We start from the raw sequence: 72,089 nt of genomic DNA on the forward strand, positions 1-72,089 counted from the left end.
CATCGATATGCTTCTCATCGGACTTGACTTTCTTAACGTGAGCAAGGATCGTAAAACAACCCTTACGGAGTAGTTTTCTAACTTTAATGTACGAAACGAGGTTGATTCCGGTGCAACTCTTATCGCCATAGACAATCAAGGGTTCACCATTCTCAATAGGAAATCGGATTGCGTTAAGATCACAAAGGATGTGAGATTTCGTTTTGGCTAGCCAATTCATACCGATGATTACATCGAAGCTTCCTAGTTCCATGGGTATCAAGTCAATTTCAAACTCATTACCCAAAATGTTTAACGTACACCCCCGGTAATATGTGTCGGCACTTAATAGTTTTCCGTTGGCCACTTCAATGGTATAAGTGGTATCTAGTGGAAGTGGTGGAGTGCTAAAAGAATGATTCAAAGTCTTGGATACAAAGCATTTATCGGCACCCGAATCGAATAAACAAGTAACATAAGTGTTGTCGAGAAGAAACGTACCCGTGACTAATACATTATCATCTCGGGCTTCCTCGGTGTTGATGTTGAAAGCTCGGCCGTGGGTATTGGGGTTATCTTTCTTCTTCGGGAATGCATTTCTATAATGGCCCGTTTGGCCACATTCGTAACAAGTGACCGTTTTTGGAGGATTGGGCCCTTTTCGAGCGATGGGGGCGGTGCTTGTGCAATTGTTGGCCTTATGACCAACTCCTTGGCACCGGTGGCAAATTAGCTTGCCGCATTCACCCGAGTGGTGCTTGTGACATTTGTTGCAAAAAGGTTGAGTTCCGGCATAACCTTTCTTGCCGTCATTGATGAAAGGCTTTTTGGTGAAAGTGTTGTTGTTGTAGTTGCTTGATGGAGTGGCTTCCCATTTCCTTTTGTTGCCACCCAATTTGTCTTCGAACTTAGGAGCCGGCACTACGATTTCATCAACCGTTTCAATCAATTGGCGGGCCATGTTCAAAGCGGCTTGGTGATTAATGGGTTTGGAGGACATCACACCTTGTTTGATGCTCTTTGGAAGACCGTCCATATAGAGTTCAACCCTTTGAGATTCGGGGTTTACGAGATTAGGACACATCACGGATAGTTCGGCGAAGCGTTGGTTGTAGGCCTTGAGATCGTTTCCGACCGCCTTCAAAGTTCTTAGCTCTTGTTCGAGCTTTCGGGTTTCTTCGCGAGGGAAATATTCAACAATCATCTTTTCCCTTAAATCGGCCCAAGAGAGGGCATGAGCATCATCGGTACCCACCAATTGAACATAGGTGTTCCACCAAGTGAGGGCAATACCGGCGAAAGTGTGAGAGGAGTATTTGACCTTGTCTTGGTCCCGACAACCGCTTATGCTAAAGACGGCCTCCATTTGTTCGAACCATCGAGTAAGAGTAACCGGTCCCCCAATTCCATCTTAAGTGTGAGGTTTGCACCCCATAAAAGCCTTGTAGGAGCACCCTTCGCTAGAGTTACCGGCTCCTTAGTTGTTGTTGTTGTTATTATTGTTGGTGGAGTGATCGGCCATGGCCGCCTCTACGGCGGTGGCTATCATTCGTTGTAGAGCTTGTTCGGGAGTCTCATGGCGTGGCACACGACGAGGAGGCATTGTTCCTTCAAAAACAAAAGAATACCGTTGGTTAGTATTCTAATTAATACTAACCGTGATATGGAATAAAGACAGAGAGAAAATTATCCTTGACTCGCCTTAAATTCTTTATGTTAAAATGTCGAAATGTTCATATGAGTCACCATAATATAATCCTGGAAATTATATTTTCCTAATTCATATGTGCATTCGACATTACTTCATATAGTCAAGGTGGCGCGTCAATAAAATTTATCAACATAAGATCAAGATCAAATATGAGTTAGATATGATAGAAGAGTTCGAGTATAAATGCATAAGTAGTCAAGTAATTCCTACTTCGAGTCTATATGCCGGTTGTAGTCTAGATTCACTAATGTACCCTATGACTCGGGGTTGACACCAATGAACTCTAAATCCCTACAACCAATGCTCTGATACCATCTGTAGCGACCCGACCAAATCATGTTTGACGGCGCCATCTACGTAGGCCCCATTACATGGTCATAAGTCTTTAAGACAAAGTTTGACCGAAAATATGTCGCATTCATTTCATAAGTGTGGATGTTTCAAAGTTTACAAAAGTTGTTTCCATATCTAGTACATAACGATGTTTAAAGTACAAATGAAACACGTGCGACACAGTTTAAAGTAGTCAAAAGACGCTCCACGATATGCAAGTATACTCGACATCTAAAGCAAGTATCAAAAAGAAAGTGCGGAAGCATGTATCACCTAATCTTCAAGGACCTGAGAAAAACATAGAAATCTGTCAACGAAAACGTTGGTGAAATCATAGGTTTAAGTAAGTAAGTGAGTAAAAGTAAGTCGAACCACAAGATTTACATCAATGATAAATAGTAATACATTCTAAAATTTAATATTCACGAGCACCCAATTATCAAGGCTTAACATTCCGTCCGTTGAACCCCATTAATAGTGCTAGAACAACACTGTTTCTCGAAAATATATTTCATCCGTAGACGGTAGCGAACCGTCCAAGATGAGGGTTTGTCAAACCCATATGGCCATACAACATAAGTTCACGCCTACACTTACACCCTGCAAGTGTTACTAATGATAATTGAATTGAGGCTTTCGTTCTAAACTCGTATGTAGAATGTTTGTTTTCCTGTACTTGTGTTCACTTAGTTAAGAAGAAACGTTTATGTTTTCTCATCCCAAATATAAGTTCAAAAGAGTAAAAGTGGGACTATGATCTCACCTTGAGCGCAAGAGTAAATAAGTACTTCGACAAGTAACGTGTGTAAAGAACAATGCTAGTCTTGACCTAAACAAATAGGTTGTATCAATAACGATAGTCACGATTGGTCAAAGATGTTCAATTAATCCTATGGCTCGTTACGACTCGATTATGTAGCATGTGAATTAATTTGTCAAGTTTCATGCAAGATACAAGTATAGAAACAAGTTAGAAATGTTGCATAATCATTTGGTTAAGTTTGACAAAAAGTCAAACTTTGGTCGGTCAAAGTCAACGAAAAGTCAACACGTTCGGGTCGGGTCCCGAACTATTTTTCTGAGGTTTTTAATCATATATGAGCATGTTAGAACAAGTTACATGTAAATCGGAGGTGCATAGCATAGCAAACATTATTCGATAATTGACAAAGTTGGACAGACCACTTTGGCGCGCCGCGCGGGTATATGGCGCGCCGCGCCATTACCTGTGCAGAGAAAATCTGGCAGTTTTTAAGTTTTATGCACGAACCTAACTTCAAACAATCACCATTTATGACCCACAAACAACCAAAACATGTATCTTGTATCATCGAAAAGTTATTTTGACAAGGAAAACAACTAAACACATTTCAACAATCATATTTACTTTTACAACAACCAAAATCACATTCAAAGCTCCTCATTAAATGCATTCAAGTTCATAAATAAAATTTGATGATTCGGCAACCAATTTACATGAATGATATGCCGTTTCGAAGGTGATCAAGCATACAATACAACCTAAGACTTACAAATAACATTTCATGTCATTCAAAGCATTAAATGTTCACATTAAATTCTATCAAACCCTAACCAACAACATCAAAATCACTAATCATGTTTATGAAGTTTTCTAAAACAACCTACTCATCAAATTGAAGCTAGTGATACTAGGAACACATTTAATACATGCATTTATAACATTTAACAACATTCAAACAACCAAATCATCAAATCAAACACACCAAAGTTTATATTCAAACTAGTTACTTCAATTAATGAAATCGAACATATAAATCATATATTTATGTTAGACTTGAGCCATAGACACTAATTAACAATTTTATAACTTAAAAACATCAAGAACACAAAATCTAGTAATTTTAGAAAGTTACCCAAATGTAATGAAATCGGTATGGAATCGAAGAGGAAGTTGCAAGGATTCCAAATATGTAATTTGTTTTGATTGATGCTTGCACGATTTGATTTAGATGATGATTCTTCAAATTGGGGATTTGAAAGAAAATATGGAAGTAGAAGAAGAAAAGGGAAATGAAAAAGAAAAGATGGGGTGGGGGTTGACTAGTCAAAGGCTAGTCACCTCTTTGATCACTTGGCAAAACTAGTCCCTCAAGTTTGGTTTCGGGTGCGTAAAATTTCCTAAACAAGGTAATTTAAAACGCTTATTAACGGGAGATGTTATAAATATATAACGGAGTTTAAAATAGTATAACGGAAAAAGGCGGGATGTTACATTGACCGCGTTGACTCATAAGGGCAAGAAGTATGAGTGGTCAGAACCGCAAGAGTCTGCATTTCAGTTGTTGAAAGAGAAGTTAACAACTGCACCAGTATTGTCTCTACCCAAGGGAAGTAAAGATGTTGTTGTTTATTGTGATGCCTCACGTCAAGGAATGGGTTGCGTGCTTATGCAACGAAATAAAGTTATTGCTTATGGATCGCGACAGTTAAAGATTCACGAGCATAACTACACTACGCACGACCTTGAACTAGGAGCTGTTGTCTTTGCACTTAAAATGTGGAGACACTACCTGTATGGAACCAAATTTACTATCTTCACTGACCATAAGAGTTTACAGCACATATTCAATCAGAAACAACTCAACATGCGACAACGACATTGGATGAAACTACTTAATGATTATAACTGCGAACTTCAATGCCATCCGGGCAAGGCGAATGTTGTGGCGGATGCTTTAAGCAGAAAATAGCGAGAGATACCTCTTCGGTTTAAAGCTCTTAACATAGTTGTCCGTACGAATCTCACATCACAAATCCGCGAAGCACAACAAAAAGCAGTGAAACAAGAAAATGTCGACATTGAATTTCTCAGAGGAATGGATAAGAAATTTGACATCAAGGATGATGGAACACAGTACTTTGCCAATCGAATCTGGGTACCAAAATTTAGTGGATTGAGAGAACTAGTGTTGGAGGAAGCACACAAGTCAAGGTACTCAATTCATCCGGGATCAGATAAAATGTACCAGGATTTGAAGGCATTCTATTGGTGGCCAAATTTGAAAGCTGATATTGCTACCTATGTCGGTAAGTGCTTGACTTGCGCTAAAGTCAATGCTGAGCATCAGAAGCCACCAGGATTATTAACTCAACTAGAGATTCCCCAGTAGAAGTGGGAAGGTATTACCATGGACTTCATCACGAAACTGCCGAGAATGGCAGGAGGTCACGATACTATTTGGGTTATCGTGGATCGTCTCACTAAGTCTGCACACTTTCTATTGATAAGAGAAACTGATAAAATGGAGAAGTTGGCTCAGATCTACATAAAGGAAGTCGTCTCTAGACATGGAGTGCCTATATCTATTATATCCGATCGCGACAGCAGATTCACTTCCAGATTTTGGCAGTCATTACAGAAAGCAATGGGGACTCGTTTAGATATGAGTACATCATATCACCCCCAGACAGATAGCCAGAGCGAACGAACTATTCAAACTTTTGAGGACATGTTGAGGGCATGTGTTCATGATTTCGGAAACGGATGGGATAAGTATTTACCACTAGCTGAGTTCTCTTACAATAATATTTACCATGCGAGCATTAAGGTTGCACCTTTCGAAGCACTGTACGGAAGAAAGTGTAGATCTCCCGTTTGTTGGAGCGAATTGGGAGATAGTCAGTTGACAAGCCCTGAAATTATTCAGGAGATAACTGAGAAAGTTCTACAGATTCAGGAACGATTAAGAACGGCTTGAAATCGTCAAAAGAGTTACGTCGATGTTAGACGGAAGGACATAGAATTCCAAGTTGGTGACAAAGTTTTGCTTAAAGTATCACCTTGGAAGGGTGTTGTTCGATTTGAGAAATGAGGTAAACTGAGTGCTAGATATGTTGGACCGTTTGAGATAACTGAAAGACTTAGACCGGTAGCTTACAGATTGGAACTGCCACAAGCTCTCAGCGGTATACACGACGTTTTTCATGTATCCAATCTAAAGAAGTGCCTAGCAGAGGAGAATTTGATTATTCCTTTAGAGGAACTACGTATTGACGACAAACTTCATTTCATTGAGGAACCTATCAAAATTTTAGGCCGTGAGGTCAAACAATTGAAACAAAGCAGAATTACTATCGTTAAAGTTCGGTGGAACGCGAGAAGAGGACCAGAGTTCACGTGGGAGCGTGAAGACCAAATAAGGCTGAAATACCCGCAACTGTTTCCCGAGGAAACTTCTTCAGAGGACGATCACTACAATTTCGGGATGAAAATTTTAATAACAGGTGGGTAATGTAACAACCCTGCTTTTTCCGTTACTTCCGTTAACCTTCCGTTAGTTTATTTAACGGCGATTATTTAACTTTTGTGTGTTACGTGTAATAAATGCGTACTTGATCTTTGGAGGGTTATAATAATTAATATGGGTGGATATTAATTCAAATAAATATTTCGGATAATGAAATACGATAAAAACGATACGCTTTTGATAACTACCTTTTGAGCAACGAAACGCTCGGGTTTATTTTAATAATTAATTTTATTGATTATTAACTTTTTAAAATATTTAGTTTATTGGGTTTTTTAATAAATTAAATGACTGGTTGCGTTTAACGATCGGGTTAGCGTTTCGGGCCCTCGGTACGACTAAACGACACTTAAAACGGACTACGATTACACGAAATTGCAAAACACGAGCCCGGGGATACCCCACATGGGACATTCGGCCGACCACCCCCCTCCCCACCCTTTTTGTGTCTAATTTTGATAATTAGGAGGACTTATGTGCAATTTAGGAGATTTAAGGCTAAATATATAAGGGGATGTGTAAACCTAAACTGTGTAATCTTCCCCATTATTTTTTTTAGTCGACTTTTTGACTCCCTCCACCCTCCTTGCTGCCGTCAACCACCACACACCCACACACACTCAATTTTAATTTTTTTGATAAAACCTTGAACACGAAAGTTGCAATTCCCGATCTCCTCTACGCATTGGTATAATTCTTTTAGCGATCTAAGGTATATTTAGCTAAACCCTAATCCTAAAAATCTGATTTTTATTAGAGTTTCATAGATATGTTGTCAATTGCTCAAGTCTATACGCGTACGTGTTAATTGTTATCGTTATTTTGATTGTTTGATGCGCTAGGGTTTAAAAACGAATTTGTTTTTGTTTGATCAGTAAAATTAAGTTTTTCAAATGTTGATTATTATGTTATATTCAGATTCCTTGCGAAAAACTATTGAGTTTAGGCTTTGGATTCGCTCAATTTCGTTTCCGTATGATTAAGTTATGTCAATTTGAATTATCGTTGTGTTTTTGTTGCTTGATCAGAAATCTGGTATTGATAGACAACGAATTAGCATGTGAAACTTATACCACTGGAAATATAATTTAAAAACACTCAATTTAGACTAGGATATCATGTCGTTTGCTTATGTATAGCCCGAGATATGCTTGAATTAATGTAAAAGTAGTTTTATACAGCACTTGCATGAAAATAACTTTGTATGATAAAATGTGTTAACTTCTGTGATTAAATCTTTGCATATTTGAAATGTGTACAAAAATTACTTCACTTTTCATGTAGATATCATAGGCTAATTGTATCTAGATCTTCGGATAATTGCGTGCGAATGTGACTAACTAAATGGGAATTGAATCTTTAACTTGTTCACTTTTTTGTACTCTGTGGATTGTGTTTATTGCATGAGCATGTATGCTTCTGGAAAATGAAACTTAACATTATATATGACTTATTGTTGGTTTATGTCAATCTATGAAACCTTATGCAATGGGCACAATAGAGCCATACTTTATGTAAATTCTGATTTGAGCTGAAAACTGAATATTCAACTTGCACGAATAAACTGTACAAATTGGCTAAACAAAAGTTGCTAGAATTTTGATATGTGTTACTTTGACTTGTCTTTGAACTATGGCCAGTGGTATTGTATCAATTGAATGTTTCTAACTCCAGTTATAGCCAAAACAAAATCAGTGCGTGGTCAGAAACTGACTGGGAAAACCCCAAATGTACCCCTTCTGATTCCTGACTTTTAATTATCGTATGAGCCCCTGGCCGGACCTTTTAGAATCAATTTTAAGTATATTTATGATCTGGAGTTTTCCATATTTACCAGAATTTTGTACTATGAGATATTGTGCTAAGTATGCTACGTGTTCATGAACTTTGTGCACAACGATAAACTGAAATTGTGAAAATGATTATTCATGACCTGAAACGTATTGTTTGACTTAGGTTTGACATGCTGACCAACATTTGACATGAACCTACTGATGTTGAGTTTAGCTGACTACTTTGACCAAGTTTGACTTTCGGTTTGACTTCGGTTGACTTTGTTTGACTTGCATGATATAGTTGACTTTTACTTTGAAATGCGTCGAGTCGAGCAATAAGACAACGTTGTAGTGACCCGAACTTTTTCATGTTTATATATATTAATTGAGATTGATATTTACATGATTAAATGTTTCCAACATGTTAAGCAATCAAACTTGTTAAGACTTGATTAATTGAAATATGTTTCATATAGACAATTGACCACCCAAGTTGACCGGTGATTCACGAACGTTAAAACTTGTAAAAACTATATGATGACATATATATGGATATATATATAGTTAACATGATACGATGATAAGTAAACATATCATTAAGTATATTAACAATGAACTACATATGTAAAAACAAGACTACTAACTTAATGATTTTTAAACGAGACATATATGTAACGATTATCGTTGTAAAGACATTTAATGTATATATATCATATTAAGAGATATTCATACATGATAATATCATGATAATATAATAATTTAAAATCTCATTTGATATTATAAACATTGGGTTAACAACATTTAACAAGATCGTTAACCTAAAGGTTTCAAAACAACACTTACATGTAACGACTAACGATGACTTAACGATTCAGTTAAAATGTATATACATGTAGTGTTTTAATATGTATTTATACACTTTTGAAAGACTTCAATACACTTATCAAAATACTTCTACTTAACAAAAATGCTTACAATTACATCCTCGTTCAGTTTCATCAACAATTCTACTCGTATGCACCCGTATTCGTACTCGTACAATACACAGCTTTTAGATGTATCTACTATTGGTATATACACTCCAATGATCAGCTCTTAGCAGCCCATGTGAGTCACCTAACACATGTGGGAACCATCATTTGGCAACTATAACAATCTTATTTCAAGTGATGATCTTACTTGAACTTGTTTTCGTGTCATGATTCTGCTTCAAGAACTTCGAGCCATCCAAGGATCCATTGAAGCTAGATACATTTTTCTCTTTTCCAGTAGGTTTATCCAAGGAACTTAAGGTAGTAATGATGTTCATAACATCATTCAATTCATACATATAAAGCTATCTTATTCGAAGGTTTAAACTTGTAATCACTAGAACATAGTTTAGTTAATTCTAAACTTGTTCGCAAACAAAAGTTAATCCTTCTAACTTGACTTTTAAAATCAACTAAACACATGTTCTATATCTATATGATATGCTAACTTAATGATTTAAAACCTGGAAACACGAAAAACACCGTAAAACCGGATTTACGCCGTCGTAGTAACACCGCAGGCTGTTTTGGGTTAGTTAATTAAAAACTATTATAAACTTTGATTTAAAAGTTGTTATTCTGAGAAAATTATTTTTATTATGAACATGAAACTATATCCAAAAATTATGGTTAAACTCAAAGTGGAAGTATGTTTTCTAAAATGGTCATCTAGACGTCGTTCTTTCGACTGAAATGACTACCTTTACAAAAATGACTTGTAACTTATTTTTCCGACTATAAACCTATACTTTTTCTGTTTAGATTCATAAAATAGAGTTCAATATGAAACCATAGCAATTTGATTCACTCAAAACGGATTTAAAATGAAGAAGTTATGGGTAAAACAAGATTGGATAATTTTTCTCATTTTAGCTACGTGAAAATTGGTAACAAATCTATTCCAACCATAACTTAATCAACTTGTATTGTATATTATGTAATCTTGAGATACCATAGACAAGTATACAATGTTTCGACCTATCATGTCGACACATCTATATATATTTCAGAACAACCATAGACACTCTATATGTGAATGTTGGAGTTAGCTATACAGGGTTGAGGTTGATTCCAAAATATATATAGTTTGAGTTGTGATCAATACTGAGATACGTATACACTAGGTCGTGGATTGATTCAAGATAATATTTATCGATTTATTTCTGTACATCTAACTGTGGACAACTAGTTGTAGGTTACTAACGAGGACAGCTGACTTAATAAACTTAAAACATCAAAATATATTAAAAGTGTTGTAAATATATTTTGAACATACTTTGATATATATGTATATATTGTTATAGGTTCGTGATTCAACCAGTGGCCAAGTCTTACTTCCCGACGAAGTAAAAATCTGTGAAAGTGAGTTATAGTCCCACTTTTAAAATCTAATATTTTTGGGATGAGAATACATGCAGGTTTTATAAATGATTTACAAAATAGACACAAGTACGTGAAACTACATTCTATGGTTGAATTATCGAAATCGAATATGCCCCTTTTTATTAAGTCTGGTAATCTAAGAATTAGGGAACAGACACCCTAATTGACGCGAATCCTAAAGATAGATCTATTGGGCTTAACAAACCCCATCCAAAGTACCGGATGCTTTAGTACTTCGAAATTTATATCATATCCGAAGGGTGTCCCGGAATGATGGGGATATTCTTATATATGCATCTTGTTAATGTCGGTTACCAGGTGTTCACCATATGAATGATTTTTATCTCTATGTATGGGATGTGTATTGAAATATGAAATCTTGTGGTCTATTATTATGATTTGATATATATATAGGTTAAACCTATAACTCACCAACATTTTTGTTGACGTTTTAAGTATGTTTATTCTCAGGTGATTATTAAGAGCTTCCGCTGTCGCATACTTAAATAAGGACGAGATTTGGAGTCCATGCTTGTATGATATTGTGTAAAAACTGCATTCAAGAAACTTATTTTGTTGTAACATATTTGTATTGTAAACCATTATGTAATGGTCGTGTGTAAACAGGATATTTTAGATTATCATTGTTTGATAATCTACGTAAAGCTTTTTAAACCTTTATTGATGAAATAAAGGTTATGGTTTGTTTTAAAATGAATGCAGTCTTTGAAAAACGTCTCATATAGAGGTCAAAACCTCGCAACGAAATCAATTAATATGGAACGTTTTTAATCAATAAGAACGGGACATTTCAGTTGGTATCAGAGCGTTGGTCTTAGAGAACCAGAATTTTGCATTAGTGTGTCTTATCGAGTTTGTTAGGATGCATTAGTGAGTCTGGACTTCGACCGTGTTTACTTGAAAAATGATTGCTTAACAAATTTTGTTGGAAACTATATATTTTTAACATGTGAATATTATGTGATTTATTAATCTCTTAACGCGTTTGATATTATGTGATAGATGTCTACCTCTAGAACAAGTCCCATTGACTCACCTAATAATAATGAAGAGTCAAATGTAAATTGGAATGATTCGTGGACTGATTCACAAGTTCCCGAAGAGGAACCGGAAGAAGAGTCAGAACCGGAAGAAGAATCGGGACCGGAAGAAGAATCGGAACCGGAAGAAGAATCGGAACCGGATGAAGAAATAGAACCGGTGGGGGAAATAATAAAACGGTTAAGTAAAAGAAAATCCTCAACCAACCGACCAAGGTTAATTATGGTCAATGGTGTTTCCGCCAAGGAAGCAAAATATTGGGAGGATTACCAATTCTCCAATGAATCGGATTCTGACGAGAATTCCGATGATGTTATAGAAATTACCCCAACTGAATTTAAAAAGTCAAAAGAAAATAATAAGGGAAAGGGCATAAAAATAGAGAAATCTAATTCCAACCCAGATGAACTTTATATGTATCGTCAACCCCTGAAGTCCTTAAGTTGTAACAATGACCCGGGAACCTCTAAACCACCAGGTTTTTCTAAACCAATGTGGAAAACGACGGCTCGTATTAGGGGAACATCATATATCCCTAGAAACTTGGCAAAACGAACCAAAACCGAAGAAGAAGAAGAAGCAAGCGAGTCGGAATAAGATAGTTGTATTCGTGTGGTGTAATATATGTAATATAGCGTGCTTATGCTTTATGATATATGTAAAAATTGCTTGTATTAATAAGTATTTTTTTTATGAATCTAACTCTTGTCTATTTTACAGTATAAAAACACAAAATGGATAGACAACCCAATATTTTAAGAGACCTACCCGGAGACATGATTGATGAAATCTTGTCTAGAGTCGGTCAGAATTCTTCGGCACAACTATTTAAGGCGAGATCAGTTTGTAAGACATTCGAAGAACGTTCCAAGAATGCCTTGGTTTATAAAAGGCTTTCGTTCGAAAGATGGGGGATATCATATTGGGAAATCCATAAGTTACGATGTGTTTACTTTGACGCATATATTGCGGGGAACCCAGATGCTATTTTACGCAATGGGTTAAGAAATTATTTTGACTCAATATATCCGAATATTGGACTTCGTGATATAGAAAAAGCGGCTAACATGCAACATAAAGAAGCATGTTATGCTTACGGATTAGTAATGTTCGCTTCTCACCAAAGTGAGAACAAGAACATCGGGCTACAACTATTAAACAAAACGTTCCCACAAGTGACGCAGTCGGTAATTGGGGTAAGAAATGAGGTTTTTAGATTGTTACGGGACTGTTGGACATTACGTAACCCTCGTCCCTTTGACGACGTTACAACACGCTGTCTTATCAACGGCCATAACGGTTATGTTCCACAAGACCAAGGATGGGAAGTAATCCTAGTAAAACCAGAATGCATGACTTGTTTCTGGACGTATGAATTACGTGTCTTTATTGCCTTTGCTGAACGACTTGTGTACTAGCTAGAATTATCTTCACAACCATCTTGTATCAAATTTATTGTGTGCTATATTTCATGCTATATGTAAAATAAGCGGTATTGTAAGTTTGTAAAATATTGTGTAAAAGTTTGAACGCGAAATATTATTATAATCATTTTTTCATATAGAATTGTAGTAGTTGAATTGTATATTAGCTACTAAGTATGAACTTAACGGGTAGGTACTACCCGAATTTAAACTTATAAAACGCTAATATGAAGAAAAAGCTTTTATAAATGAGTTCATATTATGCTACGAAATACTATTAACTACTCTTAATATTCTGTATGATTAACTTGTTCCATTTGACTATTTTGAAGGAAATGGCACCGACTACTCGACACACCGTGAATATGAATGAAGAGGAATTCCGTACTTTTCTAGCTTCAAACATAGCCGCAGTACAGGCTGCGCTACATACCAACAATAACCTTGGATCTAGCAGTACAGGAAATCGTGTAGGATGCACCTACAAAGAATTCACTGCCTGCAAACCTTTGGAATTTGATGGAACTGAAGGACCGATCGGATTGAAACGGTGGACCGAGAAGGTCGAATCGGTGTTTGCCATAAGTAAGTGTACTGAAGAGGACAAAGTAAAGTACGCTACGCATACCTTCACAGGTTCTGCGTTAACATGGTGGAATACCTATCTAGAGCAAGTGGGACAAGACGATGCGTACGCACTACCGTGGTCAGCATTCAAGCACTTGATGAACGAGAAGTACCGTCCTAGAACCGAGGTCAATAAGCTCAAGACAGAACTTAGAGGGTTACGAACCCAAGGATTTGATATTACCATGTACGAAAGACGATTCACAGAATTGTGCCTATTGTGTCCGGGAGCATTCGAAGATGAGGAAGAGAAGATCGACGCGTTTGTGAAAGGATTACCGGAAAGAATCCAAGAAGATATAAGTTCACACGAGCCCGCCTCCATACAACAGGCATGTAGAATGGCTCACAAACTAGTGAACCAGATTGAAGAAAGGATTAAAGAACAGACTGCTGAAGAGGCCAATGTGAAGCAAGTCAAAAGAAAGTGAGAGGAAAACGGTGATAAGAATCACCAATACAACAACAACAGCAATTACAATAATAATCGCAACAATTATCCCAACAATCGCAACATCAATCGCAACTACAACAAACGGCCCAACAACAACAACAACAACAACAACAACAACAACAACAGCAACTACAACAATCATCCCAATAACAATAATAACCGCAACAACAACAACAATCAGAAGCAGCTATGCCAAAGGTGTGAAAAGTATCACTCGGGGTTCTGCACCAAATTTTGCAACAAGTGTAAAAGAAATGGTCATAGCGCGGCGAAGTGTGAGGTCTACGGACCAGGGGTTAATAGAACGAAAGGAACTAATGGTGTCGGAACGAGTAATGGCGGAGCAAGTAGTGTCGGAGTAAGTTATGCCAATGTAGTTTGTTATAAATGTGGAAAACCGGGCCACATTATTAGAAATTGCCCGAACCAGGAGAACACGAATGGACAAGGCCGCGGAAGAGTTTTCAATATTAATGCGGCAGAGGCACAGGAAGACCCGGAGCTTGTTACGGGTACGTTTCTTATTGACAATAAACCTGCTTACGTTTTATTTGATTCGGGTGCGGATAGAAGCTATATAAGTAGAGATTTTTGTGCTAAATTAAGTTGTCCATTGACGCCTTTGGATAGTAAATTTTTACTCGAATTAGCAAATGGTAAATTAATTTCAGCAGATAATATATGTCGGAATCGAGAAATTAAACTGGTTAGCGAAACATTTAAGATTGATTTGATACCAGTAGAGTTAGGGAGTTTTGATGTGATAATCGGTATGGACTGGTTGAAAGAAGTGAAAGCAGAGATCGTTTGTTACAAAAATGCAATTCGCATTATACGAGAAAAAGGAAAACCCTTAATGGTGTACGGAGAAAAGGGCAACACGAAGCTACATCTTATTAGTAATTTGAAGGCACAAAAACTAATAAGAAAAGGTTGCTATGCTGTTCTAGCACACGTCGAGAAAGTACAAACTGAAGAAAAGAGCATCAATGATGTTCCCATTGCAAAAGAATTTCTCGATGTATTTCCGAAAGAATTACCGGGATTACCCCCACATCGATCCGTTGAATTTCAAATAGATCTTGTACCAGGAGCTGCACCAATAGCTCGTGCTCCTTACAGACTCGCACCCAGCGAGATGAAAGAACTGCAAAGCCAATTACAAGAACTTTTAGAGCGTGGTTTCATTCGACCAAGCACATCACCGTGGGGAGCTCCTGTTTTGTTTGTCAAGAAAAAAGATGGTACATTCAGGTTGTGTATCGACTACCGAGAGTTGAACAAACTTACCATCAAGAACCGCTACCCACTACCGAGAATCGATGACTTATTTGATCAACTACAAGGCTCGTCTGTTTATTCAAAGATTGACTTACGTTCCGGGTATCATCAAATGCGAGTGAAAGAAGATGATATTCCAAAGACTGCTTACAGAACACGTTACGGTCATTACGAGTTTATGGTCATGCCATTTGGTTTAACTAATGCACCAGCTGTGTTCATGGACCTTATGAACCGAGTGTGTGGACCATACCTTGACAAGTTTGTCATTGTTTTCATTGATGACATACTTATTTACTCAAAGGATGACCAAGAACACGGTGAACATTTAAGAAAGGTGTTAGAAGTATTGAGGAAGGAAGAATTGTACGCTAAGTTTTCAAAGTGTGCATTTTGGTTGGAAGAAGTTCAATTCCTCGGTCACATAGTGAACAAAGAAGGTATTAAGGTGGATCCGGCAAAGATAGAAACTGTTGAAAAGTGGGAAACCCCGAAAACTCCGAAACACATACGCCAGTTTTTAGGACTAGCTGGTTACTACAGAAGGTTCATTCAAGACTTTTCCAGAATAGCAAAACCCTTGACTGCATTAACGCATAAAGGGAAGAAATTTGAATGGAATGATGAACAAGAGAAAGCGTTTCAGTTATTGAAGAAAAAGCTAACTACGGCACCTATATTGTCATTGCCTGAAGGGAATGATGATTTTGTGATTTATTGTGACGCATCAAAGCAAGGTCTCGGTTATGTATTAATGCAACGAACGAAGGTGATTGCTTGTGCGTCTAGACAATTGAAGATTCATGAACAAAATTATACGACGCATGATTTAGAATTAGGCGCGGTTGTTTTTGCATTAAAGACTTGGAGGCACTACTTATATGGGGTCAAAAGTATTATATATACCGACCACAAAAGTCTTCAACACATATTTAATCAGAAACAACTGAATATGAGGCAGCGTAGGTGGATTGAATTGTTGAATGATTACGACTTTGAGATTCGTTACCACCCGGGAAAGGCAAATGTGGTAGCTGATGCCTTGAGCAGGAAGGACAGAGAACCCATTCGAGTAAAATCTATGAATATAATGATTCATAATAACCTTACTACTCAAATAAAGGAGGCGCAACAAGGAGTTTTAAAAGAGGGAAATTTAAAGGATGAAATACCCAAGGGATCGGAGAAGCATCTTAATATTCGGGAAGACGGAACCCGGTATAGGGCTGAAAGGATTTGGGTACCAAAATTTAGAGATATGAGAGAAATGGTACTTAGAGAAGCTCATAAAACCAGATACTCAATACATCCTGGAACGGGAAAGATGTACAAGGATCTCAAGAAACATTTTTGGTGGCCAGGTATGAAAGCCGATGTTGCTAAATACGTAGGAGAATGTTTGACGTGTTCTAAGGTCAAAGATGAGCATCAGAAACCATCAGGTCTACTTCAACAACCCGAAATCCCGGAATGGAAATGGAAAAACATTACCATGGATTTCATCACTAAATTGCCAAGGACTGCAAGTGGTTTTGATACTATTTGGGTAATAGTTGATCGTCTCACCAAATTAGCACACTTCCTACCAATAAGAGAAGATGACAAGATGGAGAAGTTAGCACGACTGTATTTGAAGGATGTCGTCTCCAGACATGGAATACCAATCTCTATTATCTCTGATAGGGATGGCAGATTTATTTCAAGATTCTGGCAGACATTACAGCAAGCATTAGGAACTCGTCAAGACATGAGTACTGCCTATCATCCACAAACTGATGGGCAGAGCGAAAGGACGATACAAACGCTTGAAGACAAGCTATGAGCATGTGTTATTGATTTCGGAAACAGTTGGGATCGACATCTACCGTTAGCAGAATTTTCCTACAACAACAGCTACCATTCAAGCATTGAGATGGCGCCGTTTGAAGCACTTTATGGTAGAAAGTGCAGGTCTCCGATTTGTTGGAGTGAAGTGGGGGATAGACAGATTACGGGTCCGGATATTATACAAGAAACTACCGAGAAGATCATCCAAATTCAACAACGGTTGAAAACCGCCCAAAGTCGACAAAAGAGCTACGCTGACATTAAAAGAAAAGATATAGAATTTGAAATTGGAGAGATGGTCATGCTTAAAGTTGCACCTTGGAAAGGCGTTGTTCGATTTGGTAAACGAGGGAAATTAAATCCAAGGTATATTGGACCATTCAAGATTATTGATCGTGTCGGACCAGTAGCTTACCGACTTGAGTTACCTCAACAACTCGTGGTTGTACATAACACTTTCCATGTCTCGAATTTGAAGAAATGTTTTGCTAAAGAAGATCTCACTATTCCGTTAGATGAAATCCAAATCAACGAAAAACTTCAATTCATCGAAGAACCCGTCGAAATAATGGATCGTGAGGTTAAAAGACTTAAGCAAAACAAGATACCAATTGTTAAGGTTCGATGGAATGCTCGTAGAGGACCCGAGTTCACCTGGGAGCGTGAAGATCAGATGAAGAAGAAATACCCGCATCTATTTCCAGAAGATTCGTCAATACCTTCAACAGCTTAAAATTTCGGGACGAAATTTATTTAACGGGTAGGTACTGTAGTGACCCGAACTTTTCCATGTTTATATATATTAATTGAGATTGATATTTACAGGATTAAATGTTTCCAGCATGTTAAGCAATCAAACTTGTTAAGACTTGATTAATTGAAATATGTTTCATATAGACAATTGACCACCCAAGTTGACCGGTGATTCACGAACGTTAAAACTTGTAAAAACAATATGATGACATATATATGGATATATATATAGTTAACATGATACGATGATAAGTAAACATATCATTAAGTATATTAACAATGAACTACATATGTAAAAACAAGACTACTAACTTAATGATTTTTAAACGAGACATATATGTAACGATTATCGTTGTAAAGACATTTAATGTATATATATCATATTAAGAGATATTCATACATGATAATATCATGATAATATAATAATTTAAAATCTCATTTGATATTATAAACATTGGGTTAACAACATTTAACAAGATCGTTAACCTAAAGGTTTCAAAACAACACTTACATGTAACGACTAACGATGACTTAACGATTCAGTTAAAATGTATATACATGTAGTGTTTTAATATGTATTTATACACTTTTGAAAGACTTCAATACACTTATCAAAATACTTCTACTTAACAAAAATGCTTACAATTACATCCTCGTTCAGTTTCATCAACAATTCTACTCGTATGCACCCGTATTCGTACTCGTACAATACATAGCTTTTAGATGTATGTACTATTGGTATATACACTCCAATGATCAGCTCTTAGCAGCCCATGTGAGTCACCTAACACATGTGGGAACCATCATTTGGCAACTAGCATGAAATATCTCATAAAATTACAAAAATATGAGTAATCATTCATGACTTATTTACATGAAAACAAAATTACATATCCTTTATATCTAATCCATACACCAACGACCAAAAACACCTAAAAAACACTTTCATTCTTCAATTTTCTTCATCTAATTGATCTCTCTCAAGTTCTATCTTCAAGTTCTAAGTGTTCTTCATAAATTCTACAAGTTCTAGTTACATAAAATCAAGAATACTTTCAAGTTTGCTAGCTCACTTCCAATCTTGTAAGGTGATCATCCAACCTCAAGAAATCTTTGTTTCTTACAGTAGGTTATCATTCTAATACAAGGTAATAATCATATTCAAACTTTGGTTCAATTTCTATAACTATAACAATCTTATTTCAAGTGATGATCTTACTTGAACTTGTTTTCGTGTCATGATTCTGCTTCAAGAACTTCGAGCCATCCAAGGATCCATTGAAGCTAGATCCATTTTTCTCTTTTCCAGTAGGTTTATCCAAGGAACTTAAGGTAGTAATGATGTTCATAACATCATTCGATTCATACATATAAAGCTATCTTATTCGAAGGTTTAAACTTGTAATCACTAGAACATAGTTTAGTTAATTCTAAACTTGTTCGCAAACAAAAGTTAATCCTTCTAACTTGACTTTTAAAATCAACTAAACACATGTTCTATATCTATATGATATGCTAACTTAATGATTTAAAACCTGGAAACACGAAAAACACCGTAAAACCGGATTTACGCCGTCGTAGTAACACCGCGGGCTGTTTTGGGTTAGTTAATTAAAAACTATTATAAACTTTGATTTAAAAGTTGTTATTCTGAGAAAATGATTTTTATTATGAACATGAAACTATATCCAAAAATTATGGTTAAACTCAAAGTGGAAGTATGTTTTCTAAAATGGTCATCTAGACGTCGTTCTTTCGACTGAAATGACTACCTTTACAAAAACGACTTGTAACTTATTTTTTCGACTTTAAACCTATACTTTTTCTGTTTAGATTCATAAAATAGAGTTCAATATGAAACCATAGCAATTTGATTCACTCAAAACGGATTTAAAATGAAGAAGTTATGGGTAAAACAAGATTGGATAATTTTTCTCATTTTAGCTACGTGAAAATTGGTAACAAATCTATTCCAACCATAACTTAATCAACTTGTATTGTATATTATGTAATCTTGAGATACCATAGACAAGTATACAATGTTTCGACCTATCATGTCGACACATCTATATATATTTCAGAACAACCATAGACACTCTATATGTGAATGTTGGAGCTAGCTATACAGGGTTGAGGTTGATTCCAAAATATATATAGTTTGAGTTGTGATCAATACTGAGATACGTATACACTGGGTCGTGGATTGATTCAAGATAATATTTATCGATTTATTTCTGTACATCTAACTGTGGACAACTAGTTGTAGGTTACTAACGAGGACAGCTGACTTATAAAACTTAAAACATCAAAATATATTAAAAGTGTTGTAAATATATTTTGAACATACTTTGATATATATGTATATATTGTTATAGGTTCGTGAATCAACCAGTGGCCAAGTCTTACTTCCCGACGAAGTAAAAATCTGTGAAAGTGAGTTATAGTCCCACTTTTAAAATCTAATATTTTTGGGATGAGAATACATGCAGGTTTTATAAATGATTTACAAAATAGACACAAGTACGCGAAACTACATTCTATGGTTGAATTATCGAAATCGAATATGCCCCTTTTTATTAAGTCTGGTAATCTAAGAATTAGGGAACAGACACCCTAATTGACGCGAATCCTAAAGATAGATCTATTGGGCTTAACAAACCCCATCCAAAGTACCGGATACTTTAGTACTTCGAAATTTATATCATATCCGAAGGGTGTCCCGGAATGATGGGGATATTCTTATATATGCATCTTGTTAATGTCGGTTACCAGGTGTTCACCATATGAATGATTTTTATCTCTATGTATGGGATGTGTATTGAAATATGAAATCTTGTGGTCTATTATTATGATTTGATATATATATAGGTTAAACCTATAACTCACCAACATTTTTGTTGACGTTTTAAGCATGTTTATTCTCAGGTGATTATTAAGAGCTTCCGCTGTCGCATACTTAAATAAGGACGAGATTTGGAGTCCATGCTTGTATGATATTGTGTAAAAACTGCATTCAAGAAACTTATTTTGTTGTAACATATTTGTATTGTAAACCATTATGTAATGGTCGTGTGTAAACAGGATATTTTAGATTATCATTATTTGATAATCTATGTAAAGCTTTTTAAACCTTTATTGATGAAATAAAGGTTATGGTTTGTTTTAAAATGAATGCAGTCTTTGAAAAACGTCTCATATAGAGGTCAAAACCTCGCAACGAAATCAATTAATATGGAACGTTTTTAATCAATAAGAACGGGACATTTCAAACGTATACTATGAAACCACCCTTATTTAAGATGCATATATTGACCAACCTAAATACGTATACTTAGGTTTCATTATTTAGCTGTAAACCGTACAAGTTTTGTCTGTCATCCAAGCTTATTCAAAGGTGAGTCTACAGTCCCACTTTTAACATGTTTTCAGGGATGAGAATACACGCTGTTATACTTACTTTATCAAACGCTTTTTTATTGACACGAGTACTATATATGTGTACTGAGTTTGTTCACAAAGCCTCTAGCTTGAATACTTTTAATACCATCGGTGTAAGCACGATTTAGATGGACGGATCCATTAGGTTGACAACCTCACCCGCTATAAAAACTGTGGTGCATTTATTTTGAACATTAGATACGCTCGAACAAGTGTATAACATTTTAGGAGGTAAAGGCGGGTATAGTGGCTTCTGTACTCGGGTCATTGCTAGTATTCAGGTGCTCAGATTATGCAAACATTAAAATCTCGTGGTCAAGGAAACTAAACTATTTTTCTGATAACTATTTTTCAGATACTGCTACATTACTTTAAACCTGTAGATTCACCAACATTATTGTTAACCTGTTTTGCATGTTTTTATTCTCAGGTCCTTAAGAGGTAGGCTTCCGCTGTGTTTGCTGCATGTCTGGCCGTGGAGTGAGCATTTGATTTAATGAACATTATTTACTTTCGCATTTAAAACTTTTATAACTATTTAAATATTGTTGGCTTGTGGTTATGATCACAACAGTGTTTCTGTTTTGGGATTATTGACTTATGTTTTTGAAAGTCAACTTTTAATAAAATTAAATGCGATTGCTTTAAACGTCTCATATAGAGGGCGTGACTGTTAACTGTGGGACCTGGATTAACGCGCCGTCAGATGGAAATTTGTCGGGGCGTTATACTTTCCATTTACTCATGTGACTATAACCTAGTATTAGGACCTGATCAACCCTAGGATACAAGGTAAGTAGTTATATGTGCTTAACATCAGAATAGGGAAATAGTACCTACGTACGGTTAATCATTTATCCGTCAAAGAAGAGCTACCCATTTAGATTGTGACTAGAGTAGGCAATATAGAGTTCAATGAACACTAGCTTACTCAAAATCATGATTCACGTCAGAAGCAATATATTCTTGAGATATTGTAATATGATCCAGAGTTGAGTAAGTGATCGCATAGGAGATACCTTTAAATCAATTAGTGGTACCTTAGGATATCTAACATTGCACATCTGTTAATGTTAAGGCATAGCTTAGTGTTAAGTGGAGGAATGTTACTGTAGTTAAACCAACTAGGATTAAGAAAAGCTGAGACTTTTCTTTAAGGATATATGACTTTATTCATGTACCTAGGATTCCATCCTTAAGGTTAACGTTGCGAGTGGGGGTATATGTCTTAGCTAGAATCTTCAAAGCCAAAACTCTTAGTGAAAAATTTGATTAGGTTCTTGACCTGATTAATTGAGGTTTAGTAATTATTCTAGGAAGTTAAACTCTTTTAACAACTCTCCATCAGTATCTTATTCTCCATACCTATCTCTTTTATCTTTATATTTCATACTACCTTAGTTAAGTTTAATCTATCACCACTTGTCACTAGGGTTAACTTTATATGCACTTTTATCCCACATTACTGAGCAAACATACAAAAATACAAACCTAAGTTATACTTACCACTTACTCGTTAAAAGGATGACAAGTAGGTGAAATATAGCTAGGAAAACCTAGCTAAATATAAATAATAAAACCATTACTCCCTTTTGGTAACTAATCCTGGCGTTTTGCGACCTAACGACACCGCATAAATAAAACCGTCCGTTTTGGTTAAATCAATAGAGGTGTAAGTTTTTGGCGCCGCTGCCGGGGATCGAATTTTCTGTTTGTTAAGGTAACTCTTGATCCTCTCAAGATATCTGAGATTCTTGAGTGGTGTCTTAGAAAGACAATTATACGCGGACTTGGTTGTTGGATTTTTCGAACAATCTTCAATTATATTAAAACCAAAAGGATCCTGCCTCTCCGTTTTCGATTTGGCCACTTGTTTCAAAATATAAATTGATAAGAAATACATATGCTTAATAGACCGAAAGTTTGTCGATATAGGATTTAAAGTCGTCATTATAGTAAACCGTTTATAAACCACAAGAACAAAATATTAATTATGGTATTAATTTCTATAGATTCCAGTTCAAACTTAACCGGTTACTAAGAAAGTGCGAAAGGCAGTTGCTCTCCCACAACTTCGAAAACCGGAGAAGTTTTCCTTTATAAAAGTAAAAATAATTTAAGTCTAAACCCTAATGAGTCTCATCAAGAATTAGTTCTTAATCCTTGTAGTCCAAGAAGCCGGATAACTTCATCTGACTTAGAGATCTCATTGCTTTTAGATAAGTTTTACTCAAAAGAACTAGGATTCAACCCTCTTAACGATCTAAAAGGGAGAATCAGTCTTAATGAACTCCTTATTATGAAAGATGAAATACGGGAAGAATACCCAACTATTTTTCAATTATCCAGACTTATTTGAATATATTCCAAAAGAGAAACGATACGTAGATAAAACAAATGCTCCGTTTATTGGAAATATGTTAAATCCCAACAGAAGGTTAGATGTCTATAGAGAATTCATTAGGCACCTCTATTCCTCAAATTTCCCTTTTTGAAATTTCAAATGAATTTATTGAAAGAGCTGCGTAATCAAGTTCGTTCTCTTCACAAACAGTCACGACCCTACTTTTTCTGTTATCTTTTACCGTTTATTATTTAACGTCCGTTAATTGTTATTCGTGCCACGTAATTTCTATGACCTATATTATTATTTTTGTAATAATATATTAATTATTATATGTTATGTGAATATTTGTATTCATATTTTAAAATTGTACATTTATACGAATCGTGGATTTCTATCCGGATAATCTTTTCGGTTTTCAAACCAACGGTCAAGCTTTTGGAATTTTTAAATCCAAATTATTTTAAATATGATATTTTAAGGTCATATGATTATATATAGTGTTTATATATTTTATTTGTCGCGTATTTGTTATCTCTCCGAATTATTAGTCGCGTAATATCGTTTTCACGTTTCGGGTTTTGATCGGGCATTCGGGCCACAAGCAATTGTACATTATTTAAAAATGGCCCACTAGGGGGCCCACCCTACCCCCATTCAGCCAAACTGCATGAAGGGGGGTGTGCCTTTCTTTTTTTGCCATTTTACATTTTCACTTCACATTTTATTTTTCACAAAACCTAATCTTCTAAATTTTCTCTCATCTCTCCCTCTCCCTCTCCTTTGGCCATCGCCAACCATCATCACCATCATCATCATTTCATCATCAATTAAAGCTTGGATCATTGTATCGTTTACACAACCGGATTCATCACTTCGATCTCTACACGTTCATATCATTCAATTCTTGATTAGGGTATAAACCCTAACCCTAACTTTTTGATTTTTCTTTAATTTTTCTGTTTTTGTATGTTATTATGATTGTATAGTACTTGTATGTTGATGGATTGTTGATTGTATGCATAGAAACACTTAATATAGCATGTTTTCGGTTTGATTGATTTTAGACAGCAGCATATTCGACCATTTCAGGGAACTAGACTGATGTATTTGTTAAATTAAAGTGTCTAGATGTGTTCCTCTCATCAAGACATTGATTTTAGACTACGGATTCATGTTATTTCGATTCCCGGAGCTTAAGTTATGATTAAAATGGTGTTTTCATGAAATCAAATTATAAAAACGAATGTGTTCAGGTTTGGTCCGACTTTGTGACCATTTTTGGAGTCTCTAGGGTGTAATAGTATTTTAGGATTGATGATTGGATGAACTTTTATGTTCGGGTCATCGAAATCCGAGCCACGGATCACCCGGTATGACTAAAACATGTTTTTGAACGGATTAAAGCTCCAAGTTGATATATGGCTGTCAGTCACGACTTGGGGGCTGTTCTTGGGATGTTCTTGAGTGCACTAATGTGTCAGGTGGTTTATCTAGGCAAAGATATATATAAGACTCGCTGAAAACCGACACCCGGGGCTCAAGTTATGACCCGATTGTAACGACCCGAATTTTTCCGCTAATATATAGAAGATTAATATTTACATAATTAATGTTTCCAACATGTTAAGCAATCAAACTCATTACGATTTGGTTATTTGAAATGAATTTTATACAAATGTTTGGCCACCCAGTCTGTCTGACGATTCACGAACGTCATAATTCGAAATAATTATATATTGAGGTATATATGGATATATAATGAGGTATATATGGATATTTAAATACTTATGATTTGTTAAAATGATATTTAAGTATCTCATTACATATAATAACAATTGGTTATATACATAAAATGAGATTACTAACTTAAAGACTTCAAGACTATATACATATATATAACGATTAACGTTGTAATAACTTCTAAATTAAAATGTATGTATATGTATTGTATTAATATGTATTAATACACTTTTGAAAGACTTATTAACATATATCAACATACTTATACTCAATAAAGATAGCTATACTCATTTTCTCATTCAATTTTATCAAGAATTCTATTCGTATTCATTCGGTATGTATACCCGTATCATACACAACTCTTAGATGTATATCCTATTAGTATATACACATCAAAATACCATCACAATCAGATCCTAATCAGCTCTTTGTTCTCTTGTGTGCATTATTAACCAACTTGGGACCTAGCTTGACTTGTTACATAAAATTACAAACTAAGAACCCTTATTTCTACCCCATAATTCACGTCCATTATGCACACACACATACTCATTCCATTTCCATTTTATTTCTAAGTCTTTGCTCTCTAAAACTAAAAATATTAAGCCTTAAAACTCTCTAATCATCTCAGCAAAAATCCATGGAGAACTAGCTTCAAAAACAACACATAATCATCATAAGAAAACCATTTCAAGAACACCATCAAAATCAAGAAGATTACTTCCAATCTTTTTAAACCAAGCCAATAACTATACCAAGATCAAGAATATCACTTCTATCTTAGCAAATTTGTTCAATTGATTTGAGGTAGTCATCTTATTCATAATCATATTCGATTCATATTCATATAGCTATCTTATTTTGAGTTATAACTAATAACAACAAGAACATAGTTTAGATTATTTCTAAACTTGTTTGCAAATAAACTTAATCCTTCTAACTTGACTTTTAAAATATTTCAACACATGTATTATGACTATATGTCAAGTTAACATAAGGATATAAAACTTGTAAACACGAAGAACACCTTAAAATCGAATATACGCCGTCTTAGTCGAACGGGGGCTGTTTTGGGTTTAATTTTAAAAACCTATCTTAAACTTTGAATTAAAAGATTTCCTTTGGTGAAAAATCTTATTTTATATGGATATGAAATAAATCCAAAATCCATGGTTAAACTCTAAGTGGAAGTATGTTTTTCAAAAGGGTCATCAAGATGTCGTTCTTACGACGGATATGACTATCTTCTCTTATTTGACACCTAAACTGTATTTTCGACTATAAACCTATAACGACATGTCCTAATCCATCTGGACGAATACATTACAATTGATTACATCGCGAGGTACTTGACCTCTATATGATAGATTTTACAAACATTTCATTCGTTTTTAAAAGACAAACTTTCATTACATCGAAAGTTGACGGCATGCATACCATTTCATAATATATCCAACTATAATTGACTTAATAATAATCTTGATGAACTCAACGACTCGAATGCAACGTCTTTTGAAATATGTCATGAATGACTCCAAGTAATATCTATAAAATGAGCAAATGCACAGCGGAAGATTTCTTTAATACCTGAGCAAATGCATGCTTTAAAGTGTCAACCAAAAGGTTGGTGAGTTCATTAGTTTATCATAATCATTCATTTTCATCATTTTAATAGACCACAAGAATTTCATTTCCAGTTCTCATAAATATACGTCCCATGCATAGAGACAAAAATCATTCATATGGATTGAACACCTGGTAACCGACATTAACAAGATGCATATAAGAATATCTCCTATCATTCTGGGAAATCCTTTGGACAAGATAAAAACGACATCGAAGTACTAAAGCATCCGGTACTTTGGATGGGGTTCGTTAGGCCCAATAGATCTATCTTTAGGATTCGAGTCAATTAGTAGACTGGTTTACTAATTCTTAGGTTACCAAGCAAAAGGGGCATATTCGGCTTCGATCATTCAACCATATAATGTAGTTTCGATTACTTGTGTCTATTTCGTAAAACATTTATAAAAGCAGCGCATGTATTCTCAGTCCCAAAAATATATATTGCAAAATCATTTAAAAAGGGAGCAAATGAAACTCACCATACTGTATTTTGTAGTAAAAATACATATGACGTCATTGAACAAGTGTAGGGTTGGTCTAAGATTCACGAACCTATATTATTCATATATTTATTAAAACATATACTTGTAATCAAACAAGATTATTTATTTATTTTATTATTATACTTATTATATTAATAATTTATTAACTATATTCATTTATATATTCTTAATACTTAAAATTTATATATATACATATATATTTATATCAGATTTAAAGTATATAATAAGTCATTTATTATAAATATCCTTTTTTGATGTTTAGAGATACCATGTCATGCACTAAAACTTAATATATATATATATATATATATATATATATATATATATATATATATATATATATATATATATATATATATATATATATATATATATATATTTATTTTCAATATTTAAAATAGGTACTTCATATTAATTTAAAAAAGTAAATTATCAGTGTTAATATTACATTAAAATATTTTTGTATTAGTAATATCAATCATAAAAATAATGATTTTAGTATAATAATAATAGCTGTAATAATAATTGTAGCGATAATGTTGTTACTAAAAATAATAGCGATAATGAAAATTCTAATAATATTGATAGTTTACAAAATGATAATTTTAGTAAAATGTTACTTTGAATGATAATACTAACTTTAGTAAAATGATAGATTTAAAAATAATTACTCTTAGTAATAATGATAACAATAATAATACTGATAATAACTATAAAAATAATGATTTTACTAATAATAATACATATATTTATAATAATAATAATAATAATAATAATAATAATAATAATAATAATAATAATAATAATAATAATAATAATAATGATAATGATAATGATAATAATAATAATAAGAGTAATAATAAAAATAATGGTAATAGTAATACTACCTCAACGAAGTAGCCCTTAACAAAAATGCCCAAGTCCGGGTTTAAACCCGCAACGTCTCGCTAACCCGATAACATACCAAACCACTCCTCCATTTCCTCTTTTCTGTTTAAATCACGGATTATATAACCTATATATATATATATATGTATATATATATATATATATGTATATATATATATATATATATATATATATATATATATATATATATATCCGTTTCTTTTTCTTCTTCCCTAATCGATTCATCCTCAATGGATTACATCATCATCATCATCATCATCATCATCCAAATCCATAAATCATCTTGTCACTCACTCTTCATCATAACCATGATAATTATTTCGTTTTCACTAGGAAGTATTAACTGGGTCTCGGCCCAAATCAACACAATGAATATACGGTCCAATAAATTCATTATGTACACGGCCCACTTTCGTCATTGTTATTAACTCACAAGGAAACAGAAACAGAAAAGGTACCATACAGCTGCAGTTGAGTAAATATGGCATTTCATGATGGTTAAATAGCTAAGGTGGTGGCCTTTGGAACAAAACAGAAATAGAATAAGGATTGCAGCAGACACATTGATCCTCACAATTATTATTACCAATTTCATTCACCCTTACATCACCAATAGTTGATCTCTTCTATCTTTAATAATCAAGTGGGGGTATTTGGGACAATGAATTAAACCTTTCAATCATTTAATCGTTCCTACCCATTAAAAGAATGTCAAAATGTCGACCATGGGTAATAAATGGGTACCACTTGCAATTGTATAATGCGTTTTCTAAAGGCACTTTTAAAACTAATTAGTGTGTGGTGAGGTTAGTACATATCGGCCAAAGAAAAAAAATATACCAACTTTATTTGTTTAGTTCATCAATCCCTCTATTAATTATTTCCATTCTTCGTTCACTCCACAAAACCGATAGCTAGATCATTCCAAATGGAAATGTGGCCCAATCAGAAACATACATATCGGCCATTACATGATATTAAATCCCATTTGCATTTGATAATGTGTTTTGTAATATACTATATATATTATCAAGTTGACAACCCCAAACAATCATTGCATCATTTCATTGTTTCATTTCTTTACTTGCTTCATTCCTGGATCGAATAGTAAACCAATTTAGCAGCTGTAGTAGCTTCAAAAATCACGATAAAGGCATAAAAGGTGGTGGTTTGTTGGTGGCTTTCGAACAAGAAGGAAGAGAAAAAGAAGATAGAGTAAAGATAGAGAGATGGTGGTGTTTGGTTTTATCACGAAATATAAACAAGAAGAGAAAAGGTGGCGAGGTTGTGGAGCTATGGTGAGGATGGTTGTCGTGGTGATGGAAGTGGTGGTTTTGTTAAGGTCACGAAAGGAATTTACAAGGGTTAAAGCAGGAGTATCATTTTAGATTTGTTCATGTTGGTTGTTACATCATGGTGATGGTATTTTGATGATGATGTTTAGGGATCATGAACAACAAACCAAAGTGGGTTTGATATGGGTGGGTTTTGTAGGTGGATAGCTTGAAACGAAAAGATGGTTACGGTGATAGAGAGGATATATGTATGTGTATCTAAATTTTTCCGTCTTTCTATTTTATTTCTTCTCAATTGCCGATATGGATGTATATAATGTAAGTACATTCATGAATTAACAGTATTTTGATCTTAATTGATTTGTGAAGTCGATGTTTGATAATTTTGGCAGACAAGAAGTAAATAAGTTGTTCAACAGATGAGAAAAAAAATAATAAAGTAGATAAAATTTTGTAACTGATTTTGTGTGTATTTGATGGACTTCGATTTTTACAGACAGGAACAAAATGAGGAAGAAAAAGAGAAATAGAAAAAGGATAAAGTTGATCGTGATCTTCAACTAATTTTGGATTTGCTGTTATTGATAGAATCTGATTGTACGAATATGTAAATAAAAAAAATAGTATGAAAGCTACAAGAAACAGATTCACAAGTTCTTGTGTTGAATTATGGTTTATAAAATAAATTTTAATTTATTAAAGGTATTATTAATTAATATTAATATTTATATTAATATTAATAATAGATAATAATGATAAGCTTTTACATATCAAACTAGTGGAAGGACCCGTGATACCACGGGTAAGTTTAAACGATACAGTTTAATGTTCTGTTTTACGTTTTAAGCGATCGTAAATATCAAAGTCGTATTTTATTTAGTACGTTGAGAATTAAATACACAAATAAAACATGTTGAATGAAAAAGTAATAATCAAACACTTTCAAATGTAGTTAAATAAATAATAACTGAAGACCGTAAACAACTCTAAAAAATATTGGTGAATCAACTTCTTTCGCATGTAGGCGCTTGTTAAGTGCATGATTGATTCCGTAAACAAAAACTCTCATATCCACGTTCATGATCTGCGTGTTAACAATAAAACAAAAAGTTAGTTTAGTGTATAGTTAAATGTTAATGTACTATGTAAATTATGACGCGAAAACAATCAATATGGTTTAATTAAGTTTGATAGTTAGTGAACGAAAACAACATTGACACGTATTATTTAAAAAAAAATAATGTGCAAACAAACCTGTGTCAAATTATTATTATAAACTTTGAAGAACTTCTTTGTAAACAACATTAGTTGTGATATTAGAAACATTCATATCTTTGTCGCATATAAGTATCTTCAATCCCTTTTTATTCTTTACTCTAGAAATAGTAACATACAACTGCCCATGAGTAAAGACTGGTCGTGGTAAAAATAAGCCAACTCGAGATAACGATTGTCCTTGACTTTTGTTAATTGTCATTGCAAAGCACATAGAAATTGGAAACTGCTTTCTAGTGATCTTAAACGGTAATGTATTATCAGACGGACTCAATTTCATACTCGGAATCAGGGTTTCAAAGCCAATATTCGTACCAGTTACAACCCTGGCTGTTATCAAAGATTTTTCAAGCTTAATAACCCTCAGTCTAGTACCATTACACAAGCCATTGGGTTGGTCAATGTTTCTTAGTAACATGATCGGAACACCAACTTTTAGAACCAACTTGTGTTTAGGAATACCTGAAAACCTAAGGGTGTTTAGGAATTCTGGAGATTGCATCCCACGATCACCTGCCATAGTGTTGTCATTAGCATCGACACCATCACAACTCAAGTAAGTAAACTCTTCACCCGGGACCAATTGTAACAAACGGTCATTAATCGTATCTACATGTTCATGAGTAGGAGCAAGAATGGCTCTCTCTTGAAAAAATGTATTATCATATAGATTATCAATTAGATCCGGGTAAGTGGACTCTACAATAGAGTTAATTGGATCATCTGACTGTTTGATTAGAAACTCATCTGGTATGGTGATTTCAACATCTCCATCATTAGGTCCACCAGCAGTTCCATTGCCCACATCTAGAATCCATTCTGCAAATGATTTAATGTCTTCCATTTCATCTGTGTTGCATCCGGTTTGTAGCCTCATGTTCACAGTCAACTTCAGCACTTTAATATGATACCATAGATAGGATGAGTTCAAAGAAGCATTTACAATGTCCGACCGGCTACCTTTAGGAACAACCGGAAGTATTTGTCTAAAGTCTCCCCCAAAAACCACCACTTTCCCTCCAAAGACTTTATCCTCATTCTCAGGTAACGTTTGACGCATGATGTCTCTGAGTGTCCTGTCAAGAGCTTCAAAACAATGTTTATGTATCATTGGAGCTTCATCCCATATTATTAAAGAAGATTGTCTCATCAAATCTGCAAGTTGACTGTTAACATCAATAGAACAAACAGAATCCTCATTTATATTAATGGGAATGACAAATCTGGAATGAGCAGTTCTACCACCACTTAGCAAGAGTGATGCAATTCCACTCGAAGCAACGTTTAAGACTATTTTCCCCTTTGATCTGATGGCCGTCGAAAGTGTTTTCCATAAAAATGTTTTGCCTGTACCGCCATAACCATACACAAAAAACACACCTCCACGACTATTATCGACAACGGAAATAATTTCGTCATATACACGTCGTTGCTCTGGATTCAAACTTCTAAACAAATTGCCATTGTCGGATTTCAAGGCTACACGATCATATCTTAACTCATCGTGAATCAGTCGATTAGAGGTATCTATGACAAATTCACTGGATGGATAAGGCATCCCCGAAAATTTTTTCAACGTACTCCCTTGATTTCGTAGTAGTATCTCAATTTCATACAAAGTATGATTGTCAATATCCTTTTGTTCCATGTTCAAACCTGGGAAAAAAATAAACATTATTTTAAAATATTAAATAAATGTAAAAATTAATGCAATAAACTGATATATATTTGAATTACTTATATACTTTTATATTTACATTTAATTTAATTTATTTATATTATATATTATTATACAGTATATTATATGTTTTATATTGGGTATATAATAATAATTGGGATTCAAAGGGTCTATCATATACATCTTTAAGTACACGTGTATGTTATAGACAAAACCAAAATAATTGCTTAAAAAAAAAGGAATTCAAACGGTTTATCCTTTAATCCGAATAGTTTACAACGAATAGTTTGCAATCGTATACATGAGTTTGCATTCCTTTACTCCGATTCAAAGGGTCTATCATATACATTTAATACACATATCGATCGATTACAGTACAATTACTCCGAATAGTTTGCAATCGTCAATCAAGCATAGCGATTAGACATTTTTTCCATACGCTGGTAGTTCTAATTGAAGAATTTTGTTGTCGATTTAAGGCGTTAATCAATATCAGATGCAGCATATCGTTCTGTTACAGGTGATAATTTTATTTTATCTCTTTAAAATTTTTTAGTTAATACGTTTTTTATTTTGTATGTTTCAATGAAACTAATGGTTAGTCTTGTGGAAAAAAATCTATGTAAAATTCAGTATTTTGAATGAATCAATATGAGTTGCAGCTTAAAGTTATGCAATGATTTATCTCTTTATATGTAATAGGAATTTAGTTAGTACTTGGAGTATTAGTGGATCATTAGTTTTGAAATATTATATTTTTATGATAAAAAAATATAAGATGACAAATCAATTGGAAAAAAATGATAACTACAGATGAATATAGTTACTGATGTAAAGAATCATATAAGGCTTACCACAGACTAATAGTAACTTTTTATAATAATGCATTGTAAGTGAAAGTTGTTCGAACAATACCTGGAAAACCGATTCTCATTCGTTGCCTATGTAGTATGTCCTCACCAAGGTGCACACTACATTGTGACCATACATCTTCAGGTCTAGACATATTGTTGGAAACTAACAACATCACAAATAATGAACGTAAATACGGCCCAGTCGAATACTGACTTGCTTGTAGAATGGCTTCTACGTATTCTTTGTCATTATCTAACAAACCCATTTCATAGCAAGCATCCTTAAATGTTGCGCATAACTTTCCGTTAACTGTCCGAATATCTTCAAAGCACGTTGGACCCTTGATCTTATTTAAAAGAATCCTCAAAAAGTAAGCTTCACCAGCAGAAGGAGGAACATGGTAGATACGTCCTAACTTCGGTTTTCTTTTACGAATCGACCAAAGTCTAGCAGTTGAATCCCAAACATACTGTTGAGGGAATTCAGTATATGTTAGTTTTTTAGCATTCTCATCCCATTGATTCCTCTCCATCCAACTGGTAAACTGAGATGATGCGACAGAAGGTTTATCAATTACATCTTGTAGGTCAGCTTCATCTTCATAATATACTGGTTGTTCATTTGGAAGATGAAACGATAACCTTTCAACTGCATGAGTTCTATAATGAATCTCATTCCCAAAGATTCTCCAAGCAGCTTCACACGCTGAAATATACCTGATAAACAAATTATATTTAATTTCAAATTAGCAATTTTTCACAAATTTTAGTCACTAAAAACATCTTAACAGAAAATACGTAATGGGTATCATATGTTATTATACCTGCAGTCGTAATATTCTTTGATTTCATCGACTTTTTTCCCCTCGACATTATCATTATTGTGATTATTCGTGACTATACCGGCAGTAATTCTGTCAGGTCCTTTGTTTATATACTTAAACAAATACTTGATTGCACCAGTTTGGTTACATCTTTCAACATTAATATGTGACTGGTATTTTTTCAAAAGGAAAGGATTGTAGGGAACCACATATCCATTGTGAAGTTCAGCGTCACCTTTCTTCACATATAATCGATTATCACGTCTTCTATAAATAGGGTATCCATTATCATCAACCGACGTATGCTCCTGAAAACGCTTAGGAAATAATTTGCTGCACGTTTTTGTCGTTTCATTCATACATGGCGCCTTTGGGTTTTGAGTACCACAAGGACCATGCATCATAAAGTCCACCACAAGTTGATATAATTCTGGATCAGTAGACTAGTCTGGAATTTCAGCTGAAATCATAGAATCAACGTGTTCCATGGTCGGTAACTTATAAGCAGCCTTAAGAAAAATGCAAATGTGTGCGTGTGGGAGTCCACGTTTCTGAAATTCAATGGTATATAGAGCTGAAAAAGGAGAATGACATTAGTATGAATTAATTCATTAAGCATGTAAGTATATATATTATAAAGTATTAAATATGTTAAATAACAATACATAGACATTTGTAGGTACCCGAGTCCATCTCTCCAAATATGTGTTTTTTTTTTAAATCCTCCATCATACTATCCAACTTTATTTTGAACAATCTGCATAAAATATCCGGCCTGTCTGCTGGGTTAAGTTCCTTGTTGTTCAAAAAACGAACAATCTCCGGCCATTTTAGATTACAGGTGAAAGTTATGAACAAATCTGGATAGCCAAAATGTCTAACTATGGCCATCGCATCCAAATAATTTTGCATCATATATCTTGAACCTCCAGTAAAAGACGAAGGCAAGATTATTCTCTTTCCAGTGTTAGAGCCACTTGTATTTCCTTCACTGAGATTGTTAGATACATCTATGGCACTTGTGAGACGCCACTTTTTTTGTTTGTACCGTATGTAATCCAACCTCTCTGATTCCATCATAGTGTATGCGTCAACCAAAAATTGTTGGTACAATTTTCTTGCCAAGTGCATTAAAGATGTTGTATTTAACCTATCTTGGATATGATATGCAAAAAATTCTCTGAAGGTCAACTCAGTATGACCGGTGGTATTATTATCAGCATTTCTATGCTTTATACCACGCCTGTAACCATCTTGTCCTAAAGGAAATAACATTGGATATTGAAGTGACAAATATGAGGGATGCAACTCACTGATACGTTTCAGGTTACCTGTTTTTGTTTCAACAATAATATCCCTTGGTTCAAATGATGAATCAATGTCACCTACAATTAGTCCCGCTACCTCTGAAGCTGTTGGCTGATTATAATTCCTGCCATCAGTTGTCCTTCTTGCAATGAGTCTTAACCGAAGTTCTTGGTTTGGATTCTCAGAAAAACCATTTCGGGCCATTCTATATGCCTGCACTAATCGATTGCAAGAATCCAAAGTATCCTTGAGTTCCAGAATTAGTTGTGTATTAAGTGGTTGGTCCGTAGCATCAACAACTCCTGTAGTACTGTACGAAATATGATCTGTTAAATAAACTATAATAGTTATAATGATTAGTAATTTAATATTTGTTAAGATCATTAAACTTACCTGACTGAATTGATACGATGATGCACCTCATTTTCTGTATCATAAATGTATAGTTGTGAAAATTTTGGGCTACAACCATCATTCGGAAGTAGGCTGCCAGTTCGATGGCAGTTTTGGCCCGATAATCTAAAGACATAAGGACCACGTCCATTGTTAACAGATTTGTCTATCTTACCTCCCATCGAAGTGAATGCAAACATATTGTTGTAAGCCCTAATGTATTTTATAAAGTTTTTGCTATTAGAATGTTTGTTTTGATATAAACGCAAAAATAGAGGGGGAGGTTGTGGCACGTGCGGCAACTCAACTTTCCCTTGTCCGCAACACATTGAATACGCTGTTTTCGACCATTAGGATTATTTGTAAGTGACTCTGAACGCCATAGAGTAGCACGACAATAACTGCATATGAATGTTGGATCACCGTGGTCGAAATAATCTGTATTAATATGTTAATATAGTTTCAGAGAAACAATATCGGTATTAAAATTTATGTAAACTATGATATCAGTTATTGTATATGAGTAATTACCTTTAGAAATTCCAAACAGTTTTTTAATTTCTACAACATGCGCTTGTTCATCATCTATTGGGATTTGAATTTGCGGGAGCTCAATGGTTGCATTCATCCGTGAACGGCATTTGTTGTTGCTTGTGTTTGCAACAGTATGTTGTCCTTAAATGTAGATAAAATAGGGATTTTTATATAAATACAGTATATTTAATGCGTATGAAATTCAATGTTATTAGTATTCTATCAAAAGTTACAACAAAAATAGTATATTACCGAAAGATTCGTTGTAGGTAGTCGTCGTGTCAATTGTTGTTTGACAAACTGAAGTTGAACCGGATCTTAAAATTTCTCGTGTCAAGACCGAAAGAGGAGTATCGAGTCCTGAACAGATGTATATATAATCATATATTTTCATTCATTTTTTTGATTGATAAAAACTTTATTCTATAGTTAAACCTTTATACACCATAATCATACCAAAAGAATCATAGTTGTTAGGTGACCGGTTTTGAACCATATTAGAAGGGGTTCTAATATTTGTTGGGGTTGATTGGATCATCAGTGAGTTGTTAGTATTTGAGTTTGAGGCAAACTGCATAGAAACTATATTGTATATTCTTGTTAATACTATTATAAATACTTGCAACTCATAAATGTAATATTAATATGTATAATTATACTTATGGAGTAAATTAAATATGTAGTAAAATGTAACAAATTAATCTGTATTTACGTCCACTTATCTGTTGATCTCTTGTAGCTGTTGTAAGAATGGCACTCCTCTTCTGTCTCGATGCATATGTACTTTTAGGACTACTAAAAGCAATAGGATTCTGAACAGCATTACCTCTTGTGGCTTGTGTTTCACCTTAGCAGCATAGTAGATAAGTAGGTGATAATTTGGAAAAAAAAAAAAGTAGCAAGTTAATTAGTAAAAGGTATTTATTTTACTTACCATTAGAAATATCAGTCAGAGGTGATGATTTTTTTGCTTTCAATGCTGATAGCCGACTTCTTTGATAACTGCCCTGCTTTTGAAGTTCAGTAACTGCAAATAATTTTTAAAATTTTTGTTACTACTGTTCGTGCATATATGATTTAATAATGTTCTTAGAGATTTTTGTAACAATGTATAAAAATCAAATGTGCAGTAAAATAAAAAAAATTCATATTTTAGATGATAAGTATTGTTATCTGGCTATGAATGTTGTTGTACAAAGTTGAATTAGTATTGAAAAAATCAAAACCTGTATTTGCATGGGTGGTTGCTGATGTATGTTGTGCAGTCGATGAATTGGGTACTTGATTTTCTTTATCATCATTATAACTTGAATGCTTTCTTCTTTTCCAGTTTAGAATAGACATTCTTTCTTGTCTAGCTTGTTTTGATTTGAGTTTATCCATAATACAATAATCTTTGAAAGCAAGAAAGAAAGGACTATGTCATCTATAAGTAAATGGAAAAGATGAATGTGGTTCTAATTTGGTCGAATATTTGTAATTTAATATATTGATTAAGCTGAAGTGATCCTGTATTTCCACTTATAAATAGCCAATAATTGTGTAAACTAGTTGCTGAAATTATGGAAAACATTCTGGAAATACAGCTTAAAAATTCTTAGAAATTATCTGCAAGTATATAGTTAGTGATTATACATTACTAAAAAAATGGAAATAATTGAAATGTCTTATGTACGTGATTAATTACATTTGGTAAATATTATGGAAATACAAATATGAAATAGAATTGAAATTTATATTTATAGATTATCCCCATTTATAAAACGATTGAGCTTTTTTTTTTTGACCAAAAAGTCAAAACTTGTTTACCTGCAGGAAAAAAAATACATAAAACAGGTCCCTGTATTCACCAATGCCTCAAAGCCCTCTACTGGTAAGTTTTTTTTTTTTTTTTTTTTTTTTTTGGCAATAAAGTTGAATTGACCAAAAAGTCAAAACTTGTTTACCTGCAGGAAAAAACTACATACATCAGGTCCTTGTATTCACCACTGCATCTAGGCCTTTTACTGGTTAGTTTTTATTTTTATTTTTTAATTTTTTTAATTTTTTGTACAATATAGCTGAGTTGACCAAAAAGTTAAAACTTTTTTACCTGCAGGAAAAAACTACATACAACAGGTCCCTGTATTGACCACTGCCTCTAAGCCCTTTACTGGTAAGTTTTTTTTTTTTTTTTTTTTTTTTTTCATTTTTTTTTTTGGCAATAAAGTTGAATTGACCAAAAAGCCAAAAACTTGTACACCGTTAGGAAAAAACTACAAACTACAGGTCCCCTGTATTCACCACTGCCTTTGAGCCATTTACTGGTAATTTATTTTTTCTTTTATTTATTTTTTTCTTTTATTTTATTTTTTGGTTTGATAAATTTGATTTGACCACAAAGTCAAAACTTGTTTACCTGCAGGAAAAAACTACATACAACATGTCTCTGTATTCACCACTGCCTCTAAGCCTTTTACTGGTAAGGTTGTTTTCTTTTTTTAATTTTTTATTTTTGGAAATAAAGTTGAATTGAATTATTAAAGCAATTCACGACATTGTGAATTGCCTATCACTTCAAAATAGTGATTGTAAAGGACTTACAAATCAAGTGAAGCTCATACAATCTGAACAACTTTTAGGGCAACCCAAAATGTAGGAACTAAACTAAACAATAATCACTTCAAAATAGTCATGTTGTATTTTGTGATTAGCAATTGAATAATCATTCCATAGATGTATTATTTTCAAGAACTACAAATAAATTTAAATGTGATAAGATGCAAGTATCAAACATGTAAAATAAAAACACATCCACTTATTATTCATAAAACCATCATTCGGTAAAACTAAACAATGCATGACAATGAAAAAATTATTCATAACAAACGCTGTGAAAACCCATACAGTAATGTAGCCTTAAATGCAAGTTTAAAAACAAAACATGAAAAACAAAATGTCTAGTGGATGCATCGTCGTCTTAATCACTCGGGCAAGATGGACCTTTGGGTCTTTGTTGCAGAAGACTTCGACTTCACTGACATAGGTGAAGTACCAGGTTCTTGCTTTATGCTCTTCTTCAATGGGCTAAAGCCAGTAGAAGTACCACCACGTACACTGTCGCACGCCGTTCCCGACGAACCACACTGCATTGCATTTAAGAAATTAAAAGTTAGTAGTAATAGGTTATAAGTGATAATGATAATGATAATGATAATCGAACTTAATCGGTTTAGTTTATTACTTTCACCACACTAAACTGCATTGCATTTTTTATCTTTTAGTAATTAGTTTAACTAACCTCACTTACATCTTTCAAATGGCTGACACTATCAGTTGAGTTATCAGCATTCCCATCCAAACAATGATCTTCACTCTACCGTTAAAATATACATAGTAAAGTTTAAGTTGAAAAATACTTTTCTGAAAAATAATGAATGTTCATATGAGTGTAAATATGGAAAAAAGGTATTGTGACAATTACTTGAGGGTTGGGATAACTTTTAATGAATTCTGATATAACATTGGGATCTGAGCAAAGTTTCTGTACTGTATAAACACGATAACCGAACTTCACATTCATTTCCGAAAGATCCACCTTGAAAAGATACTGTTTGTCCAACAATTGTTCAAATTCAGTAGGAAAAGAATCAATTCCATCCTGTTTGGCAAGGAACATATATGCATTCTTAATCTTAATCTTAATATATATAAAAATAAACTTCAAATGTAGTAGGCATATTAATAAATTTAATATAAATCATTCGTTGTATTTCCAAGATACTAACCCTCGCATGCTTATCAACAATATCAGTTGCACTAATGTGTAGCAACTGCACAATGTCTCTATCAAAGACTACAAATGATGTAGTAGCATTAATATCTTGGACCCTCATAACTACTTTGAAACTATATGGTAAACAAATAATATACGACAAAAAAATTAATTATTGGGTAAGTACTAACAACAAAGTAAAGTACCACACGTCATATAATACAAAAGAATTATCGAACCATAGAGTGACAGAAGTAGTTGTTTTGTCACATTTGCTGCAAAATAATTTTCCATCATCCACATCCTTCTTTGAATCATCATCAATATCATCAAGAGCCTGCACGTCTTTTGAAGGCTCGGTCAGTTTCTTCTTGCATACCATGCAACCGACGTAATTCCAACCATACTCTTGTTGAATTGAATCCACCTTTGCCAGTACAACTGAATATCCTTCCTGAAGTTAATTAAAAGTTCATGTTATTTAGTGTGTGATTATACTTTACAAATCAAATGAATATCCAACCTTTGTTGCGTCAACAATCTCATCAATTGTTTTCCAAAGGTCCTGGTTTAAGAATTCAGCTCTGGTGGAATCCTTTTTTTTGGCTTGAAAGAATGGAACCACCGCTGTTTGCCGAACTACTACTTTTTGTTGCAAGATATTTCGTACGAAATTCATTTATTTCTGGAATATCATCATCCAGCCACATTTTTGTGCCGAATTTTGCATTCTGGAAGCTGGTGATATCTGAGTAGTAGGCAATTAAAACGTATCAGTATAAGTAAACATGTGATCACTATCTACCATATATTTAGTGTTGAATAAATTAAATGATATTAGTGTTATCATAATAGCATAACGTACCTTTCTCAGCCCAATACCTTATCCGAGCAAACTGGAGTATCATGAAAACACTACTTTCAACTCTTGGAGTAGTAGAATAATCATGGATTCGTTGAGCATATGCGTCCCATAGAGTACATCGTACCTTCTTCCCCCTAAATAAATAAATGTACAATTGATTACATTGACAATATTAACAGCCTTATTTATTTAAAATTACTTAGCTGGAAATTTAGAAACCATACTCTAGATTTTGAATTTCCAAATTGAGACGTACACCTTTTAGCTTCCCTTCCTTATCCTTGTTATAGGACGTAAGATCACCACAATCAACTATACTCCCGATGATATCTTAAGAGAAAATTGATTTGACTTTTAGTAGTGAACAAAAAATGTACTGAGATGGTAATAAGTTTCAGTTTTTTGCTATAGCACTTTTAATTCTAATTTTGATTTCAATTATTGATATGCCATTTATCTAAAAGTTATATGTAGTTTAAATACTTTAAATCATTACCAACGGGTAGATGCTCATCATGTTTATGTGCTTCAATTTTATCCCACGGGAACCATGTGAAACCATTTTCCGAGCCATTGAAACCCTCGACTGGCCTAACAATTGTTCCACGAAAAAAAGTTATTTTATACTTATGCGTTGTAGCGGGAAACTTAACTCTGTTGTCGACCACAGAAAACCGGCTTAATAGAACAACAGCATCTTGTGCCAATTTTTTCTCGAATAGTCCGATCATATCATGCTTAAATGTTGCATGTATTTTTTCAGACTGTACAAATTAAAAATCAAATATGTAAGATGATGTTAAGGCTTGAAAAGTAATTTCACTGTTGAAAGTAAAACAGTTTTATAGATATAGAAGTTTGCATACCTTCTCATCCATTAAGATCAAGATCTTAATGGATTGTATCAAGATCTTCAATGAAGTTATAGCTTTCATTCGACATTCTGTATTTGGTTTGTTGAAGAATAAAAATATACGTATGCAAATGAATTGAACTTGAATAATTTGGTGTATGGAATAAGGAGTATATATAGAGGGATATGTTAGTATAGTTAGGGTCCAAAATAACGAAAATCACGTTCCAGTTTAGAATGGTTGAAAGTTTACATGATTATAGGATATATTATCGGAATGATTGTTGATTTGATTTTATCTTAAAGTTGGTTGAAATTTAGAATCTTGGATTGATATAAAATGGGTTGTAACAACTCAGAGATGGCGAAAATTTGGGCCTATATTTAGAGATCAGATTTTATATCCCGCCAACATTGATTGGTGCTAACAATTTTGCATTTAATTAATTTATTTGACGTTTATCTTTGGTGGTATGGAGTGAGTCTAACATTGTCGGGTTCTTTGTTATAGTTTTATAGACCATATGGTATATTATAGATAGCAGTTAATCATAATCATAATTTACACGATTATGAAACACCTAATCTATACGTATATAGAATCAATATTAATATGTTTTTACATAGGTTCAATAATATGGAAATTAGGATAATGTCAAATTCTTTATATGTATATTTCATTATAGATTAGGTGTTAGCCAATGTTAATCGTCATTACATATTTTTCTACTGGATTCTAATAAGTTTCTTTTAGCAAAAACAGTTCAAAAAGAATTTAAAAGGTTTATAGTATAGTTTTTTCAATATACATATATTTGAATTTTATTAAGATCCACGTATTATTGGTATAATACGTATATATAATGAAGATTCACGTTTAAGTATAGAATGGTTTAAAGTTTGCATGCTTATAGGAGATATTTTTTGAATGATTGGTGATTTGATTTTATCCCAAAGTTTGTTGAATTTTTTAAAAGATAAGTCACACACTCTGTTTTGGAATGCCATTGTAATCTTATTAGTGATGGACTTGGTTTGATATAAAATGGGTTGTACAAACAAATAGATGGCGAAAATTTGGGTTTTTTTTTAGAAAGAAAATAATACGAATTTATAAACCGCCAAATTTGATTAGAGCCAACTTATAGTCCAAAATTGTCGGGTAATTAGTTTTAATTTTAAAGACCATTAGGTATATTTTATAACATTTAAACATAGTTCAGTTTACAGAATTATGAAACATACTATATACGTATATAGAATCAGTAGGTATATTTTATAGCATTTAATAAAATGTTTTATGTAATATGAATATCATTTCCATATTCGCAATCTTGCATTAAAAATGTATGAAAGGCAAATCTATGACTTCCAAATTGAATTATCGAAAATCCTTAAAATTAGGAATCATATTTTTACGTAAACAAACTTGTGTATAGATCCATAAGAACTAAATGTCCTGAAAGGAACTTTAATGCTTAATATTATGAATATTCGTTACATGAGCTTGAACAAACAATAACGATAGACCACATTAAACAGAAATTTAAAGGGAAAAGTATATGAAAATGCATTGAACTTTCACTAAATTCCTATTGTATGCATCCAACTTTCAAAACTCCTATTGTATGCATTCAACTTTCAAATATGTACTATTGCATGCATCTAACTTTCAAAACTCCTATTTTTTGACGAAGTTAGTCCCTCAACATAACAACCGTTAGTTACCTCCATTACATTTAAACAATTTTTACCTCATCTTCAAACCCAAACTCACTGAAACAATAAGTTATAAAAACTTAAAAGTTAACATCTTCATCACTTCATCACTGAATTAAAATGAAATTCAACACATTCATCTCATCTAAATTTTTATTCTCTATAAAAACTTAAAACCATATACCCTTCACTCAATGAAACAAATAGCCCTTAACGTTCTTCACTTCAATGAAACTCACTGAATCGGGGTTTCAGTTCGGCGTCACCAGAAAGATCAAATAACGAAACATTTTGCCGGAGTAGTGGAAGGAAAAAATGAAGCCGTGGCCGGAGCTTTCTTTGTTTTAGTTCGTTGTCGCCGGAAAAACTAAAGCCGTCATCGGAGCTTTGTTTGTTCCAGATTTAGTGTCAGATTTAGTACATAAATGTTCCTGTTTTTCAATGTTTCTTAAATCAAAGGTTTAAGGCTGCTATTCATTTGTTTAATCCCTTGTTATAATTTGTTTTATCAATTTAGCAATTTAGGGTTTTTGAATTTTAACTATAATTGTTATAATTTGTTTTATCAATTTGGGGATTTAGGGTTTTAAGATTGAATGCTTTATTTGGTTTTATTACTTTGTTGCTTTAAAGACTGATATGGATGCTCTTTCTCTGCAAGTTTTTCTTAGATCTAAAAGAAATTTCATTAACTTTTTTTGTTGTTAAATGAATATGTAAGATAATTGAAGTTGATTCCTTTTTGAGATTTATTTCACTTTTTGTTTGTTGATAACTGACTTATATTTCAAAATGTTTACTACAGATTAGTTAAGGTTGGAGGTTCTTATAACTTATTGTTTCAGTGAGTTTGAGTTTGAAGATGAGGTGAGAATTGTTTAAATGTAACGGAGATAACTAACGGTTGTTATGTTGAGGGGCTAACTTCGTCAAAAAATAGGAGTTTTAAAAGTTGAATGTATACAATAATACATATTTGAAAGTTGAATGCATACAATAGGAGTTTTGAAAGTTGGATGCATATAATAGAAATTTAGTGAAAGTTCAATGCATTATCATATACTTTTCCCGAAATTTAAAAGGGAAAAAACATAAAAGCTTGAGTCATAAGGCTTCAATCATAAGGCTTAATATCAAACTTTAGAAAAATATAAAATATACGAACATCACAACTCTTAGTTCATCTATGAAATCATCATATTCTTAATCGTGACCTTCATGTGTGCATGAGGGAGACCTCGTTGCTCTGAATCAATAGTGTAAATAACTACAAAAAATATGTGTGATAAGTTAATTTTGTAATAAGCAAATCTGTACGCTACAAATATGTAAAACATGGATCTTTAAAATTACCTGAGGCAACCTCGCCAGATCCGACCTTTTTTTTTTAATTTCTTCAACAATACGACACACCTTCAATTCGAATACTCGCATAAGAATTTGTTGTATTTCCAGAGTTTTAAGCGTTTTGTTATTTAACAAACAAAAAATGATCGGACACTTTGGGTTGCACTTGATAGTAACCAAGAAAGATCGAGATCCAGTAGGTGTAATTATTGCCATTGCTGCTAAATTGATTGGCAAGGAGATACCTGTATCATGAAGACAGTGTTAAGTTGCAACATCAAATAACATATAAGATTGTAAAGATTTGTTGTATCATTTCAGGCAATTTCGAAAATAGCAGAAAAGAAAAACAGTACATACCTGCAAGTTGATGATGTATTTTTTTTTAATGAGATAAAAGGCTTGTGAGGAGATTGGGAATGGTTTCATAGTCGTATATTTATGTGACTTTGAATCTCCTATTATTTTGGGAATTGAGTATGTTTCAATTTTTAGTGGTTACGATTTTGTTGCTAATACCTATTTAGCTTTTACGGTTTTGAACCGATTATTTAATTTTTTTTTTTTTTTTAAAATTTCGGTGATAAGCCTGATGTCATCCTGTTTTTTTTAATGATACACGTGTCCCTGTCATTAGCTTAATTACGGGCTAATTTACCAAATGCTTATGTCATCAAGTTAGAACTTAAATGATATTTATAGATTTCAAATCTATTTGTTATTTATAGTAATATTATTAATATTGATTTCACTAACAATATTTAATAAAAGTAATAACATTAATAGTATTTTAACTTGCAGTTATAATTAATATATTAATACTACATATTATTAATCATTTAATATAATATTTATATATATTTTTATTTACTAACAATTGTTCGTGAATCATCAGAATTAGTCAGAGGTTAACTGAATATATAAACACTGTTCAACATTTTTGAGATTCAACTTAACAGACATTGCTTATCTTGTCGAAATCATATAAAGATTAAGTTTAAATTTGGTCGGAAATTTCCGGGTCGTCACAGTACCTACCCGTTAAAGAAATTTCGTCCCGAAATTTGATTGGGATAGTCATGGCTGACAATAAGTATGTCTTTATGACGCATAAAAGCTGAAAATTAGAGTTTTATCACCAGTGAGTAATATGGATAAAACAATTTATTTATGTGAAAAGTACGAGTGAAGCTATCACAAAAATAGTGCAATGAGTAAATGTAGATTCGTCTTAACCGGTGACGTAGTCACGGTTGATTTCCGGAATTAAAGGGATTTAAAGAAAATCTTCGAAATCTAAAAGATTTGATTCTTCGGCAAATAATGAAATTAAGATCTCTATAATTAAAAAACGGTGATCTGCCTTATTACATTGTCTGATTTTTCCATTATAAATTTAACTCTTCCATTCCATTATTCTCACTATTTCTATACTTTCTTTCTTAGTTCACACATCCAAAAGATTGTGAAAATACTTAATCCAGTTCTGATTCTTGTTCTTATCCTAACTATCGCAACAATCATTCTCCTTTTTCAATTACCATCGGAGGAATCCGTTTTCTTCTACTTCGCCCTTGGGGTTATAATGTTTTTAATTCTCCCGTGTCTTTATGTTGCGATACGCTTTGATATACATGGTTTGTAATTTCTGTATGGTTAACGGGTTTTATATCTTCCCTTATGTTTTGGAGCTCTTTGCCTTTTTCTTTTCTTCTCGACTTTAACTCGAGCGAATAATGGTCCAGAATTTGTAGGTATGGAGTTTCAAATGATCATAATGTTCTAAGCAGAGTGGAACGTGATAGCACGATTTGATTTTTAAATTTATCAAAATTACAGAAGATAGAACTATCAAGAATATATTCTTCTTGATATGTTCGCAGGTTATGTAGAATGAAAGAGTTATGTAACATGGCACATGATGACGTTATGGTCTGTGAATTATCACGTTCCATTATAAACTCAGCATGACTTACTGTAATATAATCACGTTGATCAAGTGTCATTATATTATACTAACTCATGCATCAGCTCCCAACATTACTTCAATAACATTCATATTTTAAGCTCGAAAGTTTACAGAATATAGGAACTAACAGTTTCTATATGATGTAACACTGATAGCACTAAGAGATTAATGATTTCAGATAAGAATAGTTATGAAAATATCTTCAGAAATATGGAGGATATTTATAATGAAAGATATGATGATATCTTGGAATTTCTAATATCGAAGGATGGTGAAGATAATTTGTCCGCAAGAGTTTGGAGTCAGAAGCAAAGTATTCGCTAAAATTTCATCAGAAACAGAATCATCAGGATTTTTAATGTACAAGTTTAGTCCTTGTGATTTGTTCAAAGACTCCTTTGTAGTTTGATCAATCAGTTTTTAAGTTTCAAACTTTTTCTAAGCTTTGCCAACATACAATTCTTTATCATCAACTTTTGGCTGTTGGGGTCGTTTACAGTTTTTGTTGCTTCATTCAACTTTTCAAAATTCAGAGTATTAATTCGCAGACTGGGTGCTTTTAAGAATTTCAGAATGGAATATCATAATTCTTAGAGATAAATGTTTTAGGTATACATCTAATTGTTGATGTAGAAACGCTGCGAGATTCAAAATATTGATTGCTGACTACCAGAAATTAATATGACAATTCTCGTTACAAGATGCGAATGAGTATATGATAAGACTTCAATAGATAAATATAGTGATTTGTCGGAGAGATTTAAACCAAGGAGCGACGAGGTTGCTGGTACATCTGCTGGTAATATGGTGGAATATAAAAGGGTTCCCCGGTAACAATAAAAGAGCATGCATATATATCAAGGTTATAGTAAGGCTAGTCCGACTGAAAAGTTGAAGTTGACTTGTTGGAGCTGTGACAAATTTGGCTAATTTGAAAAGGAATTGCAAAGTTATTTTCGGTAATAACAATGCCAAATGAGCTAGCACAGATACGTGTTAAACTTTTACTTAGGTTCCGAGAGTTTTCAGGTGCATAACTATATGCATCAATCTTTTCTTCCGTAGATGAAGTGCAGTTGGTTCATCCTCTCGATTGAGGTGTTTTCAAGAATCATGAAAGGTTTGAACGTGGATTGTAATCATCAAGATACAAATGAGGTTTAAGATGAAATCAAGTGGCAAACTTGAAGAATTGTTTAGTTTCATATGTTACTATTAATATTTTAATTCATTTTAATTGTCCAATGTCATTAGTCCACAGTTGATAGTCCACAGTCCAATATATAATATTCGAATTAATTAATACATGTCGTGACCCGTGTACATGTCTCAGACTCGATCACAACTCAAACTATATATATTATTGTAGAATCAACCTCAACCCTGTATAGAGAAATCGATCATTGCTGCATATAGAGTGTCTATGGTGATTCCAAATAATATATATAAATGCGTCGATATGATATGTTAAAACCTTGTATACGTGTCCCAATATTTAAAATGCGTAAATAACAGTATTTAAATAACGATAAATAAAGTGCATAAAGTAAATAACAGAAATTAAATGACGAAAAATAAAATTGCGAGTATATAAATTGCGATAAATAAATTGCGATAAATAAAATGTAATCAGTTAGCTGGGAATAGTTAGCTAGGATTTTTGTTAGCGTGGATTCTTAATAGAATTTCTCATAGTTAATTCGTTTGTTTCTAACAAATTTTATTTTGTCCAATGTTTTCTTCATTATGCCACTTGTTGGATTCTGGTAACTCAAAATCCAAATATGCAATTAGATGAATATGGTTATTCTGTGGTGAACGGTTGTATATCGGTGGATGTAAGTAGGATAGTAAATGACTGTTGAATTAGATTTGAAAGAATGTACAGTATAACTTATTAAAGTGAAATCTAAATATTCCTCGGGTATTACCTACCCGTTAAAATATTTTCACCATTAACAGTTTGTACACATGAATTTTTAATTACAATCTTTATGATAACATATATACATATATATTTTCTTCAGATGTAATCATGGATTTAACGAGTTATTATGATATTAAACTCATCTGATTTATGGCTAGAACTAGAGTACATAATCTCTAAAACATTTAGACATTACATATTCATCATGTCGTACGAAGATAAATGTTGTAAAACGTCATATAGAACGATGATTATGCTAGAGGTACAGAATGAGATGTTAAGGCATGGATTTTTGATGGTACTGGTGCTGTTACTGATGGTACTGTTGGTGCCGGTGATGTCGCTGAAGTTGGTAAATTTTGCATCATATTTTCCAAATTGATTACTCGAGCACGAAGTTCGTTGACTTCTTCTATTATTCCGGGATGATTGTCGGTCAGAACGAGCGAATGAATAAGGTTTAGAATTGCAGATAGAGTATAATCGTGGTGAGATATTCGGGAAATGAGGGTGAAAATGGTGTTGCAGATTGGTTCGCTGGTAAGTGCTTCAGGTTCATCGCCAAGAGGTAAATTCGGTTGGTGAAAAGGATCGCCTTCTTCGTGTCTCCGTTGATTAAGTCAACTACGAACCCATCAGATGAATTGATGATGGCTGGTTGGTTGATCCATTTCGGTTATACTATTTTCAGAGCTCAAGTGGATATCCATATCGAAATAGCTGTCGGAATCCGAGGAATTCGAACTGGTTGAGGGATCCATCTCGTACGATCAGATGGAGGATTTTCGATATGAATTAGATTATAGGATGTAGATTAGTATCCTATAATACAGAATTTACATATGCATATATAATACTAAATCCCATAAGTTACGGAGGAATCTACGGAAGCTGTCAGGCAAAGTCTACAGTAACAGACACGCTAAGATATGAATTTTGTCTATACACTATTCATGAAGTCAATGCATTAAAACGTGTCTAGACTAAGAATGATAAGCAGGTAATTTCCTAAAGATGATAAGCAGATGATTTTTGACTAGAAACGATAAGCAAAACTTTTGACATGCAGACACGGTCGAAGTCCAGACTCACTAATGCATCCTAATGACTTATCAGTTAGACACACTAATGCAGACCTGGTTCGCTAAGACCACCGCTCTGATACCAACTCTAACGACCCGTCCTAATCCATCTGGACGAATACATTACAATTGATTACATCGCGAGGTACTTGACCTCTATATGATACATTTTACAAACATTGCATTCGTTTTTAAAAGACAAACTTTCATTACAACGAAAGTTGATGGCATGCATACCATTTCATAATATATCCAACTATAATTGACTTAATAATAATCTTGATGAACTCAACGACTCGAATGCAACGTCTTTTGAAATATGTCATGAATGACTCCAAGTAATATCTTTAAAATGAGCAAATGCACAGCGGAAGATTTCTTTAATACCTGAGAATAAACATGCTTTAAAGTGTCAACCAAAAGGTTGGTGAGTTCATTAGTTTATCATAATCATTCATTTTCATCATTTTAATAGACCACAAGAATTTTATTTCCAGTTCTCATAAATATACGTCCCATGCATAGAGACAAAAATCATTCATATGGATTGAACACCTGGTAACTGACATTAACAAGATGCATATAAGAATATCCCCTATCATTCTGGGAAATCCTTCGGACATGATAAAAACAACATCGAAGTACTAAAGCATCCGGTACTTTGGATGGGGTTCGTTAGGCCCAATAGATCTATCTTTAGGATTCGCGTCAATTAGTAGACTGGTTTACTAATTCTTAAGTTACCAAGCAAAATGGGCATATTCGGCTTCGATCATTCAACCATATAATGTAGTTTCAATTACTTGTGTCTATTTCGTAAAACATTTATAAAAGCAGCGCATGTATTCTCAGTCCCAAAAATATATATTGCAAAAGCATTTAAAAAGGGAGCAAATGAAACTCACCATACTGTATTTTGTAGTAAAAATACGTATGACGTCATTGAACAAGTGTAGGGTTGGTCTCGGATTCACGAACCTATATTATTCATATATTTTATTAAAACATATACTTGTAATCAAACAAGTTTATTTATTTATTTTATTAATATACTTATTATATTAATAATTTATTTACTATATTCATTTATATATTCTTAATACTTAAAATTTATATATATACATATATATTTATATCAGATTTAAAGTATATAATAAGTCATTTATTATAAATATCCTATTTTGATGTTTAGAGATATCATGTCATGCACTAAAACTTAATATATATATTTATTTTCAATATTTAAAATAGGTACTTAATATTAATTTAAAAAAGTAAATAATCAATGTTAATATTACATTAAAATATTTTTGTATTAGTAATATCAATCATAAAAATAATGATATTAGTATAATATTAATAGCTATAATAATAATTGTAGTGATAATGTTGTTACTAAAAATAATAGCGATAATGAAAATTATGATAATATTGATAGTTTACAAAATGATAATTTTAGTAAAATGTTACTTTGAATGATAATACTAACTTTAGTAAAATGATAGATTTAAAAATAATTACTCTTAGTAATAATGATAACAATAATAATACTGATAATAACTATAAAAATAATGATTTTACTAATAATAATACATATACTTATTATAATAATAATAATAATAATAATAATAATAATAATAATAATAATAATAATAATAATAATAAGAATAATAATAATACTAATAATAATAATAATAATAATAATAATAATAATAATAATAATAATAATAATAATAATAATAATAATAATAATAATAACAATAATGGTAATAGTAATACTACCTCAAAGAAGTAGCCCTTAACAAAAATGCCCAAGTTCGGGTTTAAACCCGCAACGTCCCACTAACCCGATAACATACCAAACCACTCCTCCATTTCCTCTTTTCTGTTTAAATCACGGATTATATAGCCTATATATATATATATATATATATATATATATATATATATATATCCGTTTCTTTTTCTTCTTCCCTAATCGATTCATCCTCAATGGATTACATCATCATCATCATCATCATCATCCTAATCCATAAATCATCTCGTCACTCACTCTTCATCATAACCATGATAATTATTTCGTTTTCACTAGGAAGTATTAACTGGGTCTCGGCCCAAATCAACACAATGAATATACGGTCCAATAAATTCATTATGTACACGGCCCACTTCCATCATTGTTATTAACTCACAAGGAAACAGAAACAGAAAAGGTAGCATACAGCTGCAGTCGAGTAAATAGGGCATTTCATGATGGTTAAATAGCTAAGGTGGTGGCCTTTGGAACAAAACAGAAATAGAATAAGGATTGCAGCAGACACGTTGATCCTCACAATTATTATTGCCAATTTCATTCACCCTTACATCACCAATAGTTGATCTCTTCTATCTTTAATAATCAAGTGGGGGTATTTGTGGACAATGAATTAAACCTTTCAATCATTTAATCGTTCCTACCCATTAAAAGAATGTCAAAATGTCAACCATGGGTAATAAATGGGTACCACTTGCAATTGTATAATGCGTTTTCTAAAGGCACTTTTAAAACTAATTAGTGTGTGGTGAGGTTAGTACATATCGGCCAAAGAAAAAAAAATATACCAACTTTATTTGTTTAGTTCATCAATCCCTCTATTAATTATTGCCATTCTTCGTTCACTCCACAAAATCGATAGCTAGATCATTCCAAATGGAAATGTGGCCCAATCAGAAACATACATATCGGCCATTACATGATATTAAATCCCATTTGCATTTGATAATGTGTTTTGTAATATACTATATATATTATCAAGTTGACAACCCCAAACAATCATTGCATCATTTCATTGTTTCATTTCTTTACTTGCTTCATTCCTGGATCGAATAGTAAACCAATTTAGCAGCTGCAGTAGCTTCAAAAATCGCGATAAAGGCATAAAAGGTGGCAGTTTGTTGGTGGCTTTCGAACAAGAAGGAAGAGAAAAAGAAGATAGAGTAAAGATAGAGAGATGGTGGTGTTTAGTTTTATCACGAAATATAAACAAGAAGAGAAAAGGTGGCGAGGTTGTGGAGCTATGGTGAGGATGGTTGTCGTGGTGGTTTTGTTAAGGTCACGAAAGGAATATACAAGGGTTAAAGCAGGAGTATCATTTTAGATTTGTTGATGTTGGTTGTTACATCATGGTGATGTTATTTTGATGATGATGTTTGGCGATCATGAACAACAAACCAAAGTGGGTTTGATATGGGTGGGTTTTGTAGGTGGATAGCTTCAAACGAAAAGATGGTTACGGTGATAGAGAGGATATATGTATGCGTATCTTAATTTTTCTGTCTTTCTGTTTTATTTCTTCTCAATTGCAGATATGGATGTATATAATGTAAGTACATTCATGAGTTAACAGTATTTTGATCTTAATTGATTTGTGAAGTCGATGTTTGATAACTTTGGCAGACAAGAAGTACATAAGTTGTTTAACAGATGAGAAAAAAATAATAAAGTAGATAAAATTTTGTAACTGATTTTGTGTGTATCTGATGGACTTCGATTTTTACAGACAGGAACAAAATGAGGAAGAAAAAGAGAAATAGAAAAAGGATAAAGTCGATCATGATCTTCAACTAATTTTGGATTTGCTGTTATTGATAGAATCTGATTGTACGAATTTGTAAATTAAAAAAATAGTATGAAAGCTACAAGAAACAGATTCACAAGTTCTTGTGTTGAATTATGGTTTATAAAATAAATTTTAATTTATTAAAGGTATTATTAATTAATATTAATATTTATATTAATATTAATAATAGATAATAATGATAAGTTTTTACATATCAAATTTCATATCTATTTGTTATTTATAGTAATATTATTAATATTGATTTCACTAAAAATATTTAATAAAAGTAATAACATTAATAGTATTTTAACTTGTAGTTATAATTAATATATTAATACTACATATTATTAATTATATAATATTTATACCCTATATATATATATATATATATATATATATATATATATATATATATATATATATATATATATACATATACTAATATTCATATCATAATAATCATATACATTTATATATATAGCTCTATTTTAATAACCACATTATTATTTTGTATATTATTTTACATTTTTAATTCTAATGATTAATTTATGTTTTATTATTTAAATTATTATATATACTTATATTTATATATATTTTTATTTACTAACAATTGTTCGTGAATCATCAGAATTAGTCAGAGGTTAACTGAATATATAAACACTGTTCAACATTTTTGAGATTCAACTTAGCAGACATTGCTTATCTTGTCGAAATCGTATAAAGATTAAGTTTAAATTTGGTCGGAAATTTCCGGGTCGTCACAAAACCTATACTTTTTCTGTTAAGATTAATAATGTTGAGTTTGATACGAAGCCATGGCAACTCGAATCACTCAAAACGGATTTGTAACGAAGAAATTAGGGGTAAAACAAAATTGGATATTTTTCTTAATTTTTAGCTACGGACATGATTCATAAAAATGGATGCTAACCTTATCCTAGCTAACTTACCTTATATCCTACATGTATTTATACATGTATTGTTCCCAAACTTATGGAAATACAATTTATAATAGTCGTGATTAAGTTTTACGACAATATATTATAGTCTTAATAAAGATCGTAAGGCACCATATATATATATGACTTGATCACCGTGGATCCGTATACAGCGTTTTGACATATCATTTTGATTTCTTCTATATATATATTATTGGAACGAACTATAAGACACTATTGGCAGTAATTTCGAGTTAGTTGTGGGTCGAAGTGGATTCCAAAATATTATATACTTTGAGTTGTGATCGAGCCTGAGACATGTATACAATGGGTCGCGGATTGCTTCAGACAACATAGATATTATGTGTCTTATTATATTAAGACAATATATTATAGTGTTAGTGAATTCTAACACAATATACGCATTTATATTTATATATATTTATACTGTTGGACTATTGGACTATTGGACTACGAACGATGGACTACTAACAATGGACAATTAAAATTTTCACAAGTATCATAAGTATGGAATATTAATTATATATATATATCTTGACACAAGAATATTATTATTAGGTTCGTTAATTTGTCAAAGGCCAAGTCTTACCACCATCTATTCGGAAATCATCACAAGTGAGTTATAGTCCTATTTTTACAATCTAAATTATTTTGGGATGAGAATTCGTGCAAAATTTATAAATGTTTTACAAAATAAGCACAAGTTCATGGAACTACATTCTACGATTGTTTTGTTATACCGGATATCTGTACTTATTATTATTATGCTTGGTAACCTAAGAATTAGTAAAAAAAACACTAATTGATGCGAATCCTAAAGGTAGATCTACGGGCACCAATCATCCTAAAGGTACTTCGAAGGGTCCTTGTCATACATTTGAATAGTGGAATGTATGATGCCAGATATCTTAAGCGCTCTATGTTAAGGTCGGTTACCAGGCGACTCATCGTATGAATAATTTTTTTGCAGTTGTAATGATTCTGCGCATTTAATTAAATGAAATCTTGTGGCCTATTAAATATTATGATTATTATATAGAAATTAAACCTATGACTCACCAACATTTTTGTTGACGTTTTAAGCATGTTTATTCTCAGGTGAATATTAAAAACGCTTCCGCTGTCGTATGCCAACACAAGGTCAAGATTTGGAGTCGGCATAATTGTTTATATTGTTTAAACTTGCATTCGGAGTGTTTATTGTAATATATTTGATCATATTGTAATGGGTTGTTTAAAAACTTATTTATTCGAGGAGATTGTCTTTGATAGACAATCTAAATTATGTCATTAAGACCTTTATTCAATAATAAGGGTTATGGTTGTTTTTAAAAATGAATGAAAGATTTGAAAAACGTCTCATATAGAAGGTCAAAACTGAAATGTCCCGTTCTTATTGATTAAAAACGTTCCATATTAATTGATTTCGTTGCGAGGTTTTGACCTCTATATGAGACATTTTTTCAAAGACTGCATTCATTTTAAAACAAACCATAACCTTTATTTCATAAATAAAGGTTTAAAAAGCTTTACGTAGATTATCAAATAATGATAATCTAAAATATCCTGTTTACACACGACCATTACATAATGGTTTACAATACAAATATGTTACATCGAAATCAGTTTCTTGAATGCAGTTTTTACACAATATCATACAAACATGGACTCCAAATCTTGTCCTTATTTTAGTATGCAACAGCGGAAGCTTTTAGTATTCACCTGAGAATAAACATGCTTTAAACTTCAACAAAAATGTTGGTGAGTTATAAGTTTAACCTATATATATCAAATCGTAACAATAGACCACAAGATTTCATATTTCAATACACATCCCACACATAGAGATAAAAATCATTCATATGGTGAACACCTGGTAACCGACATTAACAAGATACATATATAAGAATATCCCCATCATTCCGGGACACCCTTCGGATATGATATAAATTTCGAAGTACTAAAGCATCCGGTACTTTGGATGAGGTTTGTTAGGCCCAATAGATCTATCTTTAGGATTCGCGTCAATTAGGGTGTCTGTTCCCTAATTCTTAGATTACCAGACTTAATAAAAAGGGGCATATTCGATTTCGATAATTCAACCATAGAATGTAGTTTCACGTACTTGTGTCTATTTTGTAAATCATTTATAAAACCTGCATGTATTCTCATCCCAAAAATATTAGATTTTAAAAGTGGGACTATAACTCACTTTCACAGATTTTTACTTCGTCGGGAAGTAAGACTTGGCCACTGGTTGAATCACGAACCTATAACAATATATACATATATATCAAAGTATGTTCAAAATATATTTACAATACTTTTAATACATTTTGATGTTTTAAGTTTATTAAGTCAGCTGTCCTCGTTAGTAACCTACAACTAGTTGTCCACAGTTAGATGTACAGAAATAAATCGATAAATATTATCTTGAATCAATCCACGACCCAGTGTATACGTATCTCAGTATTGATCACAACTCAAACTATATATATATTTTGGAATCAACCTCAACCCTGTATAGCTAACTCCAACATTCACATATAGAGTGTCTATGGTTTTTCCGCAATATATATATAGATGGGTCGACATGATAGGTCGAAATATTTTATATGTGTCTATGGTATCTCAAGATTATATAATATACAATATAAGTTGATTAGGTTATGGTTGGAATAGATTTATTACTAACTTTCACGTAGGTAAAATGAGTAGTTTTTATCAATCTTGTTTTACTCGCCATTTCTTCGTTTCTAATCCGTTTTGAGTGATTCCAGTGGCCACGGTTTCGTATTGAACTTAACTTTATGAATCTAAATAGAAAAAGTATAAGTTTATAGTCGGAAATACAAGTTACAAGTCGTTTTTGAAAGAGGTAGTCATTTCCGTCGAAAGAACGACATCTTGATGACCATTTTGAAAAACATACTTTCACTTTGAGTTTAACCATGATTTTTGGATATAGTTTCATGTTCATAAGAAAAATCATTTTTCCAGAAGTATAGCTTTTAAATCAAAGTTCTTCTTAGCTTTTAATTATCCCAACCAAAACAGCCCCCGGTTTTACTACGACGGCGTATATCCAGTTTTATGGTGTTTATCGTGTTTCCAGGTTTTAAATCATTAAGTTAGCATATCATATAGATATAGAACATGTTTTTAGTTGATTTTAAAAGTCTAGTTAGAAGGATTAACTTTATTTGCGAACAAGTTTAGAATTAACTAAACTATGTTCTAGTGATTACAAGTTTATAACGTTGAATAAGACAGCTTTTTATGTATGAATCGAATGATGTTATGAACATCATTACTACCTCAAGTTCCTTGGATAAACCTACTGGAAATGAGAAAAATGGATCTAGCTTCAAAGGATCCTTGGATGGCTTGAAAATTCTTGAAGCAGAATCATGACACGAAAACAATTTCAAGTAAGATTTCCACTCGAAATAAGATTGTTATAGTTATAGAAATTGAATTAAAGTTTAAATATGATTATTACCTTGTATTAGAAAGATAACCTACTGTAAGTAACAAAGGTTTCTTGATCTTGGATGATTACTTGGAATGGATTTAGAAAACTTGGAAGTAAACTTGCAATCTTGGAAGTATTCTTGATTTTATGAAACTAGAACTTTTGGAATATATGAAGAACACTTAGAACTTGAAGATAGAACTTGAGAGAGATCAATTAGATGAAGAAAATTGAAGAATGAAAGTGTTTGTAGGTGTTTTTGGTCGTTGGTGTATGGATTAGATATAAAGGATATGTAATTTTGTTTTCATGTAAATAAGTCATGAATGATTACTCATATTTTTGTAATTTTATGAGATATTTCATGCTAGTTGCCAAATGATGGTTCCCACATGTGTTAGGTGACTCACATGGGCTTCTAAGAGCTGATCATTGGATTGTGTATACCAATAGTACATATATCTAAAAGCTGTGTATTGTACTAGTACGAATACGGGTGCATACGAGTAGAATTGTTGATGAAACTGAACGAGGATGTAATTGTAAGAATTTTTGTTAAGTAGAAGTATTTTGATAAGTGTCTTAAAGTCTTTCAAAAGTGTATGAATACATATTAAAACACTACATGTATATACATTTTAACTGAGTCGTTAAGTCATCGTTAGTCGTTACATGTAAGTGTTGTTTTGAAACCTTTAGGTTAACGATCTTGTTAAGTGTTGTTAACCCAATGTTTATATTATCAAATGAGATTTTAAATTATTATATTATCATGATATTATGATGTATAAATATCTCTTAATATGATATATATACATTAAATGTCGTTACAACGATAATCGTTACATATATGTCTCGTTTCAAAATCATTAAGTTAGTAGTCTTGTTTTTACATATGTAGTTCATTGTTAATATACTTAATGATATGTTTACTTATCATAATATCATGTTAACTATATATATATATATATCCATATATATGTCATCATATAGTTTTTACAAGTTTTAACGTTCGTGAATCACCGGTCAACTTGGGTGGTCAATTGTCTATATGAAACCTATTTCAATTAATTAAGTCTTAACAAGTTTAATTGCTTAACATGTTGGAAACACTTAATCATGTAAATATCAATTTCATTAAATATATATAAACATGGAAAAGTTCGGGTCACTACAGTACCCACCCCTTAAATAAATTTCGTCCCGAAATTTTAAGCAGTTGGAGGTGTTGACGTATCTTCTGGAAATAAGTGCGGGTATTTCTTCTTCATCTGATCTTCACGCTCCCAGGTGAACTCGAGTCCTATACAAGCATTCCATCGAACCTTAACAATCGGTATCTTGTTTTGTTTAAGTCTCTTAACCTCACGATCCATTATTTCGACGGGTTCTTCAATGAATTGAAGTTTTTCATTGATTTGAATTTCGTCCAACGAAAGAGTGAGATCTTCTTTAGCAAAACATTTCTTCAAATTTGAGACATGGAAAGTGTTATGTACAGCCGCGAGTTGTTGAGGTAGCTCCAGTTGGTAAGCTACTGGTCCGACACGATCTATAATCTTGAATGGTGCAATGTACCTTGGATTTAGTTTCCCCCGTTTACCAAATCGAATAACGCCTTTCCAAGGTGAAACCTTAAGCATGACCATTTCTCCAATTTCAAACTCTATATCTTTTCTTTTACTGTCCGCGTAGCTCTTTTGTCGACTCTGGGCGGTTTTTAATCTTTGTTGAATTTGGATGATTTTCTCGGTAGTTTCTTGTATTATCTCCGAACCCGTAATCTGTCTATCCCCCACTTCATTCCAACAAATCGGAGACCTACACTTTCTACCATAAAGTGCCTCAAACGGCGCCATCTCAATACTAGAATGATAACTGTTGTTGTAGGAAAATTCTGCTAACGGTAGGTGTCGATCCCAACTATTTCCGAAATCAATAACACATGCTCGTAGCATGTCTTCAAGCATTTATATCGTCCTTTCGCTCTGCCCATCAGTTTGTGGATGATAGGCAGTACTCATGTCTAGACGAGTTCCTAATGCTTGCTGTAATGTCTGCCAGGATCTTGAAATAAATCTGCCATCCCTATCAGAGATAATAGAGATTGGTATTCCATGTCTGGAGATGACTTTCTTCAAATACAGTCGTGCTAACTTCTCCATCTTGTCATCTTCTCTTATTGGCAGGAAGTGTGCTGATTTGGTGAGACGATCAACTATTACCCAAATAGTATCAAAACCACTTGCAGTCCTTGGCAATTTAGTGATGAAATCCATGGTAATGTTTTCCCATTTCCATTCCGGGATTTCGGGTTGTTGAAGTAGACCTGATGGTTTCTGATGCTCAGCTTTGACCTTATAACACGTCAAACATTCTCCTACGTATTTAGCAACATCAGCTTTCATACCCGGCCACCAAAAATGTTTCTTGAGATCCTTGTACATCTTCCCCGTTCCAGGATGTATTGAGTATCTGGTTTTATGAGCTTTTCTAAGTACCATTTCTCTCATATCTCCAAATTTTGGTACCCAAATCCTTTCAGCCCTATACCGGGTTCTGTCTTCTCGAATATTAAGATGCTTCTCCGATCCTTTGTGTATTTCATCCTTTAAATTTCCCTCTTTTAAAACTCCTTGTTGCGCCTCCTTTATTTGAGTAGTAAGGTTATTGTGAATCATTATATTCATAGATTTTACTCGAATGGGTTCTCTGTCCTTCCTGCTCAAGGCGTTGGCTACCACATTTGCCTTCCCCGGGTGGTAACGAATCTCAAAGTCATAATCATTCAACAATTCAATCCACCTACGCTGCCTCATATTCAGTTGTTTCTGATTAAATATGTGTTGAAGACTTTTGTGGTCGGTATATATAATACTTTTGACCCCATATAAGTAGTGCCTCCTAGTCTTTAATGCAAAAACAACCGCGCCTAATTCCAAATCATGCGTCGTATAATTTTGTTCGTGAATCTTCAATTGTCTAGACGCATAAGCAATCACCTTCGTTCGTTGCATTAATACACAACCGAGACCTTGCTTTGATGCGTCACAATAAATCACAAAATCATCATTCCCTTCAGGCAATGACAATATAGGTGCCGTAGTTAGCTTTTTCTTCAATAACTGAAACGCTTTCTCTTGTTCATCCTTCCATTCAAATTTCTTCCCTTTATGCGTTAATGCAGTCAAGGGTTTTGCTATTCTGGAAAAGTCTTGGGTGAACCTTCTGTAGTAACCAGCTAGTCCTAAAAACTGGCGTATGTGTTTCGGAGTTTTCGGGGTTTCCCACTTTTCAACAGTTTCTATCTTTGCCGGATCCACCTTAATACCTTCTTTGTTCACTATGTGACCGAGGAATTGAACTTCTTCCAACCAAAATGCACACTTTGAAAATTTAGCGTACAATTCTTCCTTCCTCAATACTTCTAACACCTTTCTCAAATGTTCACCATGTTCTTGGTCATTCTTTGAGTAAATAAGTATGTCATCAATGAAAACAATGACAAACTTGTCAAGGTATGGTCCACACACTTGGTTCATAAGGTCCATGAACACAGCTGGTGCATTAGTTAAACCAAACGGCATGACCATAAACTCGTAATGACCGTAACGTGTTCTGAAAGCAGTCTTTGGAATATCATCTTCTTTCACCCGCATTTGATGATACCCGGAACGTAAGTCAATCTTTGAATAAACAGGCGAGCCTTGTAGTTGATCAAATAAGTCGTCGATTCTCGGTAGTGGGTAGCGGTTCTTGATGGTATGTTTGTTCAACTCTCGGTAGTCGATACACAACCTGAATGTACCATCTTTCTTCTTGACAATCAAAACAGGAGCTCCCCACGGTGATGTGCTTGGTCGAATGAAACCACGCTCTAAAAGTTCTTGTAATTGGCTTTGCAGTTCTTTCATCTCGCTGGGTGCGAGTCTGTAAGGAGCACGAGCTATTGGTGCAGCTCCTGGTACAAGATCTATTTGAAATTCAACGGATCGATGTGGGGGTAATCCCGGTAATGCTTTTGGAAATACATCGGGAAATTCTTTTGCGACGGGAACATCATTTGTAGTGACCCGAACTTTTCCATGTTTATATATATTAATTGAGATTGATATTTACATGATTAAATGATTCCAACATGTTAAGCAATCAAACTTGTTAAGACTTGATTAATTGAAATATGTTTCATATAGACAATTGACCACCCAAGTTGACCGGTGATTCACGAACGTTAAAACTTGTAAAAACTATATAATGACATATATATGGATATATATATAGTTAACATGATACTATGATAAGTAAACATATCATTAAGTATGTTAATAATGAACTACATATGTAAAAACAAGACTACTAACTTAATGATTTTTAAACGAGACATATATGTAACGATTATCGTTGTAAAGACATTTAATGTATATATATCATATTAAGAGATATTCATACATGATAATATCATGATAATATAATAATTTAAAATCTCATTTGATATTATAAACATTGGGTTAACAACATTTAACAAGATCGTTAACCTAAAGGTTTCAAAACAACACTTACATGTAACGACTAACGATGACTTAACGACTCAGTTAAAATGTATATACATGTAGTGTTTTAATATGTATTTATACACTTTTGAAAGACTTCAATACACTTATCAAAATACTTCTACTTAACAAAAATGCTTACAATTACATCCTCGTTCAGTTTCATCAACAATTCTACTCGTATGCACCCGTATTCGTACTCGTACAATACACAGCTTTTAGATGTATGTACTATTGGTATATACACTCCAATGATCAGCTCTTAGCAGCCCATGTGAGTCACCTAACACATGTGGGAACCATCATTTGGCAACTAGCATGAAATATCTCATAAAATTACAAAAATATGAGTAATCATTCATGACTTATTTACATGAAAACAAAATTACATATCCTTTATATCTAATCCATACACCAACGACCAAAAACACCTACAAACACTTTCATTCTTCAATTTTCTTCATCTAATTGATCTCTCTCAAGTTCTATCTTCAAGTTCTAAGTGTTCTTCATATATTCTACAAGTTCTAGTTACAAAAAAATCAAGAATACTTTCAAGTTTGCTAGCTCACTTCCAATCTTGTAAGGTGATCATCCAACCTCAAGAAATCTTTGTTTCTTACAGTAGGTTATCATTCCAATACAAGGTAATAATCATATTCAAACTTTGGTTCAATTTCTATAACTATAACAATCTTATTTCAAGTGATGATCTTACTTGAACTTGTTTTCGTGTCATGATTCTGCTTCAAGAACTTCGAGCCATCCAAGGATCCGTTGAAGCTAGATCCATTTTTCTCTTTTCCAGTAGGTTTATCCAAGGAACTTAAGGTAGTAATGATGTTCATAACATCATTCGATTCATACATATAAAGCTATCTTATTCGAAGGTTTAAACTTGTAATCACTAGAACATAGTTTAGTTAATTCTAAACTTGTTCGCAAACAAAAGTTAATCCTTCTAACTTGACTTTTAAAATCAAATAAACACATATTCTATATCTATATGATATGCTAACTTAATGATTTAAAACCTGGAGACACGAAAAACACCGTAAAACCGGATTTACGGCGGGCTGTTTTGGGTTAGTTAATGTAAAACTATGATAAACTTTGATTTAAAAGTTGTTATTCTGAGAAAATGATTTTTATTATGAACATGAAACCATATCCAAAAATTATGGTTAAACTCAAAGTGGAAGTATGTTTTCTAAAATGGTCATCTAGACGTCGTTCTTTCGACTGAAATGACTACCTTTACAAAAACGACTTGTAACTTATTTTTCCGACTATAAACCTATACTTTTTCTGTTTAGATTCATAAAATAGAGTTCAATATGAAACCATAGCAATTTGATTCACTCAAAACGGATTTAAAATGAAGAAGTTATGGGTAAAACAAGATTGGATAATTTTTCTCATTTTAGCTACGTGAAAATTGGTAACAAATCTATTCCAACCATAACTTAATCAACTTGTATTGTATATGATGTAATCTTGAGATACCATAGACACGTATACAATGTTTCGACCTATTATGTCGACACATCTATATATATTTCGGAACAACCATAGACACTCTATATGTGAATGTTGGAGTTAGCTATACAGGGTTGAGGTTGATTCCAAAATATATATAGTTTGAGTTGTGATCAATACTGAGATACGTATACACTGGGTCGTGGATTGATTCAAGATAATATTTATCGATTTATTTCTGTACATATAACTGTGGACAACTAGTTGTAGGTTACTAACGAGGACAGCTGACTTAATAAACTTAAAACATCAAAATATATTAAAAGTGTTGTAAATATATTTTGAACATACTTTGATATATATGTATATATTGTTATAGGTTCGTGAATCAACCAGTGGCCAAGTCTTACTTCCCGACGAAGTAAAAATCTGTGAAAGTGAGTTATAGTCCCACTTTTAAAATCTAATATTTTGGGATGAGAATACATGCAGGTTTTATAAATGATTTACAAAATAGACACAAGTACGTGAAACTACATTCTATGGTTGAATTATCAAAATCGGATATCCTCCTTTTTATTAAGTCTGGTAATCTAAGAATTAGGGAACAGACACCCTAATTGACGCGAATCCTAAAGATAGATCTATTGGGCCTAACAAACCCCATCCATAGTACCGGATGCTTTAGTACTTTGAAATTTATATCATATTCGAAGGGTGTCCCGGAATGATGGGGATATTCTTATATATGCATCTTGTTAATGTCGGTTACCAGGTGTTCACCATATGAATGATTTTTATCTCTATGTATGGGATGTGTATTGAAATATGAAATCTTGTGGTCTATTATTATGATTTGATATATATAGGTTAAACCTATAACTCACCAACATTTTTGTTGACGTTTTAAGCATGTTTATTCTCAGGTGATTATTAAGAGCTTCCGCTGTCGCATACTTAAATAAGAACGAGATTTGGAGTCCATGCTTGTATGATATTGTGTAAAAACTGCATTCAAGAAACTTATTTTTTTGTAACATATTTGTATTGTAAACCATTATGTAATGGTCGTGTGTAAACAGGATATTTTAGATTATCATTATTTGATAATCTACGTAAAGCTTTTTAAACCTTTATTGATAAAATAAAGGTTATGGTTTGTTTTAAAATGAATGCAGTCTTTGAAAAACGTCTTATATAGAGGTCAAAACCTCGCAACGAAATCAATTAATATGGAACATTTTTAATCAATAAGAACGGGACATTTCAGTTGGTATCCGAGCGTTGGTCTTAGAGAACCAGAATTTTGCATTAGTGTGTCTTATCGAATTTGTTAGGATGCATTAGTGAGTCTGGACTTCGACCGTGTTTACTTGAAAAATGATTGCCTAACAAATTTTGTTGGAAACTATATATTTTTAACATGTGAATATTATGTGATATATTAATCTCTTAACGCGTTTGATATTATGTGATAGATGTCTACCTCTAGAACAAGTCCCATTGACTCACCTAATAATAATGAAGAGTCAAATGTAAATTGGAATGATTCATGGACTGATTCACAAGTTCCCGAAGAGGAACCGGAAGAAGAGTCGGAACCGGAAGAAGAGTCGGAACCGGAAGAAGAATCGGAACCGGAAGAAGAATCGGAACCGGTGGGGGAAATAATAAAACGGTTAAGTAAAAGAAAATCCTCAACCAACCGACCAAGGTTAATTATGGTCAATGGTGTTTTCGCCAAGGAAGCAAAATATTGGGAGGATTACCAATTCTCCGATGAATCGGATTCCGACGAGAATTCCGATGATGTTATAGAAATTACCCCAACTGAATTTAAAAAGGCAAAAGAAAATAATAAGGGAAAGGGCATAAAAATAGAGAAATCTAATTCCAACCCCGATGAACTTTATATGTATCGTCAACCCCCGAAGTCCTTAAGTTGTAACAATGACCCGGGAACCTCTAAACCACCAGGTTTCTCTAAACCAATGTGGAAAACGACGGCTCGTATTAGGGGAACATCATATATCCCTAGAAACTTGGCAAAACGAACCAAAACCGAAGAAGAAGAAACAAGTGAGTCGGAATAAGATAATTGTATTCGTGTGGTGTAATATACGTAATATAGTGTGCTTATGCTTTATGATATATGTAAAAATTGCTTGTATTAATAAGTATTTTTTTTTATGAATCTAACTCTTTTCTATTTTACAGTATAAAAACATAAAATGGATAGACAACCCAATATTTTAAGAGACCTACCCGGAGACATGATTGATGAAATCTTGTCTAGAGTCGGTCAGAATTCTTCGGCACAACTATTTAAGGCGAGATCAGTTTGTAAGACATTTGAAGAACGTTCCAAGAATGCCTTGGTTTATAAAAGGCTTTCGTTCGAAAGATGGGGGATATCACATTGGGAAATCCATAAGTTACGATGTGTTTACTTTGACGCATATATTACGGGGAACCCAAATGCTATTTTACGCAATGGGTTAAGAAATTATTTTGACTCAATATATCCGAATATTGGACTTCGTGATTTAGAAAAAGCGGCTAATATGCAACATAAAGAAGCATGTTATGCTTACGGATTAGTAATGTTCTCTTCTCACCAAAGTGAGAACAAGAACATCGCGCTACAACTATTAAACAAAACGTTCCCACAAGTGACGGAGTCGGTAATTGGGGTAAGAAATGAGGTTTTTAGATTGTTACGGGACTGTTGGACATTACGTAACCCTCGTCCCTTTGACGATGTTACAACACGCTGTCTTATCAACGGCCATAACGGTTATGTTCCACAAGACCAAGGATGGAAAGTAATCCTAGTAAAACCAGAATGCATGACTTGTTTCTGGACGTATGAATTACGTGTCTTTATTGCCTTTGCTGAACGACTTGTGTACTAGCTAAAATTATCTTCACAACCATCTTGTATCAAATTTATTGTGTGCTATATTTCATGCTATATGTAAAATAAGCGGTATTGTAAGTTTGTAAAATATTGTGTAAAAGTTTGAACGCGAAATATTATTATAATCAGTTTTTCATATAGAATTGTAGTAGTTGAATTGTATATTAGCTACTAAGTATGAACTTAACGGGTAGGTACTACCCGAATTTAAACTTATAAAACGCTAATATGAAGAAAAAGCTTTTATAAATGAGTTCATATTATGCTACGAAATACTATTAACTACTCTTAATATTCTGTATGATTAACTTGTTCCATTTAACTATTTTGAAGGAAATGGCACCGACTACTCGACACACCGTGAATATGAATGAAGAGGAATTCCGTACTTTTCTAGCTTCAAACATAGCCGCAGTACAGGCTGCGCTACATACCAATAATAACCTTGGATCTAGCAGTACAGGAAATCGTGTAGGATGCACCTACAAAGAATTCACTGCCTGCAAACCTTTGGAATTTGATGGAACCGAAGGACCGATCGGATTAAAACGGTGGACCGAGAAGGTCGAATCGGTGTTTGCCATAAGTAAGTGTACTGAAGAGGACAAAGTGAAGTACGCTACGCATACCTTCACAGGTTCTGCGTTAACATGGTGGAATACCTACCTAGAGCAAGTGGGACAAGACGATGCGTACGCACTACCTTGGTCAGCATTCAAGCACTTGATGAACGAGAAGTACCGTCCCAGAACCGAGGTCAATAAGCTCAAGACAGAACTTAGAGGGTTACAAACCCAAGGATTTGATATTACCACGTACGAAAGACGATTCACATAATTGTGCCTATTGTGTCCGGGAGCATTCGAAGATGAGGAAGAGAAGATCGACGCGTTTGTGAAAGGATTACCGGAAAGAATCCAAGAAGATATAAGTTCACACGAGCCCGCCTCCATACAACAAGCATGTAGAATGGCTCACAAATTAGTGAACCAGATTGAAGAAAGAATTAAAGAACAGACTGCTGAAGAGGCCAATGTGAAGCAAGTCAAAAGAAAGTGGGAGGAAAACGGTGATAAGAATCACCAATACAACAACAACAGCAATTACAACAATAATCGCAACAATTATCCTAACAATCACAACATCAATCGCAACTACAACAAACGGCCCAACAACAACAACAACAACAACAACAACAGCAACTACAACAATCATCCCAACAACAATAATAACCACAACAATAACAACAATCAGAAGCAGCTATGCCAAAGGTGTGAAAAGTATCACTCGGGGTTCTGCACCAAATTTTGCAACAAGTGTAAAAGAAATGGTCATAGCGTGGCGAAGTGTGAGGTCTACGGACCAGGGGTTAACAGAACGAAAGGAACAAATGGTGTCGGAACGAGTAATGGCGGAGCAAGTAGTGTCGGAGCAAGTTATGCCAATGTAGTTTGTTATAAATGTGGAAAACCGGGCCACATTATTAGAAATTGCCCGAACCAGGAGAACATGAATGGACAAGGCCGCGGAAGAGTTTTCAATATTAATGCGGCAGAGGCACAGGAAGACCGGAGCTTGTTACGGGTACGTTTCTTATTGACAATAAATCTGCTTACGTTTTATTTGATTCGGGTGCGGATAGAAGTTATATGAGTAGAGATTTTTGTGCTAAATTAAGTTGTCCATTGACGCCTTTGGATAGTAAATTTTTACTCGAATTAGCAAATGGTAAATTAATTTCAGCAGATAATATATGTCGGAATCGAGAAATTAAACTGGTTAGCGAAACATTTAAGATTGATTTGATACCAGTAGAGTTAGGGAGTTTTGATGTGATAATCGGTATGGACTGGTTGAAAGAAGTGAAAGCAGAGATCGTTTGTTACAAAAATGCAATTCGCATTATACGAGAAAAAGGAAAACCCTTAATGGTGTACGGAGAAAAGGGCAACACGAAGCTACATCTTATTAGTAATTTGAAGGCACAAAAACTAATAAGAAAAGGTTGATATGCTGTTCTAGCACACGTCGAGAAAGTACGAACTGAAGAAAAGAGCATCAATGATGTTCCCATTGCAAAAGAATTTCCCGATGTATTTCCGAAAGAATTACCGGGATTACCCCCAAATCGATCCGTTGAATTTCAAATAGATCTTGTACCAGGAGCTGAACCAATAGCTCGTGCTCCTTACAGACTCGCACCCAGCGAGATGAAAGAACTGCAAAGCCAATTACAAGAACTTTTAGAGCGTGGTTTCATTCGACCAAGCACATCATCCTGGGGAGCTCCTGTTTTGTTTGTCAAGAAGAAAGATGGTACATTCAGGTTGTGTATCGACTACCGAGAGTTGAACAAACTTACCATCAAGAACCGCTACCCACTACCGAGAATCGACGACTTATTTGATCAACTACAAGGCTCGTCTGTTTATTCAAAGATTGACTTACGTTTCGGGTATCATCAAATGCGGGTGAAAGAAGATGATATTCCAAAGACTGCTTTCAGAACACGTTACGGTCATTACGAGTTTATGGTCATGCCGTTTAGTTTAACTAATGCACCAGCTGTGTTCATGGACCTTATGAACCGAGTGTGTGGACCATACCTTGACAAGTTTGTCATTGTTTTCATTGATGACATACTTATTTACTCAAAGAATGACCAAGAACACGGTGAACATTTGAGAAAGGTGTTAGAAGTGTTGAGGAAGGAAGAATTGTACGCTAAGTTTTCAAAGTGTGCATTTTGGTTGGAAGAAGTTCAATTCCTCGGTCACATAGTGAACAAAGAAGGTATTAAGGTGGATCCGGCAAAGATAGAAACTGTTGAAAAGTGGGAAACCCCAAAAACTCCGAAACACATACGCCAGTTTTTAGGACTAGCTGGTTACTACAGAAGGTTCATCCAAGACTTTTCCAGAATAGCAAAACCCTTGACTGCATTAACGCATAAAGGGAAGAAATTTGAATGGAATGATGAACAAGAGAAAGCGTTTCAGTTATTGAAGAAAAAGCTAACTACGGCACCTATATTGTCATTGCCTGAAGGGAATGATGATTTTGTGATTTATTGTGACGCATCAAAGCAAGGTCTCGGTTGTGTATTAATGCAACGAACGAAGGTGATTGCTTATGCATCTAGACAATTGAAGATTCACGAACAAAATTATACGACGCATGATTTGGAATTAGGCGCGGTTGTTTTTGCATTAAAGACTTGGAGGCACTACTTATATGGGGTCAAAAGTATTATATATACCGACCACAAAAGTCTTCAACACATATTTAATCAGAAACAACTGAATATGAGGCAGCGTAGGTGGATTGAATTGTTGAATGATTACGACTTTGAGATTCGTTACCACCCGGGGAAGGCAAATGTGGTAGCCGATGCCTTGAGCAGGAAGGACAGAGAACCCATTCGAGTAAAATCTATGAATATAATGATTCATAATAACCTTACTACTCAAATAAAGGAGGCGCAACAAGGAGTTTTAAAAGAGGGAAATTTAAAGGATGAAATACCCAAATGATCGGAGAAGCATCTTAATATTCGGGAAGACGGAACCCGGTATAGGGCTGAAAGGATTTGGGTAGCAAAATTTGGAGATATGAGAGAAATGGTACTTAGAGAAGCTCATAAAACCAGATACTCAATACATCCTGGAACGGGGAAGATGTACAAGGATCTCAAGAAACATTTTTGGTGGCCGGGTATGAAAGGTGATGTTGCTAAATACGTAGGAGAATGTTTGACGTGTTCTAAGGTCAAAGCTGAGCATCAGAAACCATCAGGTCTACTTCAACAACCCGAAATCCCGGAATGGAAATGGGAAAACATTACCATGGATTTCATCACTAAATTGCCAAGGACTGCAAGTGGTTTTGATACTATTTGGGTAATAGTTGATCGTGTCACCAAATCAGCACACTTCCTGCCAATAAGAGAAGATGACAAGATGGAGAAGTTAGCACGACTGTATTTGAAGGAAGTCATCTCTAGACATGGAATACCAATCTCTATTATCTCTGATAGGGATGGTAGATTTATTTCAAGATTCTGGCAGACATTACAGCAAGCATTAGGAACTCGTTTAGACATGAGTACTGCCTATCATCCACAAACTGATGGGCAGAGCGAAAGGATGATACAAACGCTTGAAGACATGCTACGAGCATGTGTTATTGATTTCGGAAACAGTTGGGATCGACATCTACCTTTAGCAGAATTTTCCTACAACAACAGCTACCATTCAAGCATTTAGATGGCGCCGTTTGAAGCACTTTATGGTAGAAAGTGCAGGTCTCCGATTTTTTGGAGTGAAGTGGGGGATAGACAGATTACGGGTCCGGAGATTATACAAGAAACTACCGAGAAGATCATCCAAATTCAACAACGGTTGAAAACCGCCCAAAGTCGACAAAAGAGCTACGCTGACATTAAAAGAAAAGATATAGAATTTGAAATTGGAGAGATGGTCATGCTTAAAGTTGCACCTTGGAAAGGCGTTGTTCGATTTGGTAACCGAGGGAAATTAAATCCAAGGTATATTGGACCATTCAAGATTATTGATCGTGTCGGACCAGTAGCTTACCGACTTGAGTTACCTCAACAACTCGTGGCTGTACATAACACTTTCCACGTCTCGAATTTGAAGAAATGTTTTGCTAAAGAAGATCTCACTATTCCGTTAGATGAAATCCAAATCAACGAAAAACTCCAATTCATCAAAGAACCCGTCGAAATAATGGATCGTGAGGTTAAAAGACTTAAGCAAAACAAGATACCAATTTTTAAGGTTCGATGGGATGCTCGTAGAGGACCCGAGTTCACCTGGGAGCGTGAAGATCAGATGAAGAAGAAATACCCGCATCTATTTCCAGAAGATTCGTCAACACCTTCAACAGCTTAAAATTTCGGGACGAAATTTATTTAAC

General features: G+C 33.6%; 3 protein-coding genes across 10 annotated transcripts; 1 reads left to right on the forward strand and 2 right to left on the reverse strand.

The window, feature by feature from the left end:
• Positions 1 to 31,736: 31,736 nt before the first annotated feature.
• LOC139849296 (uncharacterized) lies at positions 31,737 to 32,710 on the reverse strand. The gene is made up of 2 exons (XM_071838952.1): positions 31,806 to 32,710; positions 31,737 to 31,761 (listed from the first exon to the last, which is right to left on the reverse strand). The coding sequence occupies exons 1-2, from the start codon at positions 32,708 to 32,710 to the stop codon at positions 31,737 to 31,739; spliced, it is 930 nt and encodes a 309-aa protein (XP_071695053.1).
• A 268-nt stretch (positions 32,711 to 32,978) lies between these two features.
• LOC139847521 (uncharacterized) lies at positions 32,979 to 55,944 on the forward strand. 7 transcript variants are annotated; one of them, XM_071837195.1, is made up of 7 exons: positions 32,979 to 33,260; positions 38,469 to 38,526; positions 38,606 to 38,662; positions 38,752 to 38,808; positions 38,880 to 38,959; positions 39,058 to 39,114; positions 55,826 to 55,944. In XM_071837195.1, exons 1-7 carry the CDS (start codon positions 33,237 to 33,239, stop codon positions 55,931 to 55,933), a joined length of 441 nt encoding a protein of 146 aa, XP_071693296.1. In that variant the 5' UTR covers positions 32,979 to 33,236; the 3' UTR covers positions 55,934 to 55,944. The 7 variants fall into 7 exon arrangements, with proteins under 7 accessions (XP_071693296.1, XP_071693301.1, XP_071693297.1 ...); XM_071837200.1 differs by lacking the exon at positions 55,826 to 55,944 and adding an exon at positions 53,709 to 53,760; XM_071837196.1 differs by lacking the exon at positions 55,826 to 55,944 and adding an exon at positions 45,513 to 45,679.
• Positions 39,537 to 40,363, reverse strand: LOC139847522 (uncharacterized). 2 transcript variants are annotated; one of them, XM_071837203.1, is made up of 3 exons: positions 40,117 to 40,363; positions 39,943 to 40,008; positions 39,537 to 39,778 (listed from the first exon to the last, which is right to left on the reverse strand). In XM_071837203.1, exons 1-3 carry the CDS (start codon positions 40,309 to 40,311, stop codon positions 39,617 to 39,619), a joined length of 423 nt encoding a protein of 140 aa, XP_071693304.1. In that variant the 5' UTR covers positions 40,312 to 40,363; the 3' UTR covers positions 39,537 to 39,616. The 2 variants fall into 2 exon arrangements, with proteins under 2 accessions (XP_071693304.1, XP_071693303.1); XM_071837202.1 differs by having other exon boundaries at positions 39,934 to 40,008.
• Positions 55,945 to 72,089: the final 16,145 nt, after the last annotated feature.

The sequence above is a fragment of the Rutidosis leptorrhynchoides genome, chromosome 5, assembly GCF_046630445.1.
Source record: "Rutidosis leptorrhynchoides isolate AG116_Rl617_1_P2 chromosome 5, CSIRO_AGI_Rlap_v1, whole genome shotgun sequence".
NCBI classification, from domain to species: Eukaryota; Viridiplantae; Streptophyta; class Magnoliopsida; order Asterales; family Asteraceae; genus Rutidosis; species Rutidosis leptorrhynchoides.

Excerpts from the sequence above, each read along its gene's own strand:
- LOC139849296 (XM_071838952.1), bottom strand. The coding sequence starts at position 32,710 with ATGGAACAAAAGGATATTGACAATCATACTTTGTATGAAATTGAGATA. Across the intron at positions 31,762-31,805 it reads GAAATCACCATACCAGATGA|AGTCCACTTACCCGGATCTA; the intron begins GTTTCTAATCAA and ends ACTCTATTGTAG.
- LOC139847522 (XM_071837202.1), bottom strand. The coding sequence starts at position 40,311 with ATGTTCCTTGCCAAACAGGATGGAATTGATTCTTTTCCTACTGAATTT. Across the intron at positions 40,009-40,116 it reads AAAGTTATCCCAACCCTCAA|AGTGAAGATCATTGTTTGGA; the intron begins GTAATTGTCACA and ends TTTTAACGGTAG. Across the intron at positions 39,779-39,933 it reads ATTTGAAAGATGTAAGTGAG|TGTGGTTCGTCGGGAACGGC; the intron begins GTTAGTTAAACT and ends AATGCAATGCAG.
- LOC139847521 (XM_071837195.1), top strand. The coding sequence starts at position 33,237 with ATGCAGCATATCGTTCTGTTACAG. Across the intron at positions 38,663-38,751 it reads TGCATCTAGGCCTTTTACTG|GAAAAAACTACATACAACAG; the intron begins GTTAGTTTTTAT and ends TTTTACCTGCAG. Across the intron at positions 38,960-39,057 it reads TGCCTTTGAGCCATTTACTG|GAAAAAACTACATACAACAT; the intron begins GTAATTTATTTT and ends GTTTACCTGCAG.